General features: G+C 39.0%; 3 protein-coding genes and 1 long non-coding RNA gene across 5 annotated transcripts; 2 read left to right on the top strand and 2 right to left on the bottom strand.

Moving 5' to 3' along the window:
* The first annotated feature begins 6,417 nt into the window (after nt 1-6,417).
* On the top strand, nt 6,418-8,405 carry LOC143875789 (protein DETOXIFICATION 48-like). Its single transcript, XM_077377393.1, has 2 exons — nt 6,418-6,669; nt 6,810-8,405. The coding sequence occupies exons 1-2, from the start codon at nt 6,547-6,549 to the stop codon at nt 8,304-8,306; spliced, it is 1,620 nt and encodes a 539-aa protein (XP_077233508.1). The 5' UTR covers nt 6,418-6,546; the 3' UTR covers nt 8,307-8,405.
* Nucleotides 8,406-14,291: 5,886 nt separating this feature from the next.
* Nucleotides 14,292-25,712, bottom strand: LOC143876192 (uncharacterized). The gene is made up of 2 exons (XR_013250325.1): nt 25,456-25,712; nt 14,292-15,586 (listed from the first exon to the last, which is right to left on the bottom strand). It is a non-coding gene; the product is annotated as an uncharacterized LOC143876192 (long non-coding RNA).
* Nucleotides 25,713-28,830: 3,118 nt separating this feature from the next.
* On the top strand, nt 28,831-41,063 carry LOC143876195 (NAD(P)-linked oxidoreductase superfamily protein). Of its 2 annotated transcripts, XM_077377887.1 has the most exons (5): nt 28,833-29,076; nt 29,169-29,397; nt 30,935-31,234; nt 36,337-36,465; nt 40,724-41,063. In XM_077377887.1, exons 1-5 carry the CDS (start codon nt 28,895-28,897, stop codon nt 40,853-40,855), a joined length of 972 nt encoding a protein of 323 aa, XP_077234002.1. In that variant the 5' UTR covers nt 28,833-28,894; the 3' UTR covers nt 40,856-41,063. The 2 variants fall into 2 exon arrangements, with proteins under 2 accessions (XP_077234003.1, XP_077234002.1); XM_077377888.1 differs by lacking the exon at nt 36,337-36,465 and having other exon boundaries at nt 28,831-29,076.
* A 393-nt stretch (nt 41,064-41,456) lies between these two features.
* Nucleotides 41,457-59,893, bottom strand: LOC143876194 (putative protein S-acyltransferase 23). Its single transcript, XM_077377886.1, has 13 exons — nt 59,479-59,893; nt 58,708-58,848; nt 56,774-56,886; nt 54,969-55,048; nt 54,270-54,433; nt 48,412-48,550; nt 48,171-48,270; nt 44,703-44,763; nt 43,727-43,804; nt 43,490-43,588; nt 43,108-43,186; nt 42,857-43,005; nt 41,457-42,050 (listed from the first exon to the last, which is right to left on the bottom strand). The coding sequence occupies exons 1-13, from the start codon at nt 59,734-59,736 to the stop codon at nt 41,862-41,864; spliced, it is 1,650 nt and encodes a 549-aa protein (XP_077234001.1). The 5' UTR covers nt 59,737-59,893; the 3' UTR covers nt 41,457-41,861.
* Between the last annotated feature and the right edge of the window lie 1,960 nt (nt 59,894-61,853).

Raw genomic sequence — 61,853 nt, forward strand, 5'->3', positions numbered from 1 at the left:
TCTAAAAAAACAAAACTGAAAAGTGGTAAAAAATAATTTTTTTTAAAAAAATGTCGGGTTATGACTTGAACCTAATCCGGCTGGACCACAGGCTCAACTTCCTCAACCCAAACCCGAAGCTGACCCTACTCAAACAGAACCCAACCTGTGATTTTTTTCGGGTTGAACCCAACCCGAGTTGCACCCCTAGGTAGGTCATGGGAAGTCTAGAGATTGGCCTACCGACAAGACATGCTGTTGTGCAGAGGCAAAGTGAAATAGAAGCCATGCGTCTGTATGCACAATGTAAGTGGGAAACCCAACCCAACATGCACTTTCTTTGGCCTAAACAAACTGGAGCATTCCCTAGAAAAGTCACAATACGCACCCAAATCTCCCTTAGAGCAAACATATGCCTTACGGATTAGTCCATGGGGCATGCTTGCTCCTCGGATGACCAAGCATTCGTGTTTGGCAGATTGGAATGTGGTGGACAATGCCTCGTTGCTTGGTGGGCTTCAACTATCTAAATGGTCCCTCAATGCCGTGGTGTGAGCGCTTAAGTCTTTATGCTTGGTGGAGCAGAGCGTGGCTAGATGGACTTGGTGGAGCAAAGCGTGGCCTCACTGCTTTGCAGGACTTCAGTCCTATTGATTGGTTCATGGCACAGGGGTCTGTGCCCGAGCTACATGGTCATAAGAGTTGGCGGATTAGTGCATGGCATCGGCATGTCTCGCACTAGATGGACTTTGCACTTGGCTTGAAGGCCTAGTACTCACGAACTCAACACAAATTCATGCATCAGGTGGGGCCTAGCATTTTGCCTCATATTTTGATGGCGTGGTCCCAACACCTCCACCCAAGCCCGTGCATAAGGTGGGACCTACCATTTTACACATCATGTTTTGATGGTGTGAGGCCAATTATTTTACACCCATGCAAATATAGCATGGGTAGAGAATGCTAGTAAATATGTAACCAAGATCCTCTTAAAAACTCTAAACCAACTCATTTGAGTGCAATGTTGAAGAGAAATGGTATGAACTCTAAGGCCATGTCTGGCAGCCAGGAATTTTCTTTGACGATAAATCAGTGTCTCCAAGTGGCGTGAGAGCGTAGGGCAGGTGGGAGGAGGAGAGATTTGAGAGGGCATAAATAAGTTGAGAGTGACAAGTGTCTAAAACACCAGGAAAACATCAATCACATTTGGAGTGGAGTTTTTTGTTTCCTGATTTTTCAGGCTTTTCTTGCCCTCTCCTCACTGAGTATCTCTCATATTCCTGAAAACAAATCCCTATCCCAACCTCCCTCACCATTTCAAGAAGCTAATTTTATCTTGAAAATAAATTCATGGTAGCCAAACTTGCCCCTATGTCTTGATTCACGCCTTTCACAACGAACAGAATCACAAAACGATTTCTATCTCTAAGTAAACTCCAACCTGATTATAAATTTTTGATGGCTAGGAGTTAATACCACCTATAGCAAGTTACATTGAATATACTGAACAGGAATTTCTAGAAGATTGATCTTTCTAATCCCTCAGAAATGCTTACTTTATGCCTAAAGAAAGAGACATTCTTCCGTACCAACAAAGCCAATACTGCTAATCAATACACCCCAGTGTTGATGATTGTTCTTATTCCCCCGTGTTTTTTTCAGCACGCTGTCGTTTATGAACCGTTCTTTCTTTGTTGATTCGCCATTGTGGTTCGATTGTTACGTGTGGAATATCACCCCCCTATCGTGCTGCAACTTGTGTTGTGTTGTGTCATGGAGTTATGGGTGGATGGATGAGAGCTTGGTGGCCAACACATCTAAGTATATGCTTATGGAAACGTGTCATACATATGGCTGCTTAGTTGGGAGATGATGTTTATGGGTTTTCATCTCTTGTTATTCCTACACCAGAATTTTGGAATAAATTCCTCATTTTTATTGCCAAGATCTGTGTCTGGGAATATCTGATCTTGCTTTCAATGCCCATGCAATGGTTCCTAAACCTGATCAGATGTTAAAGCTATCTTGGCTAGTTCCATTTCCACCCAACTCTTTTTCTTCTTCTTGTTATTAGTATAATAATAATAATAATAATAAGGGGAGTGATAAATCAACCCCCATATATCCTAAATCGACCCCTATGTGTCTTTCTCTCTCTAACCCTGAGGAGAGAGAAAGACACATAGGGGGTTGATTTAAGATATTTGGGGTTCAATTTATCACTGCCCTAATAATAATAATAATAAGGAATTTGCTAGCATCCATCGAAGAAGGCATTTCGCGGATGGTCTGTTGTATGTGAGAGCGCTATACCAAGGCTCACTTTTAAGCAGATTTTGTCTTCATTCATGAGGTGGCTACTCTCACATGCAACAGACCATCCACGAAATGCCTACGTACTGCGATAGACACTAGCAAATTCCTAATAATAATAATAAGGGATTTGCTAGGGACCATCTCAGAATGCAGTTGGTGGTTGGGCTGTTGCATGTGAGAGCAGCCACACATGCTCATATTGTCTTATTCATTTAATTTGGCTGAGGTGGCCGCTCTCACATGCAATAGCCCAACCGCAAGATGTATTAAGGATTTGCTAGGGATCATCAAAGAAGGCATTTTGCAGGCCGGCTGGCTGTTGCATGAGAGAGCAGTCATCTTAAATAGATTAAATGAATAAAACAGAATATGTTTGAAAGTGAGCCTATGTGGCTGCTCTCTCATCCAACTGTCGGCCCGTGAAATGCCTTATGCGATGGTCCCTAGCAAATCCATAATAGTAACAACAAGAACAACAGCGAAGAGAATCACAGATATTATAAGATGACTGTGGGTTGAAAGAAAAATGTTTCTGAGAGCAATTTTTTTCTTACGTAAAATTTTCATTTCCACAATTTAGAGGGAAACAATATGATTAGGGTTAATTTAGAGGGATATCACACTAAATTGAAGCTCCCTTTAAGTGAAAATTGAATAGGGTTGATTCAAGTTATCCTTTTTCATATGTAAATAAAGTAGGTAATTTTGAAAATATTTTTCCTTTACAAACTTTTCTAGAAAATTCCTACAATCCAAACAGATTCGCTAGAGAATTTCACGAAAAGACATTCCGTGGCCGACTTTGGCATAAAAGAACAGGCACACATGCTCACTTTCAGCAGCTAGATTTTGTCTTATTCAGCAGCTGTTCTTTCATGCAATAGTAAGCCACAAATGCGTTTCCACGAAATTCCCTAGCAAATCCCTTATAATAATAATAATAATCCACCATATAATTTCTCTAATAATAATAAAAACAATAATGCACAGTATAGTTTCTTCAAGGGAAATGATTTCTGCGCTCGCGCGCTCCAGATGTTTGTCGTATAGTATTAAAGGGCTGTCAGATGAATATTACGGATCTCAAAAAGCTCTTAAAGTCCTTTAATACTACACGACAAACATCTGGAGCGCATGTTTATCAAAATATTGGAGCGCGGAAATCATTTCCTTTTCTTTAATAATAAATATGATGAAAAAATAATAATAATATAGAAATGATATCTAAACTCCCTTGTTTTGATAATGGCACTCTTTACTTAATAAATGATTTTCTAATGGGCTGCTGTAAGCTTTTTGGGGAATTGTAAAATAAAGAGGAGTGCTCGTGCCCATGGAATCACAAATTATAGTTGTATAATCATTTCTAAAGGATGATCCAAAAGGCTCACATGCTTATCAAATGTATAGATCTTCTTGGTGGGTCCCATAATTTTAAATTATATTCTTTTCCCACAATTACTTGCCATTAACATGGAAAATATTATGAACTTCATGAAAGATTTTTCACATAATAATTATCTTGTAAGACTCCATTTATCATTGCATTACAACCCTTAAAACATGACTATGGAAATTTTTGGTTAATTAAAATCAAATTTGTTAAATCTTCAGTTAGTATTACTGCTTCTAACAACGTGTGGGCCCTCTCATAGATGCGACGTGCCGTAAAAATTGAACAGATAAAACAATCTTAACCGTTGGATCAATAGACTTTTGTCCGATGGAACATGGACCACTGCCCATTTTGATTATAAACCATTTATTCGTCGGCCACTGATCCTTGTGTTTTTTGGACCACGACCGACGAGGTGCGGTACGCACTAAATGTACGTTTCAGATCATCATACAACTGGCCACGTGTAGGGCTGAGGATGGTGAAAGGAGTGCTCTCTATCCATCATGCTGGATAGAAAACAACCTCTCATATAGTGTGTACTGCTTCAGTCATTCACAGGAAGATAATGTGGGGTCCTCTCATTCCCCTTAGAGAGAATGATAGGGCTTGCTACAGTGTTGCATTCCGTGTCTGTTCTTGTATGTCTTTTAATGTTCCCTTTCTTCCAACTGCCCCTTCTTTTCACTACCATTATCTCCATTTCATTTAACACAAGGGTCCCAAGCAACAATTTAGCGAGAAATGAAGAGAAAGAACTACCCATCTTGTCACTTTGAGCCATATACAAAAATGGCCATTTTGACATCTAAAACCATTCTCAATAACCCACTTCAATTCATGAATATTGGAGACAAAACATGTTTTGACACCTTAAATATGGCACGGGAGGATAACCCACAAGAGAACAAATGTTGTTAGACTACCAAAACCCATTATGGATAAGGGGTAAAACAACCAGTTCCTTAGAGGAACATGACAAATTGGAACCTTTCAAAGCCACAAGGAAAAGGCCCACCAATCCTAGCACACACACACCCTAAGGCCCTGTTTGTTTTTTTATTTTGTGAACCGATTGTGGGTTCCAAACGGATTATTGGATTCAAACTTATGTTTAATTTTGTTTCCATAAAAGATAAGCAGAAGCAGCTGGTAGTGAAGAGAAGGGGCAGGCCCTGCTTGTTTTTGTTTTCCCAAAACTGATTGTGTTGTAAACTTTTCCCTAGAGGCTCCATTTCTTTCAACTTTTCAGCTTTTCCCTAATGCTTTGTTTGGTTACTTATTTTTGAGAAAAATATGGGGGAATGATCTTCTCCTAATTTGCCGAAGGTTGTTTGGTCGCCATGTTAGCAATTTTGGGGTCTTTGACCACCGGGTTTGTCGGGAGCCGGTCGGGTGATCTGGCGCCCTCTAAATTCACTCCCCAAATTTTACCAAAACGTAGAAATTTGAGGAGAAAATCTCGGGGAGATAGAGTTGAGAAGACATCTGTGAGATCTCCCACAAAGTTTAAGCAACCAAACAACCTTCCTCCTCTCCTAATCTCCCCGTTGACTGATCTTCTTTTGTTCTCCTTTTGATCTCCCGTTGACTTCTTCTTCTCCTAATCTCCCACCATCCACAAGCAACCAGACAGAGCATTAAGGCTCCATTTCTTTCAACTTAAAAATGGATGTAAAACAAATTTCATGCTTTACGTTGAAAGAAATGGAACCAAAAGAAAGAAAGAAAAACCACGTTTTTCTATAAAACGTTTTAAATGGTGCATTAAATGCTTGCTCTAAAATGTATTTATTTTTTTTCAAAAAAAAATCTAGTTTAAAACTTAATTTTGCTAATTATGTTCCCAAACAGTTGAGTCACGGAAACAGAGGACGAGCCTTGGCGCAACGGTAAGGTTGCTCCATTGTAACATGGTGGTCACAGGTTCGAGTCACGGAAACATCCTCTCTACAAAGCAAGGATACAACTGCGTACATCTAGCCCTCTCCAGACCCCGTAATGGCGGGAGCCTAGTGCACTGGGCCGCCCTTTTTTTGTTCCCAAACACAGCAGCCCTTAATGGACCACAAATACTCAAACAGCATTTTTTACATTAAAACCAATTTAAAAGGCCGGGCCCATAGGGTACCTGTTTTCACCCCAATAATACAAACACCAAGAAAAAAAGATAAAGATCAAGCAAAGCCACAAAAGAGCATTAGAAGAAGCCTTAACAAGGTTATACAGTGCAAGGCTAGCTAAGTCATTTTCGAACTGAGTGAAACAGCAATCTAGAAAGAATAACAAAAAGTTAAAGAACCAAAAGTCCTTATTCTTTTTTTCCTTCTTTTTTTTCTCGGCGCTTAAAAGAATGCCAACAAGACTCACATCATTCCACCAATCAATGCCCCGGATAGAATCCAGTTTTTGAGTCTTAACTCTTAAACACTAAAACCACCAATCAATAAATGGTTTTCTGTTTTCACATTGCCTTATCAGATAAGAATCTAGTCAACTTCCCTACTACAGCTGAACTATTGCTCTTTTGTAGGTCACTCAGCCCCAAAATTGTGTCCAATCCACCTTTCTACATCTCTGACAATGGGTTGAAACGAGATGGAGAATCAAAGATGGTGAGGGAGGCCCCCAAACCCAATACCCCCATGTAGCCACTTTTCTCCTTGTGCTCTTGACACCTGTTCCTTCGAAGCCATACAAAAGGCTCCAATTCCTCCATATATATACCCCCTATCTATCCTCACTTTCTATTCAAAAGAAAGGAACAATAACTCAAGGACACAGCACAAACACACTCAAAAGAAAAACACCTTCAATCTCATGAAACTTCAAGTCCAGTAGAAAGAGAAAGAGCCATGTGCAACCAAACATCATCGTCCTCCTCTTCACTCTCTCTCAAGAAGACTCATCTCCTAAATTCGAGTAAAACCATGGATCTTGACACCTATGAACTGCATAGATGGCCAACTCACTCAGAGGTAAATTCATCAGTCAATGAAAATTGATAACATATGTATTGTAGAGTTGCTCTCTTTCAAGTCCTATAGAGCAAAGCCCATTTCTTTACCTCTTTAACATGTAGATTTTCATCATCTCATTGATATGTTGGTGAATTCAGGTTGTGGAGGAAATTAGAGCTTTAGGGAAGATCTCAGGCCCAACAGCTCTAACAGGTCTACTCTTATACTCAAGAGCCATGATCTCCATGCTCTTCCTTGGTTACCTCGGCGAGCTCGAACTTGCCGGCGGGTCTCTTTCAATTGGCTTTGCAAACATCACAGGCTACTCAGTCATCTCAGGTTTGGCCATGGGAATGGAACCCATATGCGGTCAAGCATTTGGCGCAAAGCAGTGGAAGCTCCTTGGCCTAACTCTACAAAGAACAGTACTACTACTACTCTCCACTTCCATACCCATCTCCTTTTTGTGGCTCAATATGAAGAGAATTCTCTCATGGTGTGGCCAAGATGAGCAAATCTCATCGATGGCTCATGTCTTTATCATATTCTCGATCCCCGACCTGTTCTTCCTATCGCTTCTTCACCCAATTCGAATTTATCTAAGAACCCAAAACATAACACTACCTGTAACTTATTGCTCGGCGATCTCCGTAGTCCTCCATATCCCACTCAATTTCCTTCTCGTCGTTCATTATAAGATGGGCATTGCTGGAGTGGCGTTAGCAATGGTGTGGACTAATCTCAATCTCTTCCTATGCTTGTTGATCTTTATATTACTCTCCGGAGTTTATAAGGACTCTTGGGTGTCTCCAAGCATGGAATGCCTTAGAGGGTGGTCATCCTTGCTTAGTCTCGCCGTGCCCACATGTGTCTCGGTGTGTCTCGAGTGGTGGTGGTATGAATTCATGATAATTCTGTGTGGTCTACTTGTCAATCCAAAGGTTACTATTGCTTCCATGGGGATTTTGATCCAAACGACCTCCTTGGTTTATGTCTTCCCCTCAGCTTTAAGCTTAGGGGTGTCTACAAGGGTTGGAAATGAGCTCGGTGCGAAACGACCTGTTAAGGCTCGAATTGCCATGATTGTGTCAATTGGGTGTGCGTTAGCACTAGGCCTAGTGGCCATGTTGTTCACCACATTGATGAGACACCATTGGGGGAGGTTCTTCACGAATGACACAGAGATTCTAGAGCTAACCGCGGTGGCATTACCGATTGTGGGACTATGTGAGCTTGGGAATTGCCCACAGACGACTGGTTGTGGGGTGTTACGAGGGAGCGCAAGGCCTAGTATTGGTGCCAATATCAATTTGGGGTCCTTCTACTTGGTAGGAATGCCTGTGGCCATTCTCTTGGGCTTTGTGGTTGGAATGGGCTTTGCTGGGCTTTGGCTTGGCCTACTTGCAGCTCAGGCAACATGTGCAGTACTGATGTTGTATGTGCTAGTGACAACAGATTGGGTGGTCCAAGTAGAGAGAGCAAGGGCATTGACAAAAGCTTCAATTGATACATCTTTTTCTTGTACATCTTCTACCCATGATAGTAATAAGGTCACTACTTTGGAGGGGATTTTGTGTATTGAAGATGGGTTTGTGAAGCCAGCTGCACAAGAAACAGACCCTCTAATACATTCTACCCCTACTGTATATGAATGAAAGCTTTTCTTTTCTTTTCTTTTCTTTTTTTCATTTACCTTCTTTTCTTTTGGAGAGAGCTGATGTTAGAGTTATAAAAGGTACTCCTCATTGGTATTATACATGGGTTGTCTCACACTTTCACTTTCAGCTGCTTTTTAGCTCTCATGATTTTAGAAGTACGTATGGTGTCAAAAGGGATAAATTTATTATGGGATTTGCTAGGGACCATCGCCGAAGGCATTTCGTGGATGGTCTGTTGCATGAGTGGCTGCAACAGACCATCCACGAAATGCCTTCCTGCGATGGTCCCTAGCCAATCCCATTTATTATTTATTACTTCTCTTTGTATTGATTGGGATGTATTGTTGATCATAGAAACAAGTGGATGTATAGAGAGAGGGAGATGTGTGTGTGTGTGTGTGTGTGTGAGAGAGAGAGAGAGAGAGTATCTACAAAAGGTTGAGTTGTCGGTTTTCAGTGGTGGGGAGAGGATCTGTCTACTATTCCAATAATTCCTTTCTATTTTAGCCCACAACACAAGAATATCTATGTAGAAAGGAATTTTTTAGAAAAAGCCATGAATTTTCAGAATTTAGCACACACTAAAAAGGGGCGGCCCATTGCACGAGGCTCCCGTCATTGTGGGGTCTGGAGAGGACTAGATGTATGCAGCCTTATCCATGCTTTCCTGAGGATGTTTCTGTGACTCGAACCCGTGACCACCCGGTCACAATGGAGCAACCTTACTATTCATAGTAATTCCCCTTTTCATTCAATTCCAAGAAAAAACCCCATCCTAAAAAACCACTTGTCTTTCTAAAGGGGTTGGTCTTAGAAAAACAAAGCACTCCTTATATATGTACTTCTCATCCAATGCTTTTGATGTTTCTGTTTCTTTTTTCTCTTTTACGTCATTTGGGTGGTTAATCAAGCACTTCAGTTATAAGATCATTATATTATTCTTGGGTATGCTCGTACAGGTGTGGCTCTTTGGCTTAAAGTCTTGGGTATGCTCAGGTGATTGCGCGCATCCGGAGGGAATTAGTCCCAGTCTACAAAGATCATTATATTATTGTTAGTATTATTAGTCTCGATTTCACTTTTTAACTCCCAGCATCTTGGAAAAATATCATAAACATTAAGAACACATAATCCATCCAAGAATAATATCCCAAAACTAAAAGCAAACAGCCTCCTTTTTTAGCTATTTCATGCTAAAACACCCAAGACCCATCTCCCCATTTTACTCCATTTCTCCGTATCTTCTGTTTTTCTCTGGAGGAGGCATCCAAAACAGCTGTTTTGTCCTCCACCATAGACAGAGAGGTAGAACTAGTGTCTATTCTAACAGTAGGGAATGATAATGAGTTGTGCAGTGTTAAAAGAGGGTCCTTGAGAGGGGTCCCCTGATGCAGAAACAAAAAACCGGACATTATTGACTCTGTCAACTTCTCACATGACAAAATTTGTTGCAGTGTTTCAGTCAAGGAGTACTTTCCATTGTTTTCCCTCCCATAAAGCAGCAGGAAAGTAAAGACATGCAAACAGAAGAATTGAAACAGAAGAATTGAAACAGAAAAATGAAAGGAAAATGAGCCCTCCACGTGTCCTTCAGCTTTTTTGGAGTGCTACACTAGTACACCTAGCCCATTTGAATTTTCTTTTTAGACCATTTGAATTTTCTTTATGTTATTTTTGACCAATGTTTGTTCTTCCTCCTCTTCCTCCTCCAATCTCTGCTCTCTATCTATATTTCTATCTCTATCGTTATCTCCTCCTCTATCTTCTCACCATTATAACCATTTATTGGTTGTGCTACTTTTGTACTAGTACATATAAAAACATGGCAAGATCTATTTATAAAGATGCTTTTCCTTGGAATACGATGAGTTTTTTCTGTTTTATAACTATTTGTATCAACATTACATACAGTAGATGTCTGTTTTACAACTCTTTGTATCAACATCAAAGTTGACAAATTCCTCATAATAACAATATTTGTTAACCAGCCGTCTTAAAATTTTACTTATACAATTTTTAGAAAATTCAGTTCTTTGGCCTACCCATCAATGAAACTATAAACTTTTCTGGATTTGAAGAAAGTAACTTTGCAATTGAGATTTAAAACATTTTCACTAAAATATTCTCTCATGTTACTGGACAAATATTTTATTTTATTTTTTTACCTCATGTGGGGTTTCTCCATTGTTGGAATTGGAATCGAATAATTTCTTTTTCTTTGCCTCTTGCCTTGGGACTTACCTAAAACAGGGAAAGGGATCTGTTCTCCCAACCCTGTGTCTTTTCAACCATGGCTCAGTAAGTGCTCCTTATCTTTCCAAGAAAAGAAAGAAAGAAAGAAAACTAAACGACCCAAGTGAATGGAGTGTATCAACAACCAACTTCCACAAGATGATGGAGACCTTTTACTAAGGCAAAGACACTTTTATCTACTTACCTTAAATGGATTCTCCACTGCCCTTTTCTTTAAGGCTTAAAAGAGCCCATAGATACCTCACTTATGCTTGCACTAGTGAGGTTGTGATGGGTCTTTTGGCAACCATGCTTAAAATATCTGAGTGCCCACGTGGCATCCATAGAGAGTGCCACATGGTAGTCAAGAAAATCTTACTAGGATGCCAAGTGGCAGTTTTCTAACAGACCCATGTGGCAATCCATAGAGGAGCATGATCCCACACTTTGGTATATATGGCCATCATTCTCATCCGACTGGGCTAGCCATCGGGGTGTAACACTTTAGGATAATGGGTGTCAAATTTTCGTATAGTGGGTGTCATAATTTAGGGCAATGGCTGTCGCTTTAACAGCCAAGATTACTGTTGCATCTCTCTCTAAAAAGTAACAGACAGTAAAAAACAATGGAAATGTTCTAACCTCATTGCCATCTCTCAAATGCAATGGGAATGTTCAAACCTCGATGCCATTTTAGATGTAGACCTTGGCCCACCACCCAATTATCTTACTCTCATTTAAAAAAGGTTTTTTTTTTCACAAAAGACCACCTAAGGTATCACAAATTCTCAAATAACCACCTTTTTGTAGTATTTGGGATTTGCTAGGGACCATTGCATAAGGCATTTCGCAGACATGCTGTTGCATGAGAACAACCACACAGGTTCACTTTTCAACACATTTAATTCGTCTAAGGTGGCTACTCTCTCATGCAACAGCCAATCCATGAAATGCCTTCTGTGATGGCCGTTAGCAAAACCCCTTGCTATTTAATGTCAACACTATTTTTTAGTTAAGTTGGTGATGGAAACCCAAATAACATGAGTTTTTGCCTCATAAAAAGATTTAAATACTCTTAGTATTTTGAAAAAAAAACCAACATATCCTATAATTTTTTTTGAAAATGGTAGGCAGACCGAGATGGTAGATACATAGTAGAATAAATAAAATAGAGGGGGGGAATTGTTTTTTTTATTTTTTTTAGGGAGGGGGGGTTTGATAAAGAGCCAATGACCCTCCCACGAGAGAATCTTTAACCAAATTTGCTGATGTACCATGTGCTGGAACACTACAGATAGAGATTTCATCCAATCAAACATTTCATCAAATAAAGAGTCGAATCTCCACGGCGGTTTCTAAGATCCACTTAACCAGCGGATAACATTTAGAGAATCTATCTCCTTCAACTACGACGTTCTAAAACCGATCTCTCACCACCAACCTCAACCCTTGATGGACCGCACATACCTCTGCTTCTGTAGAATCCGCCACTCCTACGGACCCACATACCCCCATATGATCTCCTCCAATTCTTTTCTAAGCACACCTCCAATATACCCATGCCGGACCGGGATTACCAAAAATGACCCATCGAAGTTGAGCTTCAATAGACCTAACGATCGTGGGGTCCATATTTGCATAATTTTTTGTTTGGCCTCAACACTGCAAACTTCACTCACCTTTCCCATAAATCATAGAACATATCCTATATTTTTAATCATTAAAAACTCATTATTTTACATAGAATATTCTTTAATAATTATTATTTGTCAAATAAATCTTTTGTCAAGTGTTATCAAGTGATTTATCAAATATCTTTAGAAAATAAAACCCTAAAGACATCCAAAGTGGCAGCTGTCTGGGATAGCTTGCATGATATAGCTACGATCATACATAAAAGAAAGGAGCAGCTTCAGCATAGAAATTTGAGTTTTTAACACTGTTCACATAAAACTCTAGGGACTTAAAAATCCATCTATTGGATATTAACACCGGGTTTGGGCTTATTAGTTCCAATGCTTGGAAGCTGAATTGAGAACTCAAAAAACAGTGAGTTGAACCAACTCGGCCTGATCTTTCAGCAATCATTAAATTTTGGTCCTAAGAAAAATAAAGATGAGCAAGAAGAAGAAAAAATAGAAAAAAAAATATGTCTTATAAAGTATTAGAATTACAGAGGACATGAATTTATGCAGGTTAATAGTAGAGTGAGATTCGTTCAATACCATGCAATAGATGGATGGCAAGCATCCCCATCATTGGAGATTTTGCTGATATAGTTGAAGAGATCCAGGAGAGAATGACCGACCTCCATGTACAATTTCAGCACATGAAAATGAGGACAGAAGTGTATGCGGCAATCAGCCCCATTGAATCATTCTAACGTGAAGTACATCAGCCCGTCTGCAGTCATTGATACACTGCTGTCGGGTGTCCCAAGTAATCAAAAGGGGCGGATATATCACTTCCCTAAACTAATTTTTAGTAACAAAAAATAAGGGATACATTGTTCTTTTTATAAAACTGAGAATATTTAAGTCTGTTTACGAGACAAAGGTAGTTATTTAAAAATTCATAGGTGGTCTTTTGTAATCACGCCTTGAAAGAATCAGACTAAGGCGTGGGAACTGGGAACTCATTTGAAATTGATTGCGAGTATCAGTTTTGCTCTCGAAGTGAAAGAGAAGCAAAGACAAAGACAACTACGTTGAGAAGTCAGAACTCTAGTGGGCTTCCTTTAGCTAGATAGTGCTTTGACTACTTTGTTGTGTAATGGATTTTGACCAAGGTATAAGTTATGTCTTTTTCAGAGACCGCGTGTGGGATGATTTGCATTCTTTCTTAATCGAAGCCCACCGAACTCATCAGGATTAAAATCATTAGAATAAGAAGAGTCCAAGAAGCTAAGAACTCATTTATGAAGTGCATTGTTTAAGCTTTGAATTCAACGAAGGTCAAAACTGCTATAGTTGCGGAAAACCTTTATGCCTGAATGATAATTTATTTATTGGATGATCAGATGGGACCCATCTTGATCAATTTAAAAGTTACTGCAATGGGCTCTACCAGGAAAAATTCACAGCCGCAAAATCAATCTGATCAAACAACCTTATGCTAAATGTCTGGTAAAAAATGCAAAACATTTTGTAATCAACAGCATGAAAAAATAAACAAATCAATGGTTAGATTGCTAGGAGTATCCATCCGATCAGATAGAATTTTTGGCCATGGGCAGTGTTAAGAAGGGACACACAATGTGGATGGTACAGGTATGTCAAGGTGGACCCCACATGTATATCAGGAGTTAAGCACCATTTGATCATTCCTTTTGAAGACGTTAGGATAGAATGCATGTCAAAGTCATTTTCAATGGAAAATTAAGCTAGTAGCTTATTAGATCACAATCCAACTGCATAGAAATTGTGTAGTTGTTGGACACTAAACCAAGAAGGTATTTGTATACATGTTCTTGTCTCAAAGAAAATTCATTCAAAACAACAAAATTGAGAAGCCTTTGCTGTGTGTGTTTGTGTGTGTGTGTGTGTCGTCGGGGGGGGGGGGGGGGGGGTTGCGTGGCGTGGGCGGGCGGGTTCTGAGAACTTTCTGGAGCATCCATTACTAGGAAAAGACATTCACAGAGACGGTTTGCACCATATGGGATACAAAAAGAAATGCATGTGATATTGGGAGATTTAAAATGTATAACATATTACATATATACACAATGGAGTCTGAGTCAATCGGATAAAATGCATAAAAAGTTTCGGTATCACTAAGCATAAACCCAATATAGCATACAGTTCGCGATGCGTTTCTGGGAGACATCAGAGATTGTCTTCTGTCATGAGTAAGAGAAACAGTACTGACAAACACATTTGGAAAAAAGAAAAAGAAAAAGAAACGTGATACACAAACACAAGAAAGATGAGAAAATGTAATTACTTACAAAGGACTATATTGACAAATATCAACTACACATCGAGAACAAGAAACGTAATACACAAACACAAGAAAGATGAGAAAATGTAATTGCTTACAAAGGGCTATATGTGATAGATGCTGAGAAAGAGGTCTTAAAGCTTTGCATTCTGCCCTTATCTTCTGCCTGAACAGGTCAAATATCTACGAACTGCTTGTGATATTCTGCCGAAGACTCATTAATTGAAATAGTGAGCTATCAAAGTCCCTGCAGCATCAAACCTACAGACCTAATCCCTCCCCCTCAAACCTACATGTACCCCACCAAATAAATTCCTAATGCTTTTGATCGAAAAGGAATGGGAAGGGTGAGACAATCCATCAAATTCCTTGCACCTTCAAGCCACGGGCAAGAAACTTGAACACAGAAATGAGGTTACATGGTGTGAACCATTTTCCGTGATCAAGATCCTGAGGTTTTAGGTGGTACTTAGAAAGAGACAAAAAAGAGGTCTTTTTTTTTTTTGAATATTACAAAAATGAGGTCTATTGCAGATCAAATCATTTTTTTTTTTTGAAATGGTGAAAAATATCATAAAAAGAACAGGGGGGGACCGAGATGGACCACACCCGAGAATACAGGAAACAAGAAAAAGAAAGAAAAATTACAAAAAAAACTCACGGAGGGAGAAAATCAAACCATTCCAATTCCGAACGACTAACTCCACCCCTAGCCAAACCATCCGCCTCAAATCATTGCCAGTCCATCAAGTACGGAGTTGTTGTTTACAATACAAAGGCTCCCTCTCTTGATCCTCTCCCTTGCAAACCAGCCTTCATATCATTAGGGTTTCTAGAGATATGAATGTAGATTAGGATCACCTCTTCTTTTAAATCTTGGATTTCAAGGGTGATACTAGCAAATCTCACAGGGCCCATCTTGAACTTTAACACCCACGCAATGGATACATGAATAACCTTCTCACAACACTATGGAGAGTACTGCCTTAAAAATATGAGGACCCATTAAGACCCCGGGTGGTTCTACTTCATTAGAGTCCACAACAGCAAATGGTCCATAAAGTGACTGAGACTAAAAATTACCAAGCAACATCTTCTGAAAGTAGCTGCATCGAAAAAGCGAGCACTAAAGAGCATTAAGTTACACAACTACATTTAGACCATCGGAGTAATCTTTCCATTAATATATTTTCAGCTTATTGATGGAAACATTGGAAGAAAATAAGTGTGACTAACTCAATCACATGTTCTTGAATTAGCACTTTGTCCATGCGATATATCTGAACCTGTGCTTTCCAAGTGGAAAAGGCAGTCTTCATCTCTTGACGGGAGTCAAAGAAAAATACGGGTTTAAAAGGTTCAAACTTTTGGCAAATGACAACCATTGGACCAGTGTTAAGTCTGTTGCCCATACTGATCGATGACGTAGCTTCATAAATCACAAGTCATGAATCTTGAGCCCAAGTTTCAGAATACCACTACCATAGGGCCACTTGACCAACAGATTCCAATACCATTTGATGAGCCTGGAGCAACTCAACTGACCCACTGCACTTTCTAATTGGTATTTAATGAAAAGACAGTGTAGCCCACATGACTCGAGTGATAAACTTTCACACTGGCAGGTAATATTTTGGATTCGGTTCCCCTTGAAATGCAAGCAGGCAATGTGTGTATGTACCAGTTGATTCATGATTGTATGTGGATGTTACAGCCATTTTGACTTGACCAACATATTGTGAATTCAGGCAAGTCAAATGTGACAAAAACTTATTTGGGCCGTTTAATTGCAAGATAGCATATCCTGGATAAGATCATATCCTGGATTGTTTTTGTTGTTGAACAGGTTGTCTGGGAATCAGTGCTGACATACTAACTTTTTTTTTTTTAAAGGTGACTACTTTTATTGAAGATGTAAAACCCAGTACAACCATGGGGTATGAGTTGTCCCACCATCAAGCCTGCTACAGCAGTTCCCTATAGTTTACAAGGTGATGCCGTTAGAAACCCCAAAAACTACAAACCATGCTTAAAGTCCATTATCCAAGAGATCCACCTAAAATCTGCAATACAATGGAAGAGAACAGTGCACTGCAGAAACTTAGGTGGTTCATGCAACCCAACGACATAACCCGATCCCTAGCATCCCTTCCCTAGTTCATAATATATCGAATCGAGTTAGCTTCTAACAGGTGAATTCCTGACTTCTGGAAAGACAATGAAAATCCAAAAGCTTTAATGAGGTTCAACCGTATACTATGAGAGAAGAGGAATGAATTAGGATATGCTCCATAGATTCACTAAGCTTGCAGAGAGGGCATCAACTCAGTGTTCCATAGATTATTATGAAATAGAGATACGATCTCTATTTCATAATAACTTGATCTTAAAAATGGGGATCCCCTCTGGGGAATCACTAACAACCACAAGCCACTAGACTCGAGCCTCTAACTTGATGTTCTATGCTGTTTGACCTTAATCCGCTCACAGAATTTGAAGGAACCTTACAGTTCATTTTCCTTTAAAAATCAGTCGATCAATAATTCAATATAGAGGGAGGGAGGGAGGGTACTAAAGCACTTACTAGAGAGTCAACTAAGGTCGTCAAGTGCAATATTTGCCTATTACTTCGTAAACAAAATAGAGTACATATGGGATAGATCTTATCCAGGACGATCTATCCTACAATCTAGCTACCCCATAATATGGGTCCCATCCGAAACTGGTACTACTTTGCTGAGTGAGCTCAACTCCATTGAGATTTTAAACTCGACTTGAGCAGAAGTCCTTACTACAGGGCAGTAATTCTCTCTAGGAGGCTTCTCAAACCATATAAGAGGATGTGAAAAGCCAACTAACTTTTTAAAATCATGTGCTCTCACTGTGCACAGCCTGGACACATATTTAAGCAATACTAATGTATAATTGGAAGCCTAAAACAAATTGAGCAGATGCTATTTCCAAAGAACACGTATAGACAAAGACTGGATGAAGGACATACACCGACATACACCAATTCCTAGTATATCTTTCATAACAGCAATAATAACACTTCAAGGATCTTTTCCTCCAAGCAACACCATGTGAATTCAAGAGATACCACTTTTGCTTATTATAATCCATCTCTAAGTAGGGAAATTGAAACTACCAATCCCAACATGATGCTGGCTGACTGGCTCAACCGCAGTTGCCAGTGCGGGACGCGAAAAAGAGAGGCTAGGGCTCTCAGGAAGGAAGCGGGAAGGGTTGGGAAATTGTCAAGGAAAGCGATGGGAAAGCGTCAACGAAGAGAACATGAAGAGCAAGAAGTGAAACATACAAAAAATAAAAAAAATTAGTGACGATTAGAAATAAGTTTTAATAATATATTTTTTTGAATGGCAAAGAATTGAATTAATAAGAAAAAAGAGAAAAAGAAAAATACAAAGCAATGAACCCGTCAAGGGGAGAGAAAGTCAAAGATCTCTAGAGGCTCCCAAGCAACTCCTTCCCCGGCTAGTGTATAGGCCTTAGTCGATCTTCTTCCATGTTGGAAGGAGATGAATATTGAGCACTCCCTCCTTGAGTTTCGCTGCTGCTTCTCCTTTTTAATCTTCCTTGTCTCTTTTCTTTTTTCTTTTTTCTCATGTAATTGACCATCTTGGTCTTTTTTAATCAAATCTTACCATTCAAAAAATGGTCGAAGGAGATGAAAGATCCTACAACTCCTTCCCTAGCAACTCCTTGATCAATAATATCATCTATCCAATAGGCAAACCACCAAGGATGAGAGAGGCTTCCCTTCAAGATGCAACCTTAGAACCAACCTGAGGTTCTACGTCTAAGGCAGCGACCAACTTTAGATCCCCACCTCATGCTGCTCACATTTTCATTGCAATTGGTTAGATAGAACTCGGTGCTTGCTTCCACGGATAATTCATGGCACCATGCTGTCCACAGCAATTAAGTAGCCTTTTTCTAGGCCCTTGATATTTTTAAGGAACTCTAGAATATTTTCTTTCTTGTGCATCTGCTACAACAACTTGCCATTAAGATGGCAAATTGTAGAAACCTTGGAGTACTCAAAACTACCATCTTGTAGGTTTCCTTAATTGGGTTGTAATTCATCAAAATTCAGAACATGGCTACCACTTACCGTTACAGCAGTATGATCAAATACATCAACCAGTACAAATTGGCTTCTTCTCATGGCTTGAGGCCTTCTAAAAGCGAAAAGAACTTACTCTCATTTAATAAAGTGTAGCCATGTACAACCAGCATGGTTCTGATTGTCCGAATTTTGAAGCCATCTCAAACTTGACTTGCAATAAAGTCAGCCTCAAGAAGGAACTGTGTTTTCAACTCATTCTTTCAAGTCCTTCCCTCAGAACAAGAGCTTATAGTATTTATCAAAAGTCTAATGTAAAATGTGATACTGAAATGGAACAGAGCAACGTTGGGTGACCGCGAGCCTGATACATGCAAAAAATATGTGCTTTTATGATACAAAGAGCTTACTTTTTTTCACCAACCAAACGATCATTATTAAGACATGATCTTAATGATAAGCTGTGATTCTCATATAACACAGGTGTGCAATCAAGATTCAAGAGCATTGATCTGATGGATCCCCATGCGAAATAATCTACGTAGTGCCGGTTCCAAGCTGCAAGGACACCCCATTCGTATAACCAAAGTCTACAAAAAGCAGCATTTAACATCTCACGGCTGGTCGTCCAAGTCATCTTGTTGATATAGGTTCTAGGATCATCCAATCATGGTATGGTGAGTTGCCAAGGGTTGAACCCACAGTTACTCCATAGTGAGTGACGCAAAAAGGCAAAAGCTCTACATTATGATAGTCAGGTTTTGATTTTTCCTTTTAGATAGCTATTTTTTCTATAACTACTTTGTATATAAGCCATTTAACAGCCATACAGATATTTACATTTATAAGTAATTTAATTAAAAAACTATACGGTAGTAGCTAACACGTACAAAGTATTAAAACAATGTTCCTAATTTCTTGCTAAGTTTTAAGAGTGTATGCCACTGAAAATGGTGGACAGGAAAATCAGCGAGGGATGGAAATAGAAAGATAGATGGACAGGAAAATTGGCCAGGGGATGTAGCTTATGATCTAATAAATGACTTTGAGCAAGTGCTGCGAGGTGGGATGCCTAAAGGAGTCTGGTTGCCAACTCAGTATTTGGCACCACCGGATGTACCTGTAGCATATCCTTGGCAGCAGAAACAATTGCCGGATGTGCGGTCTGCAGTACCACCATAACAAGAATTTTTGGATATGCTGTTTGCAGTATCGACCATGATACCTCATATTCAGCAATTGGAGCCAATACCATTCGAGCCTGTAGAAGCTGATATGGAGCAGGTCCTACCACTACCACCCTCACCCGATATTCAGTCATTCGAGCACGTCCTACCACTACCACCCTCACATGATATTCAACCATTTGAGCCCGCCCTACCACTATCACCCTTACGTGATTTTCAGTCATTCGAGCCCGTACAAGCTGATATGGAGCAAGTCCTACCACTACCACCCTCACCTGATATTCACTCATTCGAGCCTGTACAAGCTGATATGGAGCAAGCCCTACCACTACCACCTTTATCTGATATTCAGCCATTTGAGCTCGTACAAGCTAATATGGAGCAAGTCCTACCACTACCAACTCTTCATGGGGAAAACCGGGGTGAAATTGCAGCTACTCTGGATGAACAAATTGACTTAAATATGGATGAAGCACTTGCTGAATTATTTGCTCATTATAAGGAACCAGGTGCTGTGGCTGGACATGATGATGATGGGGCCGTGGATGCTGGGGCTGGGACTGTGGATGATGGAGCTCCAGCAAATGTTGCTCAAGGTATCAATGTTCTCTCTCTCTCAGCACTCCTTCGACCTTTTTTTTTTTGCTCGTGATGACAGCAGGAAAGGAAAGTGCGAAATTGGGAGGCCGGAAAAAAAGTGCCAGTCTTGAATAGATTTGGAGTAGGTTCTTTTTTTTTAATGGTGTAGAATAGGTCTATTATATTCATCTCATTACCTAACACGGTAGTAGGACTGGAAGATTTGTAAGTTTGTTACATATTTAAGCACACGGTTGCTCGTGTTGAAACAGAGTTGGAGGTAGGAAAGTGCAGATTTGGGAAGCCGGAAAAGAGAGCGCTCTTCTTAAAACAGAGTTGGCTTTTGAGTGATCATGTCCGGGTAGTTGAGGAGTAGAAGTATGTTCCTTTTCAAATCTTTTCACCTTCGCATTACCCTTGTGTTTGATTGCGCTTATTCTCCACGAACAATCATTTCTCTGCATCGAATACTTCTTTCTGTTGCTAACAGTAGCATGGAATAAGAAACTACCCTTTTAAATAACAGTAGCGCCGGCATAGAGCATATTCAGCAACTACCCTTTTAAATATTGTGAGACTTCGATAGACGCTTCTAGGGCTGCACATTTAACCGTCTAAACCGATAAACCGAACCGAACCGGGCATTTCGGTTCGGTTCGGTTCGGTTTTTAGTGCCATTGGTTCAATCGCGGTTTCCGTTATTCATAAACCGATTGGATCGGTTCGGTCACGGTTTAGAAAAATTTTGAACCGGAAAAACCAAACCGAACCGATATATCAGCCCCTTTTTCTTTACTTGGCACACCCAAATCTAGTGTATCTTTAACTAGAAAGAGGACGACCAAATGGGTGTCCCAACTAAATAAAGGGGCGAAAAATATAAAATATCATGAATTTCACGCTGAAAACCCTAGCCGACGCGATTTGTCTCAAATCTGAAATCTCTGCTCTTTCTCTTTGTCTGCACTCTCCACTCTCTCTCGACCAAAAGTCCAAAACCCTGGTGGCCTACCGGACGACGACTTCTCTACTCTCTCCCGCTGTACAAAATCTGATTGGGATAGGGGTATAGGGCTGCACAAAATCTCGAATTTTTTCTCCTACAAAAAACCTTAACCGAAGAAGAAGAAGAAGATTGGGTACATTTTCTTCATTTTGTTTGTTCTTTTCTGTCTATTTCTATTTCATTTGATTTTGATTAGGGTTCTTCCATTATCTCACTAGGTTTTGGTTTTGGTTTATTAGGGTTTCATTCAAGGGGGATCAAAAGCCTCTTCTTCTTCAAGCCTTGGGTAATAAGGTATGCAACTATGCATTGCAGCCCTTTACATTTACACTGTTCAGAAATCGTTTGGTTTCCAAGAAGATTTTGATTTGGATTTATCACATTTGCAGCCCTTTTTGCCTTGTGTTTTGGATTCGGATAAACCGTGAACTGAACCGAACCGAACCGATCCGATCCGGTCAAAACCAGTTTGGTTCGGTTCGGTTCTACGCCCCAAACGGTTCGGTTACGGTTTGGAATTCTTCCAAACCGATGGCATCGGTTCGGTTCCAGAAATCCCCCTAAACCGAACCGGACCGAACCGTGTGCAGCCCTAGACGGTTCCAACCTTCAATTCATATTCCTCAGTTCCAAATACATCACCAAGCTCATAGTTAATCATTTCACTATCATCATATGCATTCGGATTGGAACCATCACCATTGGCTTGAGCAACCGTGTGCTTAAATATGTAACAAACCTACAAATCTTCCAATCCTACTAGCGTGTTAGGTAAATAGATGAGTATAATGGACCACCTCCAGAATTTTATAAAAGGACCTACTCCAACTCTGTTTCAAGACTGGCACTTTCTTTTCCGGCCTCCCAATTCAGCACTTTCTTTTCCTACTTTCAACACGAGCAAAAAAAATAAGAAAGTCGAAGGAGTGTTATGTGTGTATGTGTGTGTGTGTGTGTGTGTGTGTGAGAGAGAGAGAGAGAGAGAGAGAGAGAATTGATACCTTGAGCAACATTTATTGGAGCCCCATCATCCGCAACCCCATCAACTACAGCCCTAACCCCAGCATCCATGGCACCAACATCATCATGTCCAGCCACAGCACCCGGTTCCTTAACTCTGTTCTAAAAGGCGGCCGCTTAGGAGCTGGGCGCAGAAAAAACGCACCGCCCAAGCCCTGGGCGTTTAAAAAAGCGGTCTCCCGCCTGAGCGTTATTAGGCGGCAGCCCAGGCCCTGGGCGTTTAAAAAAGCGGTCTCCCGCCTGAGCGTTATTAGGCGGCCGCCCAAGCCCTGGGCATTTTTTACTTTTTGTTATTATTTAATGTTTAGTGCTTATGCATAAAATGGTTTGGATTGTTATGTATTCAAGTATTTGTATTTTACATAAAAAAAATGCAAGATATTATGAAAATATAATAATATCTAAAAAAAAATGAAAAACGCCTCAAAACGCCTGGGCACTGGGAGGTCAATCAGCTGCCCAGCTCCGCCCAGCGCTTTTTAGAACATTGGTTCCTTATAATGAGCCAATAATTCAGGAAGTGCTTCATCCACATTTAAATCAATTTGTTCATCCAGTGTAGCTACAATTTCACCCCAATTTTTCTCATAAAGAGTTGGTAGTGGTAAGACTTGCTCAATATTTGCTTGTACGAGCTCAAATAGTTTAATATCAGGTAAAGGTGGTAGTGGTAGGGCTTACTACATATCAGCTTCTACAGGCTCAAATACTTTACTGAAAGCGAATAATGCGCTACGCACCTTCGACGCTGGGGAAGGCAAGGAACTGATTGACCATTTCCAAAGGCCGACAGGGAGGAAGCGTAGGCTGAATATCAGGTGAGGGCGGTAGTTGTAGGACTTGCTCCATATCAGCTTGTACGGGCTCGAATGGCTGAAAATCAGGCGAGAGTGGTAGTGGTAGGACGGGCTCGAATGGCTGAATATGAGGTAAGGGTGGTAGTGGTAGGAGAGGCTCGAATGACTGAATATCAGGTGAGGGTGGTAGTGGTAGGACTTGCTCCATATCAGCTTGTACGGGCTCGAATGACTGAATATTAGGTGAGAGTGGTGGAGGTAGGACTTGCTCCATATCAGCTTGTATGGGCTCCAATATGGGCTCCAATTACTGAATATGAGGTATCATGGTCGATATTGCAAACAGCATATCCAAAATTTCGTGTTATGGCAGTACTGCAGACCGCACATCCAGCAATTGTTGTTGCTGCCAAGGATATGCTACAGGTACATCCGGTAGTGCCACATACTGAGTTGGCAACCAGACTCCTTTAGGCATCCCACATACTGGCCACGTGTCTACACACGTGTTCGTGTCGACACGGGTCCGTCCATAGAACATAGCAATATCTAGGGTAATTTTAAGATTTTGTCATTTTATCGAAAAATAACAAATATCATGGTATTTGTAAAAAATATCATATACAGTTGTGAGTATGGAGGTGAAGGTACAACAACGCAAGTTATCCCGCATATATAGGTAATCATATGCTAACGATTTTTTTTGTAATGCTTTAATTAAATGACATGGGAGCATGTGCATGAAACCTCTAGATTAGAAATTTTATGTAAATTGTTATAATGTACTTCATCATAATAAATACTCTAAATCAGCTCCAACTTACACTACTTTCAGCACCCATTAGAAGGTCATTACCATACTACATTTTTTTTTATGGCATAGAGTATCCCCACCCCATTTAGGGTGCGACTAATCCCTATGGATGCACGACCATACTACATAGCACTAGATTTAATATTAGAACATGCATTTAGTTAAAAATAAACAATCCCTACCAATAGCTCCCCTTGTGATACTAAGGCCACAGTGAAAGGATATGTTAAATGATGACTTACTGGTGAGGGCAACCATAAAGTTATTTTGGCAGTTCAAGATATAGGGAAAGATACAATGAACATTTTGACCACCTTTTATGAAACAATGTGATGTAGGATAGGAAAGAGAAATAAAAGAAAGGGAACAGACATAGAAGAAGAGAAGAGAAATAGAAGAAAATAGAGGAGAAGAATAGGGGAAGAAGATAATAGAAGGAGAAGAATAGAAGAGAAAGAGGAGAATAAGTCTTGAGGGAGAAAAAGAGAGGAAATTAGAGGGGAGAATCACAATCAATTCAATGACATGGAAAATAAAATAAAATCCTAGAAACATGGAAAATAAAATCCTATAAACTAAATAACATGCAAATAAATCCTAATGGGCAAATATTCCATTTATTGGCATATTATCTGCATCACAATGGCTTGATACAATTGATCAACAGCAATTTAACAAGGAAGAGTTCTTCAGACAATTTCAAGCCCAATCTTATTTTTTGGGAGAGCTCTTCTGTTATTCAGACAACTCTAAGCCCAACCTGATTTTTTTCCAAAATGTATATATGCTATGATTTTTGGGCACGGACACGGAGTTCAGACACGGCAAACATCTAGTTGAAGATGAGTCACTAAACTCCCTGCCGATATATCCCAATGTAGACTCTCTAATTGATTGAGTTCTCTGTGGCTCAGCAGAGTCTGGTCATTGACGAAGTTATCTGAAATGTCATCAACACCTATCTCTAGCGTGGAAGGAATCATACTATGAACGTCTTGAGGAGTTGAACCACAGGACCTATTCCATTGTCCAGTGGCATAATCCTCATCAAAACCATGCCTCATTTCTTCATATAGCTTATGTCGTGAAGCAAAAATCTTTTAAGACTCCGAGCGAGCCTATATCAAACAAGTGTCAAATTATAAGGCAGATAAGATTTGATAACTATTATTCATTACTAAACAACATATCTGATACTAGTTGCAGCTTGTAATGCCTCACTCAATGATTTCACTATCACTATCCCTTCCAACTAAAGATTTACATTTTCTATTTCTGGTGAAATTTTACAACTTTCTCAAGAAATCAACAATGGAACATGCAACAATCCAGAAAAAGCAATGTAAACATGGTCAATCACCAAAATATGAAGAAAACCCACTCAAAACATCAATCTCGGATGGGATTTCTGATTTATTTTCAAATAAATCGAAAAACCCATCAAGCCCATGAACATTATAAAGGAGATGGACAAAAGAAACTGACCAAGAAGCTCGAATCTGGTAAGAAAACGATGGCTTTGTCTCAGCATTCAAATTACTGCCAAACCCTACGAAGAAAACCCAAAAATCTATGAATATAAAACCAAAATGCCTAAACCAATTTGCGAAAACCCTACGATGGAAACCGCAAACTGTTACGGTATTAAGTAGGGGCCGCCTAGGTATGAGACTGGTTGGGACCCAGCTTGGTATGGGACAGTTTTAAAGGGCTTTGCCTAACCGTTCCACCAGCTCTGGAGCTTTTCGAGTATTGGCAACGTACCTAACATTTGGTATTAGAGCAGCCACCGCGTCCCGTGTTCGAATTACGGAAAAGGCTACGTAGAAAAAAGGCAGAGGCCTTACTTAACGCAATCCACTCCTTGGGCTCTGATTGTGTTTGGATTTTGAGAACTGATTGTGAGTCCAACAATAATCAGTTTTGGACTTGCAATTAGTTCTCAAAATCCAAAACAATTAGGGCATTATTCAACGGTCAGATTCAATTTGGCATGTGTGCTTGGTGATAGGAGCCTAAGATCAGATGGGACTATGGGAGCAACTCTCCTTCAATCTAACCAAGCAATATGCCAGACCACTTGAATGTGGCTCTCAATTTTCAAGCCCTGTTCATTTGGGATTATGACAGGTGATTGTGAGCCTAAAATAAATTATTGGACTCAGAATTACGTTTAGGTCGTAGCGGTAGAGAAGCGATTTTATATGGTGTAACTATGTAAGCCCATATAGTCCCGTATTTTTCAAAAACTACTGTATGTACCACATCATCGGATGATCCAAACCATCCATGTGATGGAACATAACGTAAATAGGTTGTTCCCCTAAAATCATTTCCATAGGATGATCTTAGCCCTATGATCTACAGAGGTTTCCATAATATGCAGTTCTCTATAGATCGGAGGGTTGGGATCATCCTATATAAATGATTTTTTGGGCATAGCCTATTTACGTTGTGGTTCACCACATGGATGGTTTGGATCATCCTATAGTGTGGTCCGTACAGTAGTTTTTGAAAAATAAGAGACTATAAGGGCCTGCCCAGTATAAAAACTCGGTCGAGAAACGGATAAAGAGAGATGGGGGCACATGTTGACCAAGTAAAAATGCTTTGGACTCTGAATAGGACCAATGATCATTGAGAAAAAAAACTAAACATTCCGTGTTTCGAATAAGATCCAAAACACTGAACCTTTGGAAGAAAGACAACCAACCAAATCGACTCTGAATAGGACCAATGTTCATTGAGGAAAAAACAAGGGCCAGACCGAAAACACCTCCTCCTAGAGCCTGGTGCCCAAGTTATGTAATCATCAATGCACCATGCAAATGCGCACCAATCTACATAACTATGTCCGAAGCAACGAGCAATTTCTCACACTCATGCAAATGCGCACCAATCTACATAACTATGTCCGAAGCAACGAGCAATTTTTCACACTCAGTCTTCTGGTTTAGGCAAAACCATGCCCCGGTTCATAAGTTTCCTGATCCTCTTCTCTTCCTCTCTACATTCCCACTATAAATCTCTCTCGAATTTTTCATTCCTACTAGCCATGGACTTCAAAATATTAAACAAAGACATAAAATACATAGGAAGATTCTCCAAAGCAACCTTAATGAATGTCAGCCTAGTGCCAAAAGAAAGATTAAGCTTTTATTGCAGTGACCCAATTTCCTCTCAATCCACTCTAATATTTGATCCCATAAGGCTTTTTTGTAGGGGATTCCAACTCCGAGAGAAAGGCCAAGTTAACAAATAGGAAAAAGTAAGGGCGCTGATATATCACGTTTGACGGCCGGTTAACATTAAACGTTAGAGCTAACGTATATGTCACGTTTCCACCATTTGACGTCTCTCTCTCTCTCTCTCTCTCTCTCTCTCTCTCTCTCCACACACACAACAGGAACAGTTTGTGGGCCCAACAGAAACCGTTGGTGGAATGGTGGGCCCATCTTTGAACAACGTAGGCCCCACCCATACCACACCATAGGATGTTCCGAACCATCCATTTGATGGGCCATAAACGTAAATAGGTTGCGTCCCAAAACATCATTTCCATAGGCTGATCCTAGCCCTAAATAGAAACTACATCTTATGCAACCTTTATAGATTGTAGGGTTGTGATCATCCTATGGAAATGATTTTTGGGGCACAACCTAAGGCCCGTCCACAACATAGGATGATCCAAGCCGTACATGGGTTGGATAATCCTATGGAGTTGGTCGTACAGTAACATTAAGGCCCAATCGTAGGCCCCACCGAATTTTCAAATTGAAGTGTGTCGTCCACAACATAGGATAATCCAAGCCGTCCATGGTTTGGATCATCCTATGGTGTGGTTCGTACAGTAACATTAAGGCCCAATTTAGGCCCACCCGCCATAACGTAAATGGGTTGTGCCTCCAAAATCATTTGCACGATGATCAAAACCCTCCAATCTATAGAGGTTTCCATAATAAGCAATTTCTCTTTTATATCCGAGGGATAGGATCATCATATAGAAATGGACCAGATGGTTTTTTGGGACACAAAATATTTACGATGTGGCCTATCAAATGGACCGCTTGGATCATCCTATGGAGTGGACGGTACACTGTCACAGTGGGTTGGATTTGGGGAGCGAATTTTGGAGGAGAGAGAGAGAGAGATGGGAACGTGCACTAACATAACATGATTCAAGGGGGGTGGGGACAAACTATGCCATCAAAAAAAAAGAAAAGAAAGGGGAATGTAACCTCCCCTTTAGAGTTAGCCGTTAAAGCCTAACGTTTATCCTCTTGGGGGGGGGGGTGGGGGTGGGGGTGTAATCAGCGCCCAAAAGGACTTCCTAAAACCACCAAAGCTTAAATAAAATTATGAAACTATGAATGAGATATGCCACTCTCCTTCCCTGTGTAGAGTAGCTCCTTCCCTGTGTAGAGTAGCCTAGTGAGAGCTCCCCCAAACGAGTGCAAAGAAAAGAAAAGAAAAGAAAAGGGGAGACAGGTCCCATTGTCAAGGCATCTAGACTAAAAAAAAAGCAAGTTGTTTATCTACTGGGCCCAAACAATAGATGCCCCCACATCACCCACTTCCCTTACATAAACCAATCCTAACCATCCAATTGCCAGGGATCCTTGGTACCTGATCCCTTCATCCATCTGCCGTCCCTTCATTTTGTACCCTATAATTTGAAGGGTCAGGATTGTCCAATATAGGGAACGACTTTTAGGTCATGACCTTACCATCGAATCAATGGGGTCCACGCACAAACTTTTGTCTACTCATCCAATGAAAGGGTACTTTCAGTCAAATCATATGGGCCCCAAATTGTTCCATTTATTAAAAAAAAAAGTGGGCCCCACCTGAGCTGCTCATCTTCATTCTCAGCCTCACCATCTCCTCTCCTCTTCCCAACTCAAAACCCTCCCAACCCTAAAAAATGGCTACCGAGCGAAAACACCTACAACTCAGAGAACTCGGAAAAACGGGTTTAAAACTCAGCTGTGTCGGTTTCGGAGCGTCCCCACTAGGTAACGTTTTCGGCCGCGTATCGGAAGAAGACGCAATCGCATCCGTACGCGAAGCATTTCATCTCGGCATTAATTTCTTTGACACTTCTCCGTCAGTATCTCAAAACCCTAATTCAAGAACTGTGTAATTCTTTCATTTCTAATTTTTTTCTGATTTTTTTTTTTTTTTGATTTTTTGAGCAGATATTATGGAGGCACTTTATCTGAAATTGTGCTGGGAAAGGCTCTTCAAGCACTGAGGGTTCCGAGAAATGAGTTTATAGTGTCAACAAAATGTGGGCGTTACAGTGATGGTTTTGATTTTAGCGCGGAGAGAGTAATAAGGAGTATTGATGAGAGTTTGGGGAGATTGAAGCTTGATTATGTTGATATTTTGCAATGTCATGATATTGAGTTTGGATCTCTTGATCAGGTACTCATTTAGGTTTTCCCTCTCTCTCTCTCTCTCTCTCTCTCTCTCTCTCTCTCTCTCTCTTGTTTGAATCTTAAAATTCATCTAGTTTGATTTGCTTTTACTGTAATTATCTCAATTTTACTAGTGATTATGCTGTGAATTTCAGCTTGGGTGTACACTTGTACTCATGCATAGCTATAAAATTTTCAGAATAATTGAAAATTTCTTAAAAAATCTCAAATTTTGTATTCCTGTTTTAGACTTTAAGAATTTCCGAATAATTCGACATTTCTTGCGTTTTTCAAATACGTTCCAATTTCACAATGAAATGCAATTGTAATGAATAAAATTCTCTGAATAATTGAAAATTTCTTAAAAAATCTTGAATCTCTTATTCCTGTTTTAAAACTTTAAAATTCTCGAATAATTCTAATGTTCTTGCATTTTTCAAATACATGCTAATTTTACATTTAAATGCGATTTTAACGAATGATTTTTCAATTTCTCATATCACTGTTTATAAATCTTGTGAGAAATTTAAAATTGAAGAAAAGAACATTGTAGTGAAAACTGAGCTTATGTCCTAATCTTGCAAAATCACTCCCTTAACCATCCTTCCATGCTTCCTGTTTTTTCTTATTTAGAAAAAAAGAAGAAGTTTATATGGTACATATGCATGTTGTAGGTGGGGACAAAAACACTTGTTTATTTTAACCATCCTTCCATGATTCCTGTTGTGCCTTATTTAGAAAAAAAGAAGTATATATGGTAGATATACATATTGTAAGTAGGGAAAAAAACACATGTTTATGTTATTTCTGAATTTCTCCGTACCTGTTCCCGTATTTTCTTAACATTTTCCTTGGCAAATTATTCCCGAATCCAAACTTTGTAACTATGCTCATATATAACATATCAAACGGATTTCTTTTTTTCTTTTACACTTTTACAAAGTTGATGCATCCTTGAGACCAATAGACCATCCATGAAGATAAAGAAGGAATATTTGTTTTGGTAATTTGACCAGGAAAAAAGTTGTTCCTTTGTTTGGGTTATTACATTGAAGTATAATGACTAGGCATGAGAACAGATGTTGGAATGGTGTGAGAGTAATTGTTGGGCAATGCATTTTAGTTTATTTTATAAGTTATGTACATATTTATTTTTTAAATAAATGGGGCTGTAATGGGTTATGCTGTACCATGGGGTTGTATACATGTGATGTAATACTTTCCTCATAAAAGCTTTCTATTAAGAACGGTAGAACCCAAACCTATTGTCAATGTAAATTTGTGCTGAGCACAATGTAGAAAAAACTGAAAACCACACTTATGAGTGCTTTTGCCCATTTCGAAGAATCCATGCAACACGATTTCAGATGCGCCTTGAAGAATTTTACAATGTGGCAGTGTTTGAGAGTGATTTGTTCCATGTTTTCTTGTTTCCAAATGTCTCTGATGATCTGTAGATTCCAGTTCTTGCGAGATTGTTCTAAGTTGATTTATGTTTTCGACTGGGAATATTGAAGATGGAAATGTTTTGGGCATTTTTACAGATTGTAAATGAGACAATCCCTGCACTTCAAAAGCTGAAGGAAGCAGGAAAAATTCGATTCATTGGTATAACCGGTCTTCCTTTGGAGGTTTTCACTTACGTGCTCGATCGAGTGCCGCCTGGTTCGGTCGATGTAATCCTGTCTTATTGTCATTACAGCATTAATGACTCAACCCTAGAAGATCTACTCCCATACTTGAAGAGCAAAGGTGTTGGTGTGATCAGTGCTTCTCCACTTGCAATGGGGATCCTCACAGAGAGTGGTCCACCAGAATGGCATCCTGCATCATCAGAACTCAAGGTGATCCGTCTTTGTAGTTTATTTGTCCATTTATAGATATTTTTTATTTAATTGCCGCATTATTCCACTGCCCATTTTCTTTTTCCTTTCAGTAGTGGTTTCCACTTTCGTTGTTTGGGAAACGGAAGGATATGTAGATCTTTGCTCTTGAAAGTATAAAGCATTTTATTTATCTGAAAACCTGTGCTTCAGGGATTTGCATGGGGGATGGTTAAAGAGACTGCCCTATTCTTGTATTACCCAAAGACCAAAGGTCACATATAGAAGCTCAAGATCCACACCCTGTTATGCATTTAGGATTGTCTCTGTAGGAACTAAAATGAAACTATAAGGCAATATTTTGGTCTTTGATTGGTTGTTTGTTGATGGCTGCTTCACGCCAAATATTCTCATAAAGGATCATGTAGCATGAGGTCTTTTTGTCTCCATTAATTTTATCCATGCAAATTTGCAAAATACCAAGCTTGTCTTCTTCCACTTCTCATCGAACCCTGCTGTGATAATAATGGATTACCTGCCTGAAAGTTTATGTTTCTCCATATTTTAATCAATTTAAAACAAATTATTATTTTTTGACTTTGATCAAGGATCTTTCCGCATGAATATGCATAAATTTCCAATCATTCTTAGGGTAGAAATTAACACTCTAGCAATCCAATTATGTTACCTCCTTTAATCCAATCTAGCTCTCTTGATTCTTATCTAGGGTTCTTGTCCAATGAAGTTTAGAGATGACACCCCTTTCAATATTTCGTCTCCTTTAGTATTTTACTATTTTAAATGCTTTAGGGAACCCTAGGAGAGTGGTTGGGTGTGGGTTCTATTAGGGCTCTCTCTCATTAGCTGTAGGTTCCAACTTTAGTTAGGATTCTTCCAGTTTTAGTTGGACTAGGAATCTCATTCCCAATAAAACTCCTCGTAGCAACCAAATTCTATTGGTTGTTAATTTTGGATTTCTACTAATTATAGTAATGTCTATCAAAACGCAACTAAACCCCTAAAGAGTAGAGAACTGTGAGTGAGTCACTTTGTTACAGTATTTTACAAATAATTCCATTCGCCCTGTAATTTTCCACACAAGCCCTTTAGATAGTCCTTGGCATATGTAATTATCTATCTAATGCGGGTGCTTAAGAGGGAAGAAGAAGAATATTAGAACATAAGAACACAACTTAGAAAAGAAGAAGAAAATGGGAGCAAAGCTCAACCCAATTGATATTCCATCAATTACATAAGTTTATCAACATCCAAAATCCCTTCTAAAGATAGTTTCTAACTCTTTAAATAAAATAAAACCAAAGCAAATTCGTTCAAGCTCCTCCACTAGTTAGCTTAGGGACTAACATAACATTAATTGCATTGGAACTCACTAACTTTGACTGTTTTGGGCACCTACAGAGACACAGTCCACTAAAACTGCCATAACTTTTTAACCACTACTCCAAATTTCGACCATGAGTACTTGTTGGAAAGATCTCACAAATACCTAAAACTTTCTAGTTTACCATTTTCCCTACTTCTGTCATTTACTAGCTAAAAAACGAGTTTAAAAAATGGGCCAGCAACATTACTGTAGGAATGCACCTTGGAACTCCACCAAAACCACTTAAGCATGACATGGCTGCAATGTTGGCACTGCATCATTATCTCCGGGTGAGAAAGAACTCGCCCACGGGTTCTCATTAAGCTCTCCATGATAATAAGTGGTCAAATCTTTAACATTGAAAGTTGGATGAGTATTGATATTTGGAGGGAGCTCAACCTTGAATGCACGATCTTGAAATTTTCCAAATTTCCTTGGTTCAAGAAAACTCGCCCTTGAACTTTGAAATGTCGAAGAATGATCATCAATTGAAACTTCCGAAGTTCAAACTCCGCTTCATAATCTCCATGAAGAAGTAATAATTTATCTAGATTTTGAACATGTTTGAATACGCAAATATCCACTGTGAGATTCAATGTAGGATCAAATAATAATGGATCGATGTAATTAGATGAAAAATTCAATGTAATATTTTTCCATTCACTCATCTCTTCAGTATTCATCGGTTCACCTAATATGCTATCGGATCCAATTTTTTTGATGATGAATTCATTGAATTGCCGTTGAAGTTCCTCGTACTCCTCGTTAGTTTCAACAACAAGTAGAGCACCGAATTTACCATTGTCCTTGGTCCCTTGATCAAATTCATTCTTGGAAAGAAAGAAGTTACTCTCCTTGAACCATGCAATCTGATGGGGCTTTAGATGACGCTCGGTTTGGAGGTTGCGCTTGTTTATCATTTCATAAGGAATAATATTTTCACAACTCCCACCATCGATCGCAATGGTGCAAACCTTATCATGAGATTCGTAACTAGTCTTGAAAATATTGGAACGAAGCCAATCATCATCGAATTCCACCTTTGGTGTAGCAAGTGCTCTTTGGATCACCAAACTTTCTCCTTATTCAGGTTCGATTTCTTCATGTTGTATGCCATATTCCTCATCATATATGGGCTGATTTGAATAGTCAACAAGATCCTCATCATATATGGGCTAATTTGAATCATCAACAAGATTCTCATCATTTTCTTCATCACCGAAGGCCACTACTTGCCTCTTTGGACAATCTTTGAAACGATGACCAACTTGACCACACTTGAAACAAGCATGAATTGTTAGGACGATTGGGCTGATTTCCAACTTCATATGTAGGGGCTGATTTTGTAGAAGTCTCGTTGTAATGTTCGGGTTTCGAATTTGCACCTCTACCATGTGAAGATACGTCATTGGAAGAAGGATAGAGGCTATGAACATCAACAAACTTCTTGATACCACGACGACCAAGTTTAGCTCCACCTTCAAGGCTAGTTGATATGCATCATTGACACTCAATGATCGGTGCATTTCTACCTCATCACGATATAAGACTTCAAACCATCAACATACCTTGCCACAAATTGATCTTCACCCTCTTGAATATCATTACAAGCCATGAGTTTGTAGAATTCTTCGGTGTGGTCCAATACATTCTTGGATTCTTGGCATAGGTTGTTGAATTGAGAAAAGATAATTTGGAAAAAATCCAACGGAAGAAATTTCTCCTTAAGCTTTGACTTCATTTTCTCCCAAGAAGAGATCTTACGCTTTCCTTTGCGAATTCTCATCTCTTGAACCTTATCCCACCATGTTGAAGTGTAGCCACGAAGCCTTGTAGCCACAAGCTTCACACATTGGCTTTCAGGTGTCTCCTTGTAATCAAAGAACTTCTCAATGGCACTAAGCCATTCAAGAAACTCTTCGGGTTGTAGACGACCATGAAACTTCGGCAAGTCAATCTTGACAGTGTCGAAATCACGATAGAACCTTCCCAACCTAGCCTCTTCACGAGTATTGGCGAAGGGATTCACATCGGATTCATCACTAGAACCTCCACGGCTTGATCTACCACGCTCACTATGCGCCTCTTGGCATTCAAGTCGCATGGTAAGTTGCTCAACTTATCTTCGAAGTGCTTGAAGTTCATCATCTCTTTCATCTCTCAAATCTTCCATCATTTGGTTACCACGTCTTCCTCTACCTCTTCGTGCCGCTATGAAAATCAAATCGAAGCTAGCCCAAGAGAGTAACGTTGGCTTTGATACCGGATAATGCGGGTGCTTAAGAGGGAAGAAGAAGAAAATTAGAACACAAGAACACAACTTAGAGAAGAAGAAGAAAATGGGAGCAAAGCTCAACCCAATTGATATTCCATCAATTACATAAGTTTATCAACATCCAAAATCCCTTCTAAAGATGGTTTCTAACTCTTTAAATAAAATAAAACCAAAGCAAATTCTTTCAAGCTCCTCCGCTAGCTAGCTTTGGGACTAAAATAACATTAATTGCATTGGAACTCACTAACTGTGACTGTTTTGGGCACCTACAGACACAGTCCACTAAAACTGCCATAACTTTTTAACCACTACTCTAAATTTCGACCATGAGTACTTGTTGGAAAGATCTCACAAATACCTAAAACTTTTTAGTTTACCATTTTCCCTACTTCTGTCATTTACTAGCCCAAAAATGAGTTTAAAAAACGGGCCAGCAACATTACTGCAGGAATGCACCTTGGAACTCCACCAAAACCACTTAAGCATGACATGGCTGCCATGTTGGCATTGCATCACCATCAATGGTTCTTATTAATCAATTGGATTCCATAAAGCAATTTATAGACATCTTTTCATGAAAATAATGTATTATTTTAATAAAAAATATTTGAGAAATCATTTTATCAAATATCACCATCAGGATTGCTCGAGTCCAATACACATGAGAGACCATTTCAATATAATCTCTCCAAATTGGAATGATGTATTTCATGTTGACCATTCACACACCTCATGCATTGTGTGCAAACCCAACATACCTGTAGATGACCCCTGATTGGGCTTCAGCACTTGGAAATGTCAAAGTTACACAAATAATACATAAGATAATGTATGCTTCTCAGTTTTAGGGATTATCTGTGCCCTGTAAATAGAGCTACTCATTGCAATTGACAATGATCACTCCATCGGGTTCCTATACAAGTGATCACGTTCGTTGTATATACATGTTATACACACCCACATGTCTGCTTTGGAGATATTCGATTTCCTCCCTCCTTTTCCTTTATTTCCTCTATATATCTTGTACCTATTGGTTATGCTTTCTTTGTTCTGTAGCTCTGACCTCCTCAGTCGGGTTCTTTAACGTCCATTATTAATAAAATATCTATCTTTCAAAAAAAAAAAGGAGACTGGAACACCATATGGTCCATATCTCTTTGCATAGATTCTCTAAATTGGAAATCCACTTCTTTTAATCAATAAAAATGTAAGAAAAATTGTCCCCAGTTAGAATTAAAACATGAATGTCAAAAGTTAAGTTCTAACAAGCGTTCAATTCTGTATTAAGTTCCTCTAAGCCTTTGCTTCATTAATATTGGCACACAATATTCTTGCTTCTGATAAATGTTTCAAAATATTTGATCAGTTAATCTTGTAAAAAAGTTCAAGGTTTTCATGCTTTCTAATTTGGTTGTTACTTTATTTCACATAATGCTAAACTTACAAACTGAACTCTACCTACAGTCTGCATGCCAAGCTGCAGCAGCTCATTGTAAAGAAAAGGGAAGAAATATTTCGAAGATAGCATTGCAATACAGCTTGTCTAATAGAGAGATTTCATCCATTTTGGTTGGCATGAATTCTGTCAGACAGGTTTGTTTTCTGCATATGTCTTGATGGTCTTCATATGTCTTGATGGTCACATGCTTCTGAACATGCATTAGTTTTTCTATTTTGGTTCATTTTTTGGACTTTTTTCAGTAATTACCTTGAAGCAATTCCATTATGCCGTGACATTTTTATGTTTCTAGTTTCTACTAAATGAGTTAGTATAAGCTGATTTGCAATGTTTTTTTATAGAATATACCGTTCCCCCCCTCATTCTTGTGTCCTTACTTGCTCAAAGATATAACTTTCCGTAATTCCATGCATTTTTTTATTGATTCTGTAATTACATGCATTACTTTTTTTATCATCTAATAGATAGCGTAATGACTATAATAATGCAGAAATACCTTCCTTTCTTGGTAGTTGTATTAACTATAGTGTTGGAGAAAAGACTTTTCTATTTTGAATCTAAGAGGATGCCATGGGGGCTGGTACTGGCTACACTTGGAAAGGTTTTCCTACTTATTGTAAATATTTGTATATCAATAATGGGTTTTATAACTTTTTTAGGGTAAAAAATAGTATTGGTTGATCCCATTCAAAAAGAGGAGTGGTTGATATATTAATAGGAAGGTTCAGTAGGATTTCATGGTAGGATATCAAATTGTTTACATTGCTTTTTCTTCTTGTGGACAACCCCTGGAGTGGTCCATGGTGAGCATGTTTAATAATCCCATTGGACTGGCATCTTTTTGTTTAAATTAGTCTCTCCCTATGGGCCATTATTAATTATTATTTTGGCATTTAGAATATTTTCTCATCTTTTAAAGATTGCCTCAGCTATCTTGATTTTGGCCCTACCAAATGATGGAAAGTTAAACACTTGGCCAAGTCTACAAAATACTCATTCCCATAGACATCTTACATAAGTTGCTTCTCATAATAGCATTGCCCAAAGACCACATGAACTGTGGCTTTTCATAGACATCTCATATAAGATGCTTCTCATAGACATCTCACATAAGGTCCTTTACATTGACACTGCCCAAAGACCACAAAAAGTCTGAATTATGATGATCATGTCAGGCTGTGAGGCTCATTCTATGATTGCAAGTGGTAAAACTCACTTCAAGAAGAATCCAATCACTCCATGGCTGTTGATGTGATACTTAGAACACCTGATTTCTCCCAGTACATATACTACTGAAAATGGCACAAGGCACCCCATTCCACATGAATGCAGTCCATGCTGATAGTTTGTATCTATACCAACTCAAGAAAAGCTCTTTGAGAGTAGGGGGAAAGACCCACTTTATCCCAAACCATCATAGAACTGACAAAGGGGCAACGAAGGAAGATTTGATCCACAGGTTCCTCATTCAGATTGGAAAATGTGCGCATCCGTGTTGCCGTCCTATTTTGCCTCCCTATTATGTCCCCTAGAAGCTTATTCCACTTTTTAAACATATCGGAACTTTATGTACCATTGAAATCCTCCTTCCCTGTATTCCATGTAGCAACTATGAACCTAATCTCCCATAGAATTCTCCTTAAAGAACATTGAACACCTTCAAACATGCATTGATTCCTCTTGGTTCAGATGAACCAGAAAATGGCACAAGGCATTGCATTCCACATGAATGTGGTCTTTGCTATTAGTTTAGGTCTCCATCAACTCAAGAGAGGCCTTTTGAGAGTAGGGGAAAAGACTCATACTATTCCAAACCATCAGAGAATTGACCACCAAATCTTATTGGGAAGGGGGCAATGAAGGAAGATTTGATCCAGACTCATTCTAGTTGCAACGAGTGCACTTGTTGGGCAAACAAAATCCCCTTTTTTTTTTCAAAATATCCAAGGTATTGATCTTCTCTAAAATCATCGTCAAGACGGAACATTCCAAAACAGGATGGCTGACTTCCACATGTGTCTCTCTCCTCCTTTCCCCGGAAGGTTGGAGAAAAAGGACCACATAGAAAAATCACCAGTGGCCTCACAACCCACACCCTACTATCATCATGGACAATAATGTTCTCCAACAAACTAACTAAATGGACTTTGGTGGACTCTAACTTCTAAGAAACAGCTAACTCCTTAAAAAGAGAATCCTGAGATGGAAGAAGGAAAGTGAGAAATCCACAGATCCTGTAGGAGTTGACAACCCCAACCTCCTCCAAATAGACTTTTGTTCCTCCCAGGTGTGACAGGATATGTGTCTCCTGTGGCTACCATAACTTCAAAAGGGGGTCAGAACTCCAATAGTATAAGAAAGTAGTTGAAGGCATATTTGGTATCCTAAGCAACAAAAAGGAACACAAGAATGTGATTAATATGACCTGGCCTGAAGAAGGTAACACCCAAATTGTTGAAGGTGATTACCATTATTTCATCATTTTGAGAGCTGAAGTGGAGGAACGATTGGCAATTCTCAAATCCTGTTTTAATAGGAAGAGTCAAAGATGGTATTTGGAGTGTGGAAGAGATGCAAAGATGGGCCTCTTGGATGTCGAAGATTCCTCTGATCTTAGAACCTAGGAAACTAAATAGACATGCAGTTTTGTTTTGGTTGGATTCGGAGGAACAAAAGCATGATTGATTTGGGTGCGGTTCCTTAGAACCCAACCCCCCCCCCCGCGCGCGCTCTTCATGCATAGGCGGAATCGACAGTGGAGGCACTGGAAAGTTCGGTAAGTTTTTGAAGTGGAAATTGAGGTCAAAGGTGGAAAATTTCTGGAATATGCAAAGTCAAGGATCCTATCTTCACATTGGGCTTTCCTACGCACAGTAGTGAGGCTCAACGTAGGAGAAAAAAATGCTTTGTAATTGGGTTGGGTGGGAAGTCCAGGGATTATCTCTGTATCTCAGCAGAGAAACCCAAGAGGGATAGAGCCTGTGCTCTTTTTCGAAGGGCTATGTTGATGCAACCGGAGATGACCAGAGAGAAATGTCAAGGCAATGCACCATCAGTGTGGATGGTGTGGCATTTGAGTCGAACAACCAAGAGAGGAGTGGGGTGGGCCATATTCCATGTCATGCTCAATGGTCGGATGATCCCCTTCGCAAATTTGTGTGGCTGATAAAGTAATTGATCTAGATGAGCCAAACCATTTTTGGACATCGTCTTCAGAAGCCTTGCCAGCTGATTAGATTCCGAGCTTTTGGAAACCATCAACTCCCTATCTTTAACTCAAAGCTTATTGCAAGGATCAGGTAACATAGCATAATGGAACTTCCTAAGCAGATTCACTCTATGCAGATTCATATGGCAGTCAACTAGTAGTGAGGCAGATTGGTTGATAAGTACGAGATGAAAATTTTCTAAAGGATTCATTAGCCGACCCCAACTAGTTTGGGACAAAGGCTTAGTTGAGTTGAGTTGAGTTGTTGTGGCTTCTCACCTAGTAGTTCTTGCGTGGGTGAGGGTGTTTTTTGTGGTCCACCGCTGCATTTTAGCTTTGTTCTTTTTTTCCCTCTCTTTTTGTTGGCTTGTCTTTTCTCTGCTTATTTCTCATACCACCGGTCTTGTGTAGTTATTTTTGTCTGGTTTTAATGCATTTACCATGTTCTTTTTTCTTCTTTGTGTTTTTTTATCTCGTTTTCTCTCTGCTTCTTTTTCATAACCGCCGGTCTTGGGTTGTTACTTTTGTCTGGTGTTGATGCATTTACCCTTCAGGAAACTCATGGCACAACGAGACTTCCCTAGCCAATGCTTTCCCCTTAACCTCACTACCTCCCCTTTACCTAACCTGAACCAAACATTTGACAGGAACTCCTTTCTAAACTGGACTCATGGGGATTATGAGCCCTACAAAGAAGTGAGAATTCATACAGTAGATTTGCGTTGAGTAGGCGAAGAACGCCCTGGATCTTCAATAATATTTAGGTTATCAATGTGCATGGTACCTTTCCATTTGCCATGCTTTTCAACCCCTTGTTTTGCCACCTTCCACCCCTTTCTCTTTTATTTAGAATCTTAATTCATTGGCAAACAGATACAATGTAACCCACAGTTTATCTGCTGCTACATTTGAATTGATATAAATGTGTAATTACTATATCCTTAAATTTTAGGCCGAATAGATGTTAATTAGGATATTTCATTTTTTTTAAATGGATATTTCACTTTCTTGAATTTTTTTATATTTTGAATGGCACTTTATTGAATTGTTATCATACTACTTTTATTGTAAAACATTAACACAGGATAGAACTTTGAACGTTTGATTCCAACTCTGCAAATTAGGACCCATTAACATTATTTCTATCTCCTGTCATGGTACTATTTCTTTCTGGTATTGCTCAGGTACAGGAAAACGTGGCAGCTGCTGTAGAACTGGCAACCTTTGGAAAAGATAAGGAAATGTTACAAGATGTTGAAGCAATTCTTGAGCCAGTCAAGAATCAGACTTGGCCCAGTGGCATTCAGCAAAGCTAAACCCCACTTCATGTGCTCAAGGAAGAGGAAATTTTAAGGCTTATGTAGAATGATTACTTGCTTTGCTTATGTATGTGTTGATCTTGACTGGTTGGGTTTGTAGAGAAACAAGGAAAAGTTCCATTGTAACAAAACTTGGACTTTAGGCGATTGCCAAGCTCAGGCAACCACCGTTTAATAGCCGATGCTGACCATGTGGCTTTTTATCTGGTCTCATTGCTCCCTCTCTACAATCTTGAAGCTCTGAAAGGATCAAAGTTCTGCATCACATAGAATTTTTCAAAATTTCCGTCCAAATATCAGAAAGGAATCTGGAGGATATACACAATGGCATCTCAGTTATTGTCCTCAAATATAATGCTATACAGCCATCTCTGTATGTTCAGCAATCTAGCGGTACGGCTGTTGAATCACCATATGATCCTGGCATAAAATCACCTCTTTGGGTTATGTTTTATTCTCGTATTTTTCTGTTTGGCCTTAGGTGAACCTGAGCCCAACCCGACAACTCGACCCGAATGGTTTAGATCATTGAAATAAGCAATCCTCACTGCATGATCCATTCGAGAGAGAGAGAGAGAGTCAGGTGGGGTAATTCGTATGATGTAAGAACACTGGAACAGCCACTACTTTTTTAATAAGTGGTGAATGAATGTAAAAAACTTATTACATAATACAAATGATACATTTGCAAATTATTTTTGGAAGGATTCCTAGAAAGATATATCAGGGATTCTCCAGCGGAATCTGAAATAGGAATGTACATTGTATCACTCTTACACGTTTTCTCAAGCAATTCTGGAATGAGATATCATCCAAAACTGCTGAATGGACATTCAATCTACATAACTGTCTCCCAATCGAGGTACAGTAAAATAATTGGCAGAGAAGGGCGAGAAGCCAATCTCTGAATTCCACAATACATTCTGAACAATGTATGAAACCAATAGCACCCTTTCCGAACTGTGATGGTCTCAAAGGAAAGAAACCATACCTGTTTCCAGTTCTAATCTTTGGCCTGTGGCAATGTCGGCCAAGCGATTTCATCGTCTTCACTATATCCGTGTACAAGGAAGTCTGTACAATTCTTCCGGAACCCATGATTATATGGGTTGCGGAATTTCCCCTCTGGACCTCGAAGATACCCATAACGGGCAGCATTTGCCAACTCATTAGTGGTGATGTTCCGTGCAATCTGCATGAAAACTTGGGTTATTAAATTTGAAGAAATTCGACACTTCAATAAGTATAAAATATTGAGACAGATCTTTCCATTTCAGCTATGCACATTTCACTTAGAATATTTCAGCCATCAAGTGCAGGAATTCATGAATGCAAGGCTACAGTTGTGCAATTATCTTGTCTAGAGCAAGGTAGCTGGTAGAGACACTCCTGAAAAAGAAAGTTTGTAAAACTCTCCAGCAACAATTTTAGTAGAAAAGAAATAAACAATGCTTGTTATCAGAAGATTTTATCAATGGAAGTTTGCCTAAGCTTCCAAGCTACCGAAGAATGCACAACACAATCACATACAACAATAATGAGTTATTCACACGAAGATTTGTAGGAGATGACTTTTAGGAGGATTATCTACCCATGGGCGGTATCTAATTAGTCTAGATAGATCCTAAGCCAGGTATCTGGAGTCCATTCTTAGCTAAAGCCGGAGAGGATGGCGAGCACATGGACCATTTCTAGTGACTAAAATTGGATCCATATGGGCCCAACACCCAAGAAGAATAAAGAAACAATTTATTTCAATTCTGAAAGGCTGATCCAGCAATTGACTTGAAATACATTTGACTGACGCAAAAAAAAAAGTGTCAATTCTGATCCGAAAAGTTCAGCATATAGAGTAGAAAACTTTATTTTGATGCGCCAGACCATGTTAGACTTCAAATCTGCATTTATCTAGCTATTGAAAAGGAAGAAGAGGAAGCTATCATACTACTAAATACTAAAAAAGAATAACAACAAGAACACATTAAGCCAACCTATTACCTGTGACGCCTGTGCTACAGTAAAAGCTGCACCTGCAAACAGTGAAACAACGTCCATGACCAGAAATACGATGGCACCTGGATGTTGGGTTACCATATGATGAGCCCATGTTTCAGGAGATGAAAGTATTGTTGGTTCTGTCCATATCCCTGTCATACACGAGGTTTTAATCCTTTAGTTCAAAGTCAAACGATTAACCACAAAACACAGATCTTTGAAGGTTCACTCCATCCCTAATCAACTGCGCGTACTTTGAACTGCAATGACAGCACCGAGAAACGTTGACAAGGTTGCCATACATAGAAACACGAAGAAGTCCCACTTATTTCTCTGCAATTAATCCAAGTAACCAAATAAGATGATGGTAACAGGCAAATAACCTTTTTCTTTACACATCAATAATAAAATGGAAACAAAGGAGCTCTTATCTCACAAGGAAACAAAGGAGCTCTTATCTCACTAGTTAACCACATGAATGGTTGAGCTATACTGACATATTGAGAAGCTCAAACTAAATGTAGACATAATGTGTTTGTCTACCTCATATATCATAGTTATTTGATAATGGATATTTCAAGTACATACTTGATTCATTGTACTTCATACTAAATTGTTGTAAGCCCTATTTCTCACCTTTCCTACACAATTAGATATCCACGGGCAGTGATGGTCAAACTGTTCCACACAATGCTTACAAGTGGGGCAGTGCTTGGAGCGCACCGGTCTAATTATCTGATAAGAATGCCAACAATCCACATAAAATTTCAAGATTGAAAACTCAAAGAAATCAATCATAAGGTGTGAAGATGACAGGATAACAATATTATATTGTTCCGCTAAAAGTCATGAATTAACTGAGAAAAACCTTACCTTGCAGGTAGGGCAAAGTTGAGACCAATTTCCAGTCCAAAGTGAGGAATTGTTCAAATCGATGCTCAACAAAGGATCCTGCAAGATACAGAGGTCAAACCATTATTCAAGTGAACATCCAAAATAAAAGGTTAACATATCAGTTCCTAACAGCCAAAAGCACAATACATCCAATAGATACAACACAAAATTGATACAGAAAGCATTGTGAAATAATTACCTAAATGAGGAAAAAATAGGAAAAGAAACCGCAGAATAGGATATGAGACATTATTGAAGTAGATTAAGTTCAAAATATTTCTGGCTATTGAGTATAATTCTACGCCAATCCCTTATCTAATGAGAATCAAACCCTGTACAATGGGTTTCATTTTTCTTTTTTCCATTTTTTGGCTTTGAACCCCAGTTTAGTCTTTTTTTCATCTAGGATCCAAGTATATAATGTTTCTACAAAATTTACCAAATAAGGTCCGATACTAGCAAATTCATTAATTTCTTCCTTGCAACAATTTGAAGCAACTTGCCCCCTCTTTTATTAACCATCTCGGGCGCTAGGGTCTTTCCCCCTCTTTTATTAACAGATCTCCTTGCCTTATGAAGCAAGTTTTAGTCTCAAGACTTCAAGGTAGCTGGTCCTAAATAAATGCTGAAGCCTAAGAACCTCCAGTGATTAGCAAGAAATATTTTTTTGTTTCTTATAATTTTGCCAAGCTCCTCCCAATAATACCACATAGTTAGTGTAGGGGATGACCAAACTAAACCCCAGTGCCTGCCATTATTAAAAGAGATGGAGGCTCCTGTTGAGAGCAGACCCATTTTATAAAGGCAAAATTTCACTCGAGGCTTTGATAGATGTGGAATTCAATGGCACCTATAGAAAGAAAAAAATATGAACTTCGACAAGGACCATATTTTAATTTTATTTCGCACAACAAAAACTTTTACCAAATCCAAAAATGCGGAGGTGATTACATACGTCTACATCTGCACGATTAGTTAACCCTCCAATACTTCTATTGATGTAACCTGGATCCTTACTGCAAGAAAATAATAGAGATTATCCAATAGTTTCTTTAATACAAGAAAGAATCAAGCAAGTTCTAATGTCGTAGAACTAGAAGCTGAATATACACGAACAAACTTTCATATTCCGTAAGATATTGCATCAACTTGATATGATGACAAGCAAAGATTAAAGTAACTACATGTAACAGAAAAGGAGTGGAGAATTCCAAGTCACAAAAAAATAGTGCAGAAAGTAACATGATTCATTAGATATTCCACAGAGAAATGACAAAAAGCACTATATTATAGGTCCTGTCTTCAGTTAGATAAATCAAGCTGGGATAGACAAATTGTTGGAAAAAAAAAATCTAAATGTGTGAAAAGAGTCCTCCGAGTATAAATCTAGACACAGTCTATGATTTGTGGACACGGACACGGAGTGTCGAACACGGCGACTCAACTCAACTAAGCCTTTGTCCCAAACTACTTGGGGTCGGCTAATGAATCCTTTAGAAAATTTTCAAGAAGAAGGTGAAAGAATCTACCAAGGTCATTTTCTCTCCTATCCAAGGTCATCTGCATGGATCATTTTCTTCCATTCTCTCCTATCCAAGGTCATGTTCTCTGTTATGTTCCTAGCCATCAAGTCTTTCCTCACTGTTTCTACACAAGTTGTTTTCGGTATGCCCCTACCTCTTTTTACTCCATCAACTTGGCACGAGTCACTTCTTCTCACTGGAGCATCTAAAGGCCTACGTTGGATATGCCCAAACCATCTCAAGTGTCGGACACAGCAAACCCCCAAAATTTAGAAATGGGGACACGACTAAATATGAAGTACATATAATCATGAATGTTGATACGGACTTGTGTGTCGAGTTTCAACACGGATACGAGTTGTCGACATGGCAATATCTAAAAATCTAGAAATAGTGACACGTACATACATATAAAATTATTGATTACTATTATAATTTGCAACAGTAGAAATATGGTATTCATTTAACAAACTAAAAGTGTCCAAAGGAGTGTCAACAAATGTGGACACGCGTGTCGTGTCGGACACGTCAGGACACGCGTGTTGGCAATAAATTCAAAGTGTCGGCTAAATCATAGGACACAGTATACAACAGCATAATAGGCAGGACTGCAACACATAATTCCAGGACAGTTGAAAATTTGTACACAATAATCTGGGGTGTTCGTTAATGATGACATATTACCACAAATTGAATGCAATAAATGAAATCAGTAAATCATGAATTCATGATGAGGTGGTGCCTGGGATAATAATTCACAATCATATCCAATCCTTGCATGGTTGGATAATCTTACTAGATCCATATTATACAACCAAGAGCCAAACAAGTATAACGTTTGGACTGAATAGTTATGGAAATCTGGAGTCCGCATTTAAAGATGTAAATAGGCCAATCTTCAGGGAAAAAAAAGAGAGAGGTAAATAGGCCAAACCTACAAATATAAGAGAAAAGCCATCTGCTTGCAGTTTGTGAGTGAAACATGAATTTTGATCAAGTATCAGATGAACGCATATGACCAGGCCATCAAATTTCACATAATCAAATTAGTGAGGAGGAAAAGTCCAGAGTTAGTAGTTGATGACTTAGATGGTTGTTACTTGTTTCCCTACTATAGATGGAGTAGTCTATTTTTCTGTTTACCACCGTGGACACACTACTATCTTTTCCTTTTGCTTACATCAGTAATAAAAAAATAAAAAAACAACTTGGACTTGTTTTAACTTTTAAGGCATCTCAACTATGGTTTTAAATTTTGTCAGGAATTCGAAATTTTGGTTGGGACCGAAAAAATGATTTTTTCTTAAAAAATATTATTATTCCCAAATTTCGGCCGAAATTTGGGAATTAATAAAATAATATTTTTTATTACCGGACTTCGGCCGAAATTTCGGTTTCAGCCAAGGGCGAAACCAAAACCGAAATTTAAATCCATGTCTCCAACACATAAAAAGCAGGCCATGCCATCTCTCGTGGACCTTAATGCTGATGCTGACAGCATACCCGTCTCCGTGGTGAATCCAGCTCATTGCCTCCAAACACCTTTACAGATCGTTTCTGGAACCTAAGGGTGAGGATGCCAACATTGTTGAACGTGATGGCTCAATAACATGAAGTAGAAGTAGGAGACCTCAAAATAAGCGATGTGGCTAGATTTGCAGAGATTGTTAAAGACGAAGAGTCTGCAAATTATTTCTTGCTGTGAAAAGCAAATACATAAATCCTAAATTCGAGAGGATTTCAACACCTCAATGCCTAAAAATGGACAAATCAATTGTAGAGAACTGAAAATTCCCAAATTCTAAAAAATTGAAACAAAAAACCCTAAGAAAACCTCAGGATTATGACGTTTCCAAGATTGGGGAGGCAGGCGGAAGTGAAGCAGGTGACGAAGAGGCAGAACAAAACAATTTGACCTAAAAATAGGAGAAACAGAATGTCCAGGACCTTGCTTCTATCCATCATGGGAAAAGGAAAAAAAAGAACCAGAGAAGTTTTAAAGGCGAGATCCAAAGGGAGCGACAGAGAGGAGAACAAGGGTTTCCGAGTTGGGTTTTGTGGGGAGAAGAAAAAAGAAAACGGGAGAAAGAATCTCAAAAATAAAAATATTTATAGTATTTTCTTATCTTAACATGGAAACAAACATGAAAAAGTATTAAATGGAATCATGATTAAGCCATCTGGGGGATAGATTGCAATGCACAATAATATGACACAAACAGACAGCTTTTCCAGTTGTAGGGTAGATAAAAGCCAGCTGAGTGTACATTATGATCAAATGATAAGCATTGTTAGTGCCTTTTACTATGTTGCACGGTATAGTTATGGTGTACAAGTGTCAAAAATCAGAATCCAACACGGGTATGAAGTGTCACTAGGCAAACCTCGAAAAGTAGGACTCATGGACTCACGAACATATTTTCCATCATTTAAAAGGTTAGCATAATTCTATAACATTTGGCTTATAATATTATAATGGGATGTTCATTCAAAAAAAATATTATAATGAGATGTTCATTTCAAAAAAATAAATATTCTAATGGGATGTAGAATGGGTTATAAAAATCTAATGTTAAAATTTTCATATAAGAGCTTTTCTATTGAGAAGGGTAGAACTAAAAAACCCTTGGTATACGCGAAATACAAATAGAGAAAAAATGATGGAATTTCAGGAGTGTTGCAATGAAATCCAGAGTCATAATGCTGACATGTGCACAAATGGGTAGTAATAATCGGATGTTCTAAGATCCATGGGGTTCATTTTATTGAGTTTTATTTTTCACAATGAGATGAACAAATACATCCCGATATACATTTTTTTTTTCCATAATGTAGGAAACTACTTCGCAAAGAAACTAGCATTAGGCAACAATGAGTTTTAAGGAACCCCAAAGAGTTACCTGCTACATCTATAGAACATTATAAGCGTAACAATTGCAAGAGAAACAGCAATCCATCCCCAAAGTCCAACAACAGCAGTGACCTTTGTAAAAGTAGGCGCTAGCAAGAGTTTTAATGAAGTTAGTAATTTGATCTAGTAAATCATCAATAAGACGTCTCTTTCAAAGAAAGAAAAAAAAAAGCATCAATAAGACCACCACGTACTTACTAAAAAACATTTTCAACACAGCAGTAACTCACCTTCAAGAACTGAGTTGATGAAAAGAACCATGAGGATAATTATAACAAACAATAGAATAGGAGCGTATCCTATCTTTCCAATCCACCCAATGCAAACTTTGTCTTCACAATGATTGCCATGCATTCTCTTTGCATTTGACTAAACACAACAGAACACACAGTTTGTTTTTTAGTAAAGTTCATCATGGTGTTACGAGATGTGGGTAGATGCCTAATGAAATAATCTAAGATTGCTGTAGCTAATGATAACTAACAAGATTCAAAATAAATGAAGACCATACTACTGAGAATTCCAAAAGATAATAGAAGTTCATCTTACTGATGCATCACCTTTTTTTAAAACTTTTTGTTAACCACAAATTAATCACTGCCTCAGTGTATAGATTGCAAAATCGTTCTCATGTTAGCTTTTCCGAGGATGAGGAAGAACTATATATGTACAGAAGGCAAAACTATACCAAGTGCTAGTCTTTAACAACCGTAGATCATTATATTGATAAACGATAAACAACTTTATATAATTACCTTCCCTATAATACCCTAATAATGAGTACCATCCTCCACGAGAATCAAAAAGGCGTTGAATAGGATGATGGGACCCATCATTAGCTAAAAGTCTCTTTTAATTTAGTCGGTTATAAACGAATCATTTGTCATTTTAAGTCATTGAGAGCATTTGAGTCGTTATTTTCAATTCACTTAAGTCGCTTAAGTGACTTTTGAAATAAGATAGAACCTAGCAAATCCCACGACATGTGTTTTAAGTGGGGAAAGCTTTAAGTTGTGGAATTAGGGGTATCTTTCAAAAAAAAAGTTGTGGAATTAGGGGTGGTCTTATTTTCATGGAATTTGAGGGGAACTTTATAGAGTTTAGGATTATGAGTCAAGAGGACCCACATATGTCTTAAGTCTAAGTCTAGGAACAATTTAGAATCGTGAGAGCGAAGTTCTAAATATATTATAGGCCTTAGGGCCATCATTTTGATGATTATGCTTATAAATGCAAGATGCAACCATGGATGAGTGCCCAGCCCTAGGTAGACCATCCCTGTGATGTCCTTGGTATTTATACTTTTCTTATTATCTTCTAAGGTATCTCTTCTAAGTTAAGATGGCTACCGCAAACGGCTCTGGTTTTTCTATTTCTGCCTAGATCTCTCCTTCTGTGAAAAAAATATGAACCAGAGACCCTAGATCTGCAAGCGAATAACCCTCTCGCCAACCAAGACTCCAACCACTAGATCAAAGCGCGTGAGGAAACCCTAGATCTGCAACTCCTAGCTTTGAAGGGGGAAAACAGGGGTTTTCATGGTGAGGCCCCCGTCAAGGGGAAAGGAATACTTGAAATCAGCTAAGAACGATAGAAATGGGAAACCCTTCGGACCCAGGACAAAGCATTTTCAAAAACATTGAGGGTCTTATTGCTGGACGAGATGCGGAAGATACTCCGACGCAAAAGGAAAACTCAGACCCCAAGTTCTCGGAAGATGTAAACGGGCTTCCAAAGAATGGGGTCCCACAATGTTCTGCTTCATCCTCTAGGAAGAACGGGGGAGGAAAAAATGTCGAAACTCGAACCAGTACTCATGGCGACTTTTAAGGCTCTCAATCCCACCAGTGCCCACACTGGACCAGTACATATTCCCGCCGGAAAACACAGAGATAACCCATACCAGTTCAGAGGTAGACGGTGGGAGGAAGAAGACACCAAGTTTGGCAAAGGTCCAAACCACTTCACAACTCTTACACAAAAATGGAAATGTCCAGTCAAGCATGGCTGATTTTTCCGAGGATACTGAATACTCTCTTGAAAAATCAGTCTTTGAAAAGGATGTGACCCCTGAAATTAGTAGTGCAAGGCAGACAGGTCGGCAACTGGATACAGCTAGATCCCCCAAAGATTTGAATTTTCTCCCAACAGAAAGTAACAACTCAGAACCATCTTCTTCCTCAACTAACCTGGGAAAGTGGAGTTATTTGTTTTCGAAACCAATAGAAAGCTCTTTAGATTCACAGCTCGACTTCTATCAACCGCTTTCAGAGGAAGAAGAAATCATGGTGGGTGTCCCAGACGATGCTATCACAAAAGCTGAACACAGATGGAAGCACTGCCTCGTCAGCTACCTAATTGGAAAGAGGCCATTCTATCTGGCTTTTCGCGAATTCCTACTGAAAAGATAGACGTTGAAGGGAGAATTTCAGATGATAGGACTAGCGAACAGCTTCCTCCTTTTCAAATTTGTTAATGAAGAAGACTGCATCTTGGTGCTGGAATCCCAACCACCATGTATGGAGGAAGACCATTAGTTCTTCAGAAGTGGTCTCCGGAATGCACTCTGGAAAGACCAAAACTCTCCACAATCCCCATTTGGGTAAGATTTCCGGGACTCCATCTAAAATTCTGGACTAAGAAAGGATCAAGCATTATAGCGAGCGGCATTGGGAAACCTCTCTACATGGACACACACACTACGGAAGGATCGAGACTTAGCCACGCAAGAGTTTGTGTTGAAGTGAATGCTGAAAAGGATCTCCCATCTGAAGTAATCATTCAAACTACAACCGGAAGGGTCACTCAAAGTGTGGAATACGATTGGAAACCAACATCATGTAAAGTCTGCAAAGATTTCAGCCACACCAATGAAAGATGCCCAGTCACAAACACAAATCAAGGGAGAGCTAGTCACAAGGTTACCAGACAAAAATGGGTGCAAGTTAGAAAAGAGCCAAATGGTTTTCTGGATAAGGAGGACCTCGGGAATGAACTAAAGGTTGAGGAAGGACAAAGAGAAATCAATCAGAAACAGAAAGAAGACACTCTTGAAGTCCCCACAAACAATCTTTTCAGCATTCTAGATGATGTTGATCAAGAAGTCAGACCCATCACATATACTTTCCAACAGGATCAGAACAATGTGATCCCAGCAAATTTTCAAGAAAAAAAATACTACTCCTGATGAAAATGAAGAAATGGAAGAAGACCCTCAATCAGAAGTGGAAGAAAGAGACCTCGACAATTCAAAGTCTCCAACACAAGATAGAACCTCACCACAAAAGAAGGCACCATCCATGTCCCTGAGTATAACTCCAGCACAAAAACCCCACGAAAATGAAGAGAGGCAGGAGGCAAGTAGAAAGAACCGATAGAATTTGCGGAAGAGCCAGCTAGGAAGTTGAGTAAGAGGATGATAGACGCCCTTGGTTATTAGGGTTCTCGAGGTTTTTTGTGCTTCCTCTTTTTCTTAGATACTGCTTCTAAGGATAGGTCTTGTCGTTGTTCTCTCGGTATGTATCCCTATTCTTGTGATAGGGTTAGTGTTTTTACGCTGATTGTATCATCTTTGAGATTCTAATAAACCGGTAGGGCCAAACTTCAGCTTACCTATAAAAAAAAATCCTTCTATTTTCTTTGCTTCTTAAGAACCGTGAATCCCTAACCGACCTACTAATATCTTTCCTGTTATCATTACTTGGAGATCTGTTGGCCAACATATCCCGCATCTCAGCTGCCATGAAAAAGGATATGGCTTTGCTCTCCAACGCACAAAAGCGAGTCCCAAAGATTTACTCGTTTTCAAAATGCTATTTTCAACCCTTCAAACGTAGCTTCTGACAATTGATCAAACCCCTTATTACTAGGCTCCCACACAATAGGAACTTCATCGATCTAAGGACCCACAACTAACAACAGCTCATCATCCTCCCTTAGCTGGGCGAAATGTGGCTTCATGCAAGGCAGGCTTTCCTCTTCATTTGATCTACTGCCGTAACCAATTGATGGTCAACCAAGGAAGTGCAACTCCCATTCAACTAGATTCTAGAATCGCCCTCTATAAATTGCAAATCTGTAGTCTAAGTATAAACAACCAGAGAAGGATAATCAAGCATATCTTAGCCCCTCTAGCCTTGGTTCCAAACAACGCATGCATTCCATCCAAGTAGTTGTCACAACCGAACGTATTGACCCAATCCTAGCGAAGATAGCACGCTTCTTAGTTTTCAAGACTAGATTTGGTGTACACCTCTCTCCTGGACAACTAATCTCAAGTTCTGACTTAGTGCCAACTACCAACCCCTAATACTCATCACACCCATCCTGCAACAAAGAACCAAAAGGAGAAATGCTTGCTTCTACAAGAAAGTGAAAAACTACTCGTAGCTATCAAAGGACACACCGACATCACCTCTTCCCAAGACCGACTCTCCACTCCCGGTCTATGTGCAACATCTGTGGTCCCTGAGCTCTCAAGAGGGGATGGCATGACCTCAGGATCCAAAGCATCGCTGGCATTAAACCTTAGCTCACTCGAACGATCGAGCGCAAAACAATGGGACCCATCCATTGATCGCTTGCTGATCGACCAGAAGGATAGCTGAAATAGTAAGAAGTTTGGGACGACAGACATGGCTAAGAGCTTGCGTCTCAGGAAGCGAACCGAGACCAATCATGGTGCTCAACCCATGTGGGCCACCTAAGACTTGGAAATGAGGCCCACCCGCCAAACCAGCATGCACTAAGGATGACATTTAGCAATAGTGAAAATCCTAACACCCTGAGTCCCATCAGAACCAATTGGCCAAACCGAGACTAGCTCAGCCTCTCCTAGACCAGTCACCCCACCATCTTTCGAACCCAACCCTCTAATTTAAAACTAAGCCACAAGCCCAGAAGCACAACCCCTCATCGATGGAAAAAGACAACACCTCCGCTATGCAAGACACCAGCAACTGCCGTGAGGGTCCTGCCTCCCCAGAATCATAGACGATTTAATCGTGAGCTGGCTTCGAGGTGGGAAGGGGCTCTTAGTTATTTCATTCAGACAATGATGAGAGAAAGGAGAGACGATAGGAGTGGTGTTTTAAGGAAATGGTGTGATGAGGAAAAGGAGAACGGATAGGGTTGGTGGTGGTGGTAGTGGTAGCGATGGTTGGTAGAGAAGAAGATGAAAGAGGGAGAGATAGAAACATAAAGGAAGAACCTGAAGGGGTCTTTAGCCATTTACTAATAATGGGGAAAAGAAAATAAAGTGGAGTGTCATGATAAAAAAAACAGGAGTGCTGGTATCAGTTACCTAAACAATATATTTAACCTATCATATTATTATTCTAGCCATAGGAAAATTGCCTAGGCACCCATGGGGGATGATCGCAACCTATTTCTAGAATTTGGTTGCCTTGAGGAACTTAATAATTGTGTCCAACAAGTTTTTATTAGGCGAGACAAATGAGTTTTTGACCAACTTGATAGGGCCAATGCTGCATCAACTTGTGGGTTCAATACGTCTTTTGAGGCATTAAAGGAGCCCTAGTAAATCCAGGGTTTATATACAAAGAAAATTTTAGTAATTATAGGGCAAAAAGGTGGATGATGATTCTCCTCCTCTAGCTTAAGAAATTAATACAACTAGTGCTGTCTTGGAAACTTGTCAAGAGGACAATGAGGATGATGGATATGTTCTGCTGGCCTACCACTTCTTGGCATCTACCAAGGATGATTTGCATTTAAACTGCATTGAATCACTGGTAAATGGAAAGAGTCACGAAGGATGATAGGATCATAGAAAAGACCGAGATTCAATTAGAACCAAAACACATGTTGTACAATATAAAAAAGAATAGAAGGTCAAAGTGTGCAAGGAGTCAAAACCTACTCATCATTTTAGCAAACTAATCTTTAATTTTGGTTCCTTGTATCAAGATATCAGAAATCTTGAAGCGTAAATGCATTTTTCCATCATACAAATGACATGAATGGACCCTAGATTCAATTATCATATAGTGTTAATCGGCAGTCACTTAAATATCCAAATGTGGGAATTTGTATTAATAAGAATGATAGCAGCTCAAAAAGTACGTACAAGCAAAAAAGCGACATGCCGATGACCTTTATCAGAAGCTAGCTGAGCAGGAGTAAATCCAGCATTATCTTTCACCATTAATTCTTCCTTTGTGCCTGCATGAACAAGTACCGTGCATGCCTCCACATTTCCTCTTATTGCAGCCCAATGCAACGGTGTACAACCTTACAACATGAGAACATAAACATGAATAGTAACTGAAATCAGTTCTTTTACCAAAGCATTTTTAGACGAGTCTGTTTCACCCCCGTCGCAACTAAGAGTGTCGCCTGAAAATCAGCCATTCACTTTTTTGTGAATGGCTGAGATTAATCCCACTCAAAATCATGTTTTTTAAACTCAGCCATTCACAAAAAAGTGAATGGTGGCGCACTTAGTAGCGAGGGAGGTGAAATGGCCTCTTTTTAAATTCTAGATCTATTTAATATTGAAAAATTTCTTCTTTTCTATCTGTAATTTGCTATATCTTGCTTATATCAAGCAATGTATTACTTTCTCTCTACACGAAAATCTGCCAAGAAATTATAACAATTTGCAATGAGACTGGAACCTAGTTCTTCATCCATACAGTACTAAGACCTAAGGCTTTATTTAGTGGTATTAAAAATACTGCACACACTCAAGAAAAATCCAACAGAAACCTAATGACTAAACAGACCAGTGGAACATAAGTTACAAAGAAAATGGTAGTGATTATACCTTCTTTATCCTTTGTCCCTTGGTATGCATCCCTAAACAAAAGTAATCTTACAGTATCTGCGAAGCCTTTATAAGCAGCCCTGGTCAACAGCATTACATGTTTAGCATGACTAGCAGCACAGCCATAATGTACATAATTCAATTATTACACATTTTCAAATTAGTTGAAATGACATACTATTAGAAAAAGAACATAGCTCAAGCATAAAGTCAAAATCCTGGAAGATCAGACTATTATTCTTGTATGTCAAAACACTATTTATCTTCCAGTAATTTACAATGGTAAAGAAAATCATAACCACTTGAGGGAAACAGACAACAAGGGTGATCGACCACCTATATCTGATTACATTCAACTCCATCCACATATAACCACACAAGCTAGATTCATTTGGGTCATAGAAAGCTGATAAAGCCCAATCAGAATTGTCCATGATCCTCCTTAAACAAATCAAAACCAAGAATCGCCCAATAATCTCCTCTTTCCATTCTAGCATTGCATTATCCTAAGCCACAAGGATACCCCCAGATGCTCCGCTAGCATCTAATGTAGAAATCTTGAAGCCGCATGTGCCCCCCAGATCCAAAACAATCGACTTGGGCACGTTGGCTTATCTTTGTTTCTTTAAGAGAGAAGATGTTGGGTTTATAACGCATCATAAAGTCCTTCACATGAGCCTTTTTCTTAGGGATTCCCAATCTCCTAATGTTCTAGCTCAAATATCCATGGGATGACCACTAAAGCTACGTTTCCTCCACATGTACCCCTGTCGGCAGGTTTATCGCACCCTTGTAATAAATTTTTTTGTTGAAAGGTACCCTTGAAATAATTTTCTACCATATGAACCCCCATCATAATTTATACTCGATTGCAAGCTGAACTCCCATCATAATTTATACTCGATTGCAACCTGGCCAATTCTCTGGATAGTTTGTTGGAAGCACGAGTGCTAGGGGTACTGGGAGATATGGACAGCAATCTATTCCTTATGCTACTATGAAGGATGCCTGAGCCTTTGCTTCGATACCTAAGAAGGAATGACAAAGTGACTTACTAGGACGATCCAGCTCACTGATCCCCTTGAAGATCAAGAAAGATCAAGATTAAGAAAAGATCGAGATCAAGAAAAGGTGGAATGAAGATCAAGAGGGCGAAGGGGAAGTAGTTTAGAAACACAGCAAGAAAGGGTGAAGAGGCGAGGGGAGAAAAAGAGAGGAAAGAAATGGAAATACAAAGATTGAGACAAGGAAACAAGAGGGGGAGTGGGATGGAAGAATGTAAGGAGGGAGGAGGATGGTGAAATGGATAGTTGAAGGAAGAAAGGGAGAAAATGTAGTGGGAGGGGATAGATAGGATGAAGTTTCTTCACTTTTCCAAAGTTAGCTCTTATTTTATGTGGTTGTCCAGGATATTTATATTAAGAGGTTGAATTATTTAAGTGGTGAGACCCTATATTGGAGCAATAGGTTAAAAGAAAAGGCATTAAAAGGTTTTTAAATGACTTTTAGGCTGTTAACTAATAGGAAATAAGTGGGTCAGGGGTAAAAGGCTATAAAATATAAGTCTTAAAAGGATAGGTGGGTGATGAAAAAAGGGGTAAGGTGGGTCATAGGCTGACATGGATATCCCCCACTTCTAGGCTAAATAAAATGCTAATAATCCAAATGATCAATATACATATCTATGCCAACAAGTAATAAGAAATTATAAACAAGTCATTCAAATAGACAATGGCATGTTTACTCAAACAAGGTTTTTAATTTAATACAACCACACATTAGAAAGCACATTAAGTGTAACATACCAATGCAGGGGGCTCCTCCCGTCATTATCTGGTGGGTCAAAATCTGCACCATACCTAGTGATGATATGGTTTAGGAAACCTGTTTGTCCAAACTGAGCTGCAACATGAACTGTCTGGTGCAAAGACACCAAGGAATTCAAACAAGAAGTTCAATGGCTAGACATACAAGAAATGGATTACACATAAATGGCAGTCTTTGCATGCCAGAAAGATCACAATCTGCTGCCAGAATCACACAGCCTTTAAACTTCAGTTTATTGCAAAAACAGAACATCCAATTCTCAGCATTATTATAATAATAATCATCACAGGATTAGTTTAAACAGGCTAAGCATATTCAAAAGATGGCCTACCAACAAGCAATAAAATGTTGTTGAAGGAAAAATGGTGCAGGCAATTTCTTATATAAGAGAGGAAGAATTGAATGCTTGAAGTTGAAAAACATATTTCAAATCCAATAATTGGGAAAATGAACATATAAAGCAGCATTGTCGGAAGGAATCTCATATTTCCACCCCTTCATTTACTGCATCCGCCCATTTTTTAAAATGAATTTTTTTTTGTGGATTTTGTCTTATAATGTGTAAAATACCATTCTTTCTAGCCTTAATTTGAATTGTGGCCAGCCTACGATTTAGCCGACACTTTGAATTTATTGCCGACACGTGTGTCCTGCCGTGTCCAACACCATGGTTTTAAATTTCGGCTTTCGGTGGAAAACGAAACGAAATTCACAGTGAGTCGGAAAACTACCAAACTTCGCCGAAACGTTTCATTTCAGTAAAATTTCGGTGAAATTCACTTTGAATTTATTGCCGACACGTGTGTCCTGCTGTGTCCAACACCATGGTTTTAAATTTCGTCTTTCGGTGGAAAACGAAACGAAATTCACAGTGAGTCGGAAAAGTACCAAACTTCGCCGAAACGTTTCGTTTCAGTAAAATTTCGGTGAAATTTAGGAAATTTCGGTGAAGGACAAAATTTCACCCAAAATTTTGGAAATTTCACTGAAATTTCGATGAAATTTTTACAAGATTTCGTCCAAAATTTCGTACCGAAACCAAAACGTTTCGGTTTCGCTGATGACCGAAACCGAAACCAAGATTTAAAACCTTGTCCGACACGACACGAGTGTCCACACTCCTTTGGACACTTTTAGTATGCTAAATGAATACCATATTTCTACTATTGCAAATTATGATAGTAATCAGTTATTTTATACGTATGTACGTGTCACTATTTCTAGATTTTTAGATGTAGCCATGTCAGACAACTTGTATCCATGTTGAAACTCGACACACGAATCTGTATCAACAATCATGATTATATGTACTTCATATTTTAGCCGCGTTCTAAATTTTGGGGGTTTGCCTTCTCCTACAATCCGTGTCCATGTCAGCACGCAACACTCGTGTCCATGTCCACAAATTAGAGTGGCCAGCCATATTTTTGCTTCATTTGAAACTCGTAAACCCTTCCCTTACCTCCGAACTTGTCTGCATGTCAGTTCATTATGGTAATTTATGGAATTTTTTTAGACGGTTGAGAAATATTAAAGACAGTCTATTGAAAATTGGGAATATGACTGTTAATTTCAATTTATTTTCGATTATTTTTTCCGGGTCATCTTATATGCAAATCCAAAGGACATTGAAAACTACCACAATGATTAAACATATTCACCGAAACCTTCACAACAAATCTAAAATGTGACGCCATAACAAACATCCCTGCACATATGGTAAAAAAAGTGGAAAAATAAAAGTCTTTCGAGTTTCAGCTTATTCAGGAAAAAATCCACCCAGTAATTCAGGACAATAAGCTAAGTTCAATTAGAAATCATTCAATCCTAAATGATTTTCACCAAAAATATAACTATTGATAAGATAAGTAACACGCATTTACTCTAAATATGGAATTATCAGATAAATTACCCTGTATCCATTAACATCGGCAGCTTCAACCCGAGCTCCGTTCTGCAAAAGCACATCTGCAACTGCGACCGCACCTCGCACTGCCGTCCAATGCAAAGCCGTCTGCTGCGTATTATCGGCAGCATTGACGTCACCCCCGTGCTACACAAATGATAAATGTGAGTAAATTACACAAAAATCCAATTTTTTGCCCATTTCTATGTCATGTCATCGAATATGGTAGCTAAAACAAGAGCCTTATTAGATGGACTGAGATATTGCAGAACTTTAGACCTCAACAAAGTCCAATTTAATCTCATTAAAAACAACAATTCGCATCCATAGACTTATCTATTTTTTTCTCAAAGATATATTGCTCTCATTTCTAGAATGAACTGCTTCATATCTCACATGAACAGAGAAGGTAATCCTGCTGCAGATTCGTTGGCTAAGCATGCTTGTTCTACTAGGCTTAATGAAACTGTTTGGAACTGGTTGGATCTCCCAAGAGACACGAGAGGGGCTGTTTGATGTGTTCGTAATGTTCGCGTTAGACTAGTATTTTATATTGTGGTGTGGTTTCCTTAGGATTTTGTTTGGGTTTAAGAATCAAGGTGGCATGTCTTCTTGTACTTCTTTTATTTCTATCAATAAAATTTTAGGTTCCGCCCCGTGTTCCTAGATAAATTCCAGGTTAAAAAACACAGAAATTAAACCCTAAGACCTTTGCCATTAAAAAAAAAAAAAACACAGAAATTCAAATTCAACTCAGAATACAGCAATCTGATATACCTCGATGATGTACTGAGCAACATCGGCATAATTGTTCAGAGAAGCCCATTGAAGAGAGTAATAGCCATTACCGTCTGGTTTCGAGAGAGATTCTCCATCCTCCTCTACAAATTTCCTCAATTTCTCTAAATTTCCGTAAGAAGATGCAGAGAATATGTCGAGGATGTTAATTTCGTTAGGGTTTCCGTTCGTGGAAGCTGAATTCTGCTGGATTTTGGAGTCTGAAACGACTTCGATTTCTGAATCGGGAGAAGACATTTCCTTGCATGAATCTGGAGAGAAATTTATGGATCGGAGAGATTGGGAAAGGGAGAAGTAGCTGAATCGATTTTTCTAGGGTTTGGATTAGGGTTTTGAAACAGGAATTTTGTTAGACGAGGGTATTTTAGTCATTGTGCAAGGGAGAAATAAACCCATTTAGTCGGGACGTCAGTTCTTCTCGTGAAAAACTAGGTGAGGAGCGAGGTTGAGTGCTATTATCTATTTATGTGGGTCCCAATTGTAAGAAAGTATTACAAAATCAACTATTTAACTTTTGATGGATTAAGGACATATAAGATCATCCAAATCAAGGTGTTTTCGGCTAAACTCATCGTGGAAAGTAGTGTTTGGCACATGAACCCTTGCTAATAGTGTAATAACAAAGGGTGTGGAAATATCAAATCCATTTGAAAATAAAAAATAGCCATGGTTTTGATATTTCCACACCCCCTTGCTATTAGAGGGTACTTGAGGAACTTCCTCCAAACTGTTCCGAAGCCAAGTTTTGTTCGTTCGGTTATGCAGCATAAACTCAGAGAGTAGGGAAATAAGTAAAGGGTGTCATTACCCATATAGAAAGATAAACTCAGAGAGTAGGGAAATAGGTAAAGGGTGTCATTACCCATATAGAAAGAAGAAAAAGAGACGGGAAACACCATTACCAAGAAGAAATTTCAAATAAATTTGCACCTTTTTTTTTTTTTTTTTTTATGAATTTTGGCTTGGATGTTATAAAAAGAAGACAAGAACGCCACCTCGACACATATGAAATTATTATTACCCAAGAGATATCAGAAGAAGTCTCTTTGGAGTTCAATACAATATTGGTAACAAAGGGGAGAATTTTGCTGATGTGGCACCCAAATGCAAGGCAAAATCCTAAGGGCCCGTTTGGATACCTCATATTTTGCATTTGGATTTGGATTTGGGATTGAGTTTTGAATACAAAATGAATAGATCCGCCAGCTCATGTTGAGGGAGACAGAGAGGGAAGGGGGTACTTCCTACTTGAGGGGGAGAAGTTGAGGAGCACTGAGGGTGAAGGAATCTGCCAGATCTGTGGATTTCCAATTACTTATTTCCACAACTTATTTGGAAATCTGATTTTTTTTCACTGTCAGCCGCCGATTTGGAAATCCAAGGATTTGATCCGGATCCAAATCACAACGCAAAATGTGAGAAATTCAAATCAAAATCTTCTCGGCATCCAAACGGGCCCTAAGTTTAATTGGCTTTGTGCAACCACACACACCAGTTTGTTATGAATGAGCTGAAAAACTAGTCTTCTAATCATTTTCCAAGCCTTTTTGAGCCACCAAGTTAGTCTTTTGATCCTTTCAATTGGAATAAATTTTTAGGGATCTTTGCATATTGGTCCAAAGGTTTGTAAAATATTGTCTAATTAGTTGTTAAAATGTCTCTATTATCAAAATAATCACTATTTAAAAGAATCATTTTAGTACTTAAGATAATACTATCTAAAACATCTCTGAAATTAACTTTTGTTAATCGAAGTCTCTATTTATTTCAAATTAGAATTTTACCATAATTTTTTCTCAAGTTTCGAGTGATTGGAGGTTGGGAATTGAGCCTTGACACACCACCTCACAAGTTAGATGTATTGGAGGCCCCACCACAAGTCTTAATATCCTCTGTGTATACCTCCCCCAGGCGCTGATAATATTACATGAAAGGAAAGACCCATATAAACATATATCTCAAACCAATAGCATCGATTGAAGAATCACATCAGAGTACAGATCTCATTTTGACTCACCAAACCTAATATTAGTCGGAGGTCAGGTGTATCGATGAGGTTCAGTTGTGTTTCTTTGACTAACTTAATGTTTAGTTGCACCATTTTGAAATGCTCAAAACAAACTTAGAACCGAGGCAAAACACACCTTAAGGAGGGTATTCTCAGAATCCCACTTTAGAATATGATATTTCAAAGTATTTTCCAACATACTAAGAGGAATACACGGGCACATATTTAATTTATTGAGGAATACACAGGCGTATTTCCCAATGAGAAATATAGGTGAGAAAGCTAAATGTGAGGAGACATACATTTAATTGAGGGCCTAAGAACATCAACTATTCAGCACGAACTG

The sequence above is a fragment of the Tasmannia lanceolata genome, unplaced genomic scaffold (genome assembly GCF_043159265.1).
Source record: "Tasmannia lanceolata isolate RefF3 unplaced genomic scaffold, GAP_Taslan_0.1 ptg000004l, whole genome shotgun sequence".
Classification (NCBI taxonomy): domain Eukaryota; kingdom Viridiplantae; phylum Streptophyta; class Magnoliopsida; order Canellales; family Winteraceae; genus Tasmannia; species Tasmannia lanceolata.

Coding starts and splice junctions, on each gene's coding strand:
- LOC143876195 (XM_077377887.1), top strand. CDS start 28,895: ATGGCTACCGAGCGAAAACACCTACAACTCAGAGAACTCGGAAAAACG. Junction 29,398..30,934: donor AGTTTGGATCTCTTGATCAG/GTACTCATTTAG, acceptor GCATTTTTACAG/ATTGTAAATGAGACAATCCC. Junction 36,466..40,723: donor GCATGAATTCTGTCAGACAG/GTTTGTTTTCTG, acceptor GGTATTGCTCAG/GTACAGGAAAACGTGGCAGC.
- LOC143876194 (XM_077377886.1), bottom strand. CDS start 59,736: ATGTCTTCTCCCGATTCAGAAATCGAAGTCGTTTCAGACTCCAAAATC. Junction 54,434..54,968: donor AGGGACAAAGGATAAAGAAG/GTATAATCACTA, acceptor TCATGTTGTAAG/GTTGTACACCGTTGCATTGG. Junction 43,006..43,107: donor TGCTGTCATTGCAGTTCAAA/GTACGCGCAGTT, acceptor CGTGTATGACAG/GGATATGGACAGAACCAACA.
- LOC143875789 (XM_077377393.1), top strand. CDS start 6,547: ATGTGCAACCAAACATCATCGTCCTCCTCTTCACTCTCTCTCAAGAAG. Junction 6,670..6,809: donor GATGGCCAACTCACTCAGAG/GTAAATTCATCA, acceptor TGGTGAATTCAG/GTTGTGGAGGAAATTAGAGC.